The sequence below is a fragment of the Humulus lupulus genome, chromosome 9 (assembly GCF_963169125.1).
Source record: "Humulus lupulus chromosome 9, drHumLupu1.1, whole genome shotgun sequence".
NCBI classification, from domain to species: domain Eukaryota; kingdom Viridiplantae; phylum Streptophyta; class Magnoliopsida; order Rosales; family Cannabaceae; genus Humulus; species Humulus lupulus.
In genome coordinates, this window is record NC_084801.1 from 173229605 (window position 1) to 173301693 (window position 72089).

Below are 72089 nucleotides of genomic sequence, written 5' to 3' on the forward strand. Positions count from 1 at the left end.
CTTCCTCGAGGGAATTTTGAGGCTCAAGATAATGATGATTATGAGGAGATAGATGATGATATGTTAGATGAAGGATCGGATGTAGAAAATCCTAATTTTTAGGTTAGATTAGTTTCTTTATTTTATTTGTTATTTTGCTTTTATGATTATACTTAGCGAAAACTGTTTTTCCAAATAAATATCATTGTTATTTTATTGACATGTATGAGTTTGATTTTTTTATTTTGCAATCATAATAAATAATAAATTTAATAAATAATGACTAAGTTCCGTGAGGGTGGATACAAATCAATGGACCGGGTTCCATATTGAGATTTAGGGGGCCATTGTAGTGGGAATGATTTTACTGATCCCAGCCCTCCCTCAATATGGTTAACTTTGGAACAACGATGAGTTTCGAGCCTGAGGATTAAGTCATATAGGATGATTAGAAACAGACTTAGAAAAGATGACTTATTTTTCTAAGTATCGAAACCCACTCTAATGATAAAGAAGGCTTATATAACTTTCATAAGAAATCATAATTTATAGGTCTGCTCTTCACGCAACTTGAGGACATCTGCCTCTTTACAATCACAGCACATCGCTCAAACCATGGCAATGTTGGGATCCATGTTGGTTGTAAAACACAAATGAGACACGATTTTCATGTAGTACAGGATACAGATCGTCCAGATGCTGATGGCTGAATCCTTAAACTCATGAAAGTAACCTCTTTGCATTAAAAGGTTTTCCCTTTCATCACTAATTTTTATGGTCGGCCAGTAACATTCTCAAGTAAAAATAAACAAAAGAAAAACACAACTAAATTCAAAAAAATTGGGCATGCATGAATGAGTGTGTGAAATCAGATATGCTATCAAAAACAGTAAGACAGAGCTCCTGGTTTTAGCAATTAAAACAAAATTGAAGATACTAAAATTTGAAGCTTACCAGTCATGAAAGTTCAGGTGCGTGGAGATATATTGTGAGGTAGGAATCTGTGGTACCATTCCCCATCAACCTCATAGACATATTCATCCCAGTTCATGTAGAAGTTATCATAATTAGAGAAGATGTATCTATCCTTCCTGGGAGACAAGTAAAAGTCTTCCATGATCTGTTCTTGGAAGACTTGTTGTTTGATATGGTGAAGGCGACGTAAATGTCACACAATTCACTCTCCGTAAGTTTGTTAATCATGACATTATCAGGTATGTCACAGTTCGTGAGCAAATGATCAAGAGTCGTATGGTAATTCCTCTTCGGATTAGGTTCTGAGGATGGTCTGTGGGCCATAATTTATAGCTTTTGGGGGTAAAAAGTGTTTAAGCCTTACAGAGTTCTTGAGTAAGAAAGGACTAAGAGAAAGTCTGCTTGAGAGTCGAATAGAATAAGCAAGGAAGAAGAGGCCTTTTATTTTCCCCATTCAAATAATGAGGGAAGCTAAATCACCAATAGTCATAGGTGTTCCCCATCGGTCCTCAATTCTCGGGAACGTGGGAAGTGATTAATGAAACTGAACAGACCATTATTATAAGCAATAAATGCTTGCGGCTTGATTATACCATGGGCATTTTTGGAATAATTATTTGCAATGATCAGCCCACATTGGCATCCGCAAAATGGTTGGATATGGGCCTAGGGTCAATTGTTGGAACCCAAAAAATGTTGCATTGAGCATAAGAACAAAATTTTCATGTGACATTGGGCCCAAATATTTTTTATCCAACCCAATTAGTCATTTCTTTTGAAAAGCCCCGTACGGGGTGTTTAAGTTAGTAATCACTCTATGAATACAAAGACCACTTATGTGCAGAAGAGAAAGTAAGACCTTCTCTCAAAAGCATAAAAGAATTCTTATTTTTATTTTTAATATGATCTTTAAAAGTGTATGATTAGAAGTGGGAAAGTTGGTTATTCAATAACCAATTGCATTTTTTTCGTCTAATTCATTACTCTCTTCTCAATTGGTATAAATAGCCAATGTTGAGAACAATAAAAGAAACTATGATTTTTCTATTGTTACTCTGCTTGAATAAACACTCAACTAACTTAGGCATCGGAGAGTTTTCTTGCAGGTAACCCCAGATGCTTTGTTCACTTTGGAGATTCAATATTCTAATCAGAGAAGGAATCTAAAGTCACTAGAAAATAAAGATCAATTTCTAGAAATATCCAATAAAATTTTCGACATCAACAATATTTATATGTATGATTAAAAAATGATTATATACAAATCTTAGTTTAAGTAAGAGTTGAACGAATAAAAATGACGAATGCCACACTCGAGAATTTGATGTTCAAGTACTAACAGTAGCATGAAGTAAGTCATCCAAAAAACAAATATCTATTGAAATTCGAGTTCAAGACTTGCCTAAAACCTGTTAATACTCAAACATAACTGAGTATTCAACTTGAACTTATCACAAACAATAAAATTAGTATCATGGGTATATATAACTAATGATAAGAAATCCCCACAAGTAACTCGTGAGGTAACACTAAAACACAACCACTAAAATCCATATTTTTTACCCAAAATATTTGCATGATGACGTGTCATAGTTGAGGCTCACATGAATAGATTTGACTATTATTAATAAAGACCTGATCGAGCCACGACCAGGAGATCAAGAAAAATTTGAGCTGCCCGATAGGCGTGAGAGACATGCTGGGTAACAGGGAAGTTGATGCGCTAACATATGTGACTAGGTCTGCTCGTATGACCGAAGTTAGAAATACAATTATGAGTTGGATATTTCTAGGATATTTATTTCTATTTATATGTAAATATCACTATTTCTATTATTATTCCAATATGCTTGTAACAAAAATTGAACATGGCCCATAGGACCATATGTACATCTTAGAGCATATAAATAGGACTTGTGAGATTCATTTAACGGGACAGAATTTTTTGTAATCAAGAGAGAACTCCTCATGTGAATGCCATGTTGTCTGTGACCAAGTCAGTCATAAGGAAGTACTCTTAGAAGTACTTTCCAACATTGGACGTGTAGGTTATGTCACTCAGGAATGTGCGAGCAGATTCGTGGTGGTAGACATGGAAAAACCCAGTGTTGTTTTGATTGGGATTGGATTTGAGATCGAACAGGTAGTTGATCTCATGAGGGGTAGGCACAAACCATTTTTTGTGGTTGTATAGGATATAGAGTGTTGAAAGTACTCTATATCCATCATGAGTTATTTGGAAAGGGGTGACCTCAAAATAGTTGGCCACCCCCCGAAAAAAGTCATGCAAGGGCAAGATTGCCCCGCTTCTATATGATACCTCAACCAGGCGTTGTAGGTGCCTCCGGGTACGTTTGCCCTCTGGTTGCGTGTAGGTTTGTATAAAGTAATCCCAGAAAGCCCGTACTTCTTGGGATACTTGGCCACCATCCTGGTCGATATGATGCTTGGAAGGGCGATGTACCAGGCTACCTCTTCTCGAGGACCATCACGTTGACGAGCTTTGGGCTGGATATCTGGTGGTACAAAATTTAAGGGTTGAGGGTCATTTGAGGGACCCTCAGTGTTGTACGTAAGCTGGTTGGTCAGTGAGTTTGTGAGTTTTCTTTTTCTATGAGCGATGTGTTTAACACGGCCCATATTTAGTTGGTTCTATGAAGGATTGTGAGAAGACTGGTCATAGGGTTTGGGTGTGAGGTCGGAGGTTCCGAAAAAGGCAAATAAGGTTGTTCTTGATCATAAAACAGCAAAGCAAGAAGATTTTTGTCTATTGGTCTCTCACCTCACTAGGGATCATGCATGAATCTGATTAGAGCAAACGGGAAGTGAGAATCTACTACCAATAGATAGAAGAAAAAGAAAAACAAGGATAATGCTTCTCGTGTATAAAAAGTTAGGCTTATATACGACCAGTAGTATCCTGATAAAACCACAATAAACATACGTGAAGGTTGGAAAAACAGATCAAAAAAGCGAATTTGAAAAGTTTTTTTCCACTCCGAAAACAGGCGCGAAAAACCCAGTTTTTCCGAAATACCCAAAATTGAATTATTACTTCGATTTTGGACCCGAAATCAGTGTAAATACACCTTAAACATTGTTTATGCACAATGTTGCCTACAATACCTATCTTTATCCTAATGTTTCTGAGTGTTTTTTGCCTACACCCGATTTACCAAAAAAATCGTCAAGAACATTCAAATTCTAGTTGTGAAGGCAGAAATTGTGGCCAAAACACACGAAAATTGTTACAAAGATAAAAGGATGGGTTTGAAAACTTACTTGGAGTATGGATTGTAGAAGAAATCACAAAAGTTTTGCTCGGAATTGCTCGAAGACGTCTCGGATCGCACTGAAATGTCTAAGGTTCTTGGAGGTTTTTTCTGAGTGTGAGAGAATGATTGTGTAAAAATGGGATAAAGGAAGGAAAGGGGTATTTATATCGGCCAAGGGTATTTGTTATGTATTGATGAGATTTTAGGGTTTTTTCATGGGAAATAGCAATAATCGTCGAATCATTTTTGGGAAACTGTAAAGGTCATGACTACTTGCCTTTTCGAGAAAGTGAATACAGTCCAATGTGATAGGTCAGCTGAATAGCTAGTCGAATAAGTTTATTTAATGCTGATTAAAATAAACTTGGGGGACAAATGTTTACCCAAAATATTTGCATGATGATGTGGCACGATTGAGGCGCACATGAATAGTACGTGACTATTATTAATAAAGACCTGATCGAGACATGACTAGGAGATTAAGAAAATTTGAGCTGCTCGATAGGTGTGAGAGACATGTTGAGTAACAGGGAAGCTGATGCGCTGACATATGCGACCAGGTCTGCTCGTAAGGCCGAAGTCAGAATTCAAATACAGTTATGAGTTGGATATTTCTAGGATATTTTTTCTCTTTATATCTTAATATCATTATTTATGTTATTATTCAAACATTCTTGTAACAAAAATTGAACATGGCCCATATGTAAATCTTAGAACCTATAAATAGGACTTGTAAGATTCATTTAAGGGGACATAATTTTTTGTAATCAAGAGCGAACTATAGTGTTTTTATCCACGAAACTTGTACTCATCTTCAACCTCGTGAAACTTGTGAACCCTACTTCACTAATCGCAAGTTTTGAAGTTCAACATTAATAAGAACACAAAGTGGACATAGCTCATTACCATTCTTTGGGGTCGAACCACTATTAATCTTGGTGTCGTTTACCTTCTTGAGTTCAATTCATCTTATTTCTATCATTTTTAGTGACTCCGTGTCGTTGACCAATTCCAGGGTCAACACATATAATTATTGAACAAGTGAAATAAAAGTACAACACATGTGTATGTTTTGTTTTTAAATAAAATAATTTATGATATTTATATATTGAGAGAAGCATGCACTAGCTAGTATAGGAAAAACGCGTTATAAAATACATGGTGTATATGGTTACTCAAGGAATAAGAGTCCACAATATGTTGCATAATGAAAAGAATTATTTTAGAAGTACCCCAAAATTTATTGACAAATGCATCAATGATCTTGTATAACCGGATATTTCAAGCCTACATTATTAAATGTAAAATTTACTCGTAGTTGTTAGAAGTAAGGAAAATAGTAAGTGAAACTTGTTATCTAGTTATTTTTCATAGCACTTAAGTGATTATGTAAAACTTTTAACATCAAAACTCCTCATTGTTAAAAGTTTAGGGCAGTCGTAGGTCTTTGTTCATTATTCTAATTAGGAACGAACGTGGCGGTTACTGATTGGCTATTTTTTTTAATTTGTTATATATTTTTTAAAATCCATTGATTTAATCAACAATGATGAACCTTGATGATATGTTTGATAAAAGAATTATAGAATTTATATAGAGTACAAAAACCCAATCACACTAATTAGTACCCTAGAAATCTCCCTCTCTATAGTTATATTGAAATAAATATCCATCCACTACTACAGGAATGGCTTTTTGTGCCACACAGTGCGTGACATGAAAAGGGTTATTGCCCCATGCGTACACATGGGACAATAGACATAAAAATCGGTACTTATGACAAACATTTACTCATTAAATGCCCAACCACTGCCCGAAGAATGTCCTCCTCCTTAAGGTCACATACCACCACACCATCTCTTACAATGGTTGTAACTTCCTCCACTCTTCTATCAAGAATAGAGGTAGGAAGGGATTCGGACACAACTGCTTCATTAGCCCCTTATTATGTGGCAGGCACTTCTGGCACAACCCTAATAGCTTCTACCATAGGCAAAGGAGGAAGGGACATAACTATGTTTATCATAGGTGTGACCCATGGGGAGGAACTTACATTTGAACTACTGGGGACAACAGGGGAAACAATGTCCATTTGAGTATTTTTCCTCTCACGCTCACTTACAACCATAACCACATCATCATTCCCTTCTTCATCACAATCAAGCTCACTTGGTAAGAAAATGGGGATGCTCACCACAATCGTACCAAGCTGATTCAAAAATTCAGTTGGTGAGTCAAAGTAGTGGTGGTGATGGGGCAGAAGGAGTTTCAATAGCAGAGCTCCCGTCCGGGACACCACTCCTAGGGAGACTATCTGTCTCTCCTGCCTCTGGAGATTCCTCAACACTAGCAATCAAATTACAAGGAAACATTTCTTTTTTAAAGAAGTTTAGCCCCTTTTTACTGCACCTGGGATGCCAGAAGTGGCAAGCTGTAAAACCGGGGCATCTCCCAAGGTCACAGGAGTAGGGACCCTTGCTAAAGATGTGGGAGGGGTAGATGGTAAAGAAATAGCAGAAACTGTAACAGCGGCCATTGTGAGCGCTATAGTAGAGTGTCTAGAAGCTTGAGAAGATCCCACACATGGTGATTTGGACACAAGCAAATGTGGTGGAGTCAAATTAGAGGACACCCCCATAGAGTTACGAGTGATGAAAGTTGGTTGAGGGGAACTTAACGCCCTTGAAGCAGGGACAATAACCTGATTAGTACACCTAGGTCGCCCTTCCTTGCTAGCGGATGCTATGACAGAACTTGATAATATACAAGGTGCATGACTCGAATCTACACTAAGAGACTTCCAGGTCGATGCTCTCCTTGAAAATTTAAATTGGGACACCAACACTTCCCCATTGTCAAAGTACTTATCGGAGTCTATGAGCGAGGTTTTCCTTTTGGGTTCAAATGAACCCGCATCTTTTTGGGGTAAGGCTTGTTGGGATGGTCTTGGTGGAAATCGAGAATTAACCAAGTGAATATTCTCGCCCCTAGATTTCCACGGAGACAATTAAAACGCCTTCCATGAACTGTTCTCGAAAGACTTGTTGTTTGATTTGGCGAAGGCAGCGTAAATGTCACTTGACCCAATCGAAAGAACTTGTATGGCACCCAGCATGGGTTCCCCGACTATTGCATGTACGACATTTGGAACGAACTAGAAAATGTGTGTCTTGGAGCATGAAATGATTTGTACATGAATTGCAGGGAGAGGGAAACATAAATATTGAATGTGCTTGGAACTAAGCCCTATCTCGTCTGGTTTAACGATATCTATGTGTTGCCAGTTACGCAATTCACTCTCCATAAGTTTACGAATCGTGACATTCTGAGGTATGCCACAATCCTGGAGCAAATGATCGAGAGTCGTATGGTAATTCCTCTTCAGATTAGGTTCCGAGGATGGTCTGCAAGCCATAATTTACAGCTTTTGGAAGTGAAAAGTGTTTAAGCCTTACAAAGTTCTTGAGAGAGAAAGAGCTAAGTAAAATTCTAGCTGGAGATTCGAATAAGAAGAAGTAAGGAAGAAGCGGCCTTTTATTTTCCCCATTCAAATAACGAAGGAAGCTAAATCACCAACAGTCATAGGGGTTCACCATTGGCCCTCGATTCTCAAGAACGTTGGATGTGACTGATGAAACTAGCCAGACCATGATTATACGTAATAAATGCTTATGGCGTGATTAGACCATAAGCATTTTTGGAATAATTATTTGCAATGATCAGCCCACATCGGCATCCGCAGAACAACCAAATATGGGTCATGGGACAATTGTTGGAACCCAAAAAATGTCACATTGGGCCTAAGATCAAATTTTTCATGTGACGTTGGGTCCAAAGCTTTTTTAGCCAACCCAATTAGTCATTTATTTTGAAAAGCCCAGTGCATGGCATTTAAGTTAATAATCACTCTATGAATACAAAGACTACTTTTGCACGGAAGAAAAAGTAAGTCCTTCCCGCGGAAGCGGAAAAGAATTATTATTTCATTTTTAATATGACCTTTAAAAGTGGGAAAATTCTTTATTAAACAACCAATCGTGTTTCTCCATCTAATCCATGACTCTCCCCTCAATTTCTATAAATTGCCAATGTTTAGAACAATGAAAGCAACTCTAATTTTTCTGCTATTACTCTGCTTTAATAAACACTCAATTGGCTTAGGATTCATAAAGTTTTCTTGTAAGCAACCCCAGGTGATATGTTCACTTCGGAGATTCACTACAACAATTTTGACATTCAATGAATCCATACAATGTCTTACACCATTGGTGTAAGACATTAAAAATTATGAGGGATTTTAAATGTCTTGTGTTGGGAGACATTGAAATTTTTTATTAATTACTAAAATTGTAAGACATTAAAAGTGCAGGAAGACGTTGAAAATTTGAGGTCTAAACACGTGTCTGGGGGGACATCCAACGTCTCCCATTGCGAGACGTACGACACGTGGCACGTCTCCCACTAGGAGACGTGCCACGTGTCCCACGTCTACGAGTGGGAGACGTTGGAAGTCATGGACATCCAACGCCTACCAGTGGGAGACGTATGTCCCCACCGATATAATCTACTCCTTCCTCTATCTTCCCTCTCAGACGCACAAACAAAGGTGTATTTAACTACGAATTTGGGTTATTTTCTGCGATTTCTAGGGCTCAAAAAGGTAAGGTTACTCTCCATTTTCATGGTTTTAGTTAAAAAAATAAAAAAAAAAATCATAGGTTATGCATAAAGATGAATAGTAAATGTGATTTTGTGTTTGTTTTACATTATTATGAGTTCATAGATTGTAGGATTTTCTTGGATTTTCCATAGTGGGTTTCTAAGAAAATTTTTACTCTGTTGAAAATGTAAAAAAAAAAAAAAAAAAAAAATTACATATCACATTGTGTAGATTTCATTAAATATATATGTTTAAGATTATTTTTAAGTTTTTTTTTATTTCGAAATTTAGCGATATTTGTATATATATAAATTTTTAAAAAATATATTAAAATTCTAGCTATTTTGATTATATATAGTTATGTTAAAATAAATTTATTAAATAATTTAAAAATATAAATATATGAAAAGTTTTATGTTTTGTTGATTATTGAGTTTTTAGGTTATGAAAAGTTTTATTGATTTTTTGTTTCGGTTAATTAGTGGCTCATTGGAATTTTTTTTATTTGTTTAGAAATCATTTATTTATTAGATATTTAGTGATATTTGTTTAATAATCTCTTATATACTAATTATTTAATTTTGTAGGTTGTGATTTTGTTGGTGAGATTTTAGGTTATTTTTTGCATCAAAATTTCTATTTCAAGCACACATTTGAGGTAATTAAGTTTCTAAAATTACAATAATAAGTTATATATTGCTAGATATTTAGTGATATTTTATTTATTAATTATTAAATAAATTTTTTGGTTGTGGATTTAATAGCAAATTCGATTGCTATGTGAAGTAATTTTGCTAACTTTTGTATTATTAATTGCAAGAGGTACATATATATTCTATTACTTCTACTTTTAATATTAATAAACAAATCTTATAGGAGTTTGAATATCTTAAATATTCATCCATAATGAAGTAAGTTCTAAGATTAAAATTGTGTGATGCGGTGATAACGGAAGGTTGAGAACATATGTGTTTTAGTGAAGTAGGTTCTGAGAAATTTGGTTATGTGTTCTGGAGCTATAAGGAAGAAACTTATTGTATTTTGTTAGGATTTTTTGTTTTGTTATTCACATGCAGATGGTTAGGTCACTATTATAGGGAAAATGCTGCCCGATTTTATATAGGATTATAAACAATTAGCTTTATATAGACATCCAACTCTATCACGTGCTTATTTAGTGTCGTTTCTTTTATTTTTCATAGACAAAGGATAAGATATGGATAGAAAGTGTGTGTCAGAGAATAGGTTATTTGTGGAATATAGGAATGGGGTTGATTTGTTCTTAAGGTTTTGTTCGGAAAATGTGAAAGACCAAATAAGTTTGAGACACTCCTTAGTGATGCTGAGAAACTAATTTACCCTGGTTGTACCAGATTTACAAAATTAAATGCACTTCTTAGATTGTACAATATAAAAGCTAAATATAGCTGGAGTGATAAAAGTATTACTGGTTTATTTAGTTTTTAAAGGAGTTATTGCCCGAAGATAATGAAATGTCAATTTCATTTTATGAGGCAAAGAAGACATTATGCTAATCAGGCATGCGGTATGAAAAAATTCATTCACTCCTAATGATTGCATATTATATCGAAATAGCTTTGTAGACACAAAATCGTGTCCTACTTGTGGTGAGTCACATTGGCAAAAGAAAAGAAATGGTGAGGATGTCAAGGAAGAAGTATCTGCCAAAGTTTTGTGATCCCTTCCGCCAATTCCTCGTTTCATCTGATTGTTTTGAAATGTCGAGCATGCTAAAAGTTTGTCGTGGCATGCTAATGAGAGAATAAAGGATGGTAAATTAAGACATCCAGCTAACACCCTAGCTTGGAAGAGAGTTGATTTGAAATGGCCTTCTTTTGGAAATGAATCTCGTAATATTCGTCTAGGTCTTTCGACTAACGGGATTAATTCGCACACATCTCTTAGCAATAAGTATAGTTGTTGGCCTATTATGCTTGTTATTTACAATCTACTCCCATGGTTGTGTATGAAGAGAAAGTTTACATTGTTGACCTTGTTGATATCAGGACCTAAACAACCTGGTAATGACATTGATTTCTATCTAGCTCCTCTTATAGATGACTTGAAAACTTTGTGGGATGAAGGGAACATAGGAAGAATTTAATCTTAGAGCGATTTTATTGTGGACAATTAATGAATTTCTTGCTTATGAAAATTTATCTGGGTTTAGTGTGAAAGGATATAAGGCTTGCCTCGTTTGTTAAGAAAAAACATGTTCTGAATACTTGAAACACTCTCAGAAAATATGTTATATGGGACATAGGAAGTTCTTGCCTAATACGCATAAACTTCGAACTTGGAAGAAGGCATTCAATGGTGAACAAGAGTTTGAGGAGGCTCCTCAGCCTTTGAATGGGATCCAAGTAGTTGAGAATATGTCTAAAATTGGGTTCAAGTTAGGGAAGCCTAAAGTTTGCACACCTACAAAGATGAAATGTAGTCGTAAGGCTAAGGTTGTGGAGGAGCCGAAAGGGTGTTATAAAAAGAAATCTATTTTCTTCGAACTTGAATATTGGTCTTTCTTACTTGTACGCTATAATTTAGATGTTATGCACATAGAGAAAAATGTATGTGATAGTTTGATTGGCACTTTGTTGAATTATTCCTGGGAAAACTAAGGATGGAATTAAGGCTAGACAAGACTTGGTTGCAATGGGTATAAGGGATGAACTAACTCCAAAATAAGATAAGAGACTAACATATTTACCTCTTGCTGCTTACACTCTTACTAAAGAGAAAAGAATGGAAATTTGCAGATGTTTGTTTGATATAAAAGTTTCAGATGGATATTCCTCAAATATAAGGTCATTGCTAAACATGAAAAGTTGTATTCTGACTAGTATGAAATCTCACGATTGTCATATTCTAATGCAACATTTACTACCAGTGGCCATTCGATCTGTGTTGCCTAGGAAAGTTCAAGATGTAATCACAAGGTTATGCTTGTTTTTCAAGTCATTGTGTTGTAAGGTGATTGATTCACTTAAGTTACCCAAGTAAGAGATGAATTTGCTGAGGTATTGTGTGAGTTGGAGAAATATTTCCCTGCTGGCATTTTTTTGATATAATGATCCATCTGACATTTCACTTGGTTAGAGAACTAAGATAATATGGTCCCATTTATTTAAGATGGATGTATCCATTTGAGCGATATATGAAGATTCTTAAGGGGTATGTTAGGAATAGAAGTCGGCCAGAAGGATGCATCACCGAATGCTATATTGCAAAAGAGGCAGTTGAATTTTGTTCTGAATACATGACTGGGGTATAGAGAATTGGGTTAAATGATGTTGAAAATGTTGGGATTAAGAGTCGTCGTGCTAGCGTTGTATGCACAGTAAGTCAAGATATACTAAATGAAGCACATCCTCTTGTTTTGCAGAATATCAATTAAATTCAGCCTTATATCAAGTGGGTTATATTCATATAATACATTAAGTTTAGGTTGTGTAATTTTGTTTAATCAATTGTCTGACAACATATGTATAATTGAAGGGAACATTTTAACTGGATAAAGAACAAATTTCCATCAAATTCAAGGAACCCAAAATGGTTACAAGACAAACATTATCGAACATTTAGTAGTTGGATAGAATAAAAGGTAAATTGTGTTAATTATGGAAGGTTGTCATTTATTGGTAATTACAAGATGGCATGGTTGGTTTTTTTTAGTAATTTGTTTTCGCTATGTTGATTTAATAGGTTATGTCAGAATAAAAAAAAACACATCAAATAAGGTTTTAGACATCGTAAAAGTGGATTTCTTGATGACCTTCTGTTAATGTCATGAAGTTTTCATGATACACGATTAACGATACTCTATTTAACACTAGGGAGCGCGACAACAACAAAAACACACAAAACAGTGGTGTTAGCCTTGCTGCAAAAACTGTGCAAGTCTCTAGTGCAAAAGACAAAAATCCAGTTGAATGTGATATGACTTTTCTATGGAGTAGTTAATGAAATTTTGGAGTTAGATTATATCACAACTTGAGTACCTATTTTCTTTTGTGATTGGGTGAAAAGTGACAACGGCATAATATATGAAGATTTTGGTTTCACATTAGTTAATCTAAAACAAATTGGGCACAAATATGACTGATTTATATATATTATCTTCACAAGCAAAACAAGTATTTTATGTGAATGATCCTTCAGACAACTAGTGGTCAATTGTTCTTCCAACGCAAACAAGAGAATGGAACATTAAAGATTGTGATTTACATGATATACCTCTCGAAGAAGAACTTGTCACGTTCACTGCAATAGAACATAATGATCAAATTGATGATGATTGTATTTGTTTCCGTGAAAATGGTAAAGAATTATGGGTTGATGATAATGGGTCTTGAGGTAACATTTAATTGGTTTGATATGTGACATTTTTAGTTTCATCTTTTGGTTTTATCTTTTGGTTTAATCTTTAATTTAAATGTTTGTATAACCTTTTTTTTATGATTATGAGTGTCCAAAATGGTTATAGTAATGATATTTATGTTTCACAGATGGAGGGTGATCCTTTTGGTGGTAGTTATGATGAGGGGGAGCCTCTCCCTCATTCTCAACCAATGGAAGATGAACATAAAAATGTGAGAGGGCACACCTGGATGTCTAAAAAACCCAAAAAAAGGAGTGAAGAACATCTTACACATGTTGAATATAATAAGTATGGTCAAATAGTTGGTGACACTAGAAGTAGTGTTTCATCACCACTTGGAGTTGTTGTTCGAGCCACTATGTCCATCAACACTAATAATTGGAACGATGTTAGTATGGTGGATAAAAATAAAATATGGGATATAATGAAGGTATGGTTTTATTAATTATATTTCATTTAATGTTTTTAAAATATATATTGTTGTGATAATATGATTCTTATTACTTTCAAACTTGCAAAAAACTTATGATTTGGACCCTAAACAAAAGAAGCAGATATTGATGGATGTGGGAAAGTACTTTCAAAATTGGAAGAATAATCTCACAAGGGTTAATTTGTATAACACTTTGAAAAAAAATTCCCAAATGAGTTCCCTCCAGCTATTCCAATTGGATTTGAGAATGTCATAATGCTTTATGAATGGTTAAAATTTGTGAACTCAAGATTAACTCCTGATTGGCGTAAAAAGAGAGAAGAGATGCAGACTTATCAAGCATTGAGTAAATACAACCGCAACCTCTCTAGAGGAGGCTATGTGCGCACTGAAGAGATGTTAATGCAATAGAATGGGAAAAGCCTGGCTAAAGTTGATAAGGTGGACTTGTGGAGCATGGGTCGTCAGAATGAAAAAGGAGAGCTAGTTGGAGAGGCCTCTGAAATTCAAAAAAATACTATACGTGTTCATATTCAATAATGTTGGTATATCAAATTATTAGCTTCTTTATATGACTTTCTATGAATATTGTTTCACATGATCATTACCGGCAAGTCCAAGTTGAGGGTAAATGGGCACCTGATGGCCCTGATGATGTGCTAACGAGGGCATTAGGCACTCCTAAGTCCCGAGGACGTGTTAGGGTTGGAGGGCATGGTGTGTCCCTCACAGTATACTAGAATACTCCAACACCTACCTCAATGAAAAATAAATCGAAAGCTCCTTCTTCGAATGACACCATTAGAAGTGAGTTCGAAGAAAGATTTCGGAAACAAGAAGAAGAATATCGTCAACAAGCACAACGTCTACAAGAGCGCCTTAAATAACAAGATGAACTCTTGAGAAAATTCATGGCCCAACAGAGCGGGTCGGGATCCAACATTAGAGTCCCACCAGTGCCACCATCCTACTATGTGCCCGACCCACCAATGCCACCAACACATGCGTCCTACTATACTTCTGACCCACTAGCGCCTTAAGCAAAAGATCAAATTATTGCACTACAATTGTTTTTGCAAGAGTCAATTAAACTTTCTCGAATATTCCAAAACCAAATAGATTTCTTTACTATTTAAACATGCTCATTTGTATATGATTTGTTTCTTACGCAGGGCCGAGAATCCCAATTAGCCATTGGTTCGCTTTCAAACGTTGTTACATCAGGTAAACTCATTAAAAGAGACGTAGGCAACAACTACCAAGTTATGCTCACTAGCGTTCTTAAGCCAAAGACTCCTCTCCCTTTTGCATATTCTGATTTGGATATGTACATAGTTGTTCAAGCCATTGGGACGCCAATTGTAGCGTCCCAAATTCCCTAATATGGCTTAGTGCCTTGATTATGGGGCCAGGAGAGCAATATTTGGCTTATTGTATTATTATGTAATAATATGCATGATTATGTGAATTGTATTATTATATTGTTGTATTTGCATGCACGTGGGCTCGTTTCTCATTAGAATGGAATTTTCGTAATTTTGGCTCATTGAGGGTATATTTGTGTGTATATGGATTGAGATCACATTATTATGTGAATATATTTGGATTATTCGGCACGAGACGATCCAAGCGAACAAAGTAGCGGTGTAGAGTCCAAGAACTTTACTTAGCTAGTTAGATAGTAGTAATAATAGTAATAGTAGTAGTATTTTTATGACTGTGGATTTTGGGTTCAGACCGGGATTTAATTGGACACTCGTAGTAACACTTGTAGATTTTCTAAGTTTAACCTATAGTTTAAGAATATTAATTTTAAACCTAAGGTTTGATTAATATGACTGATATTGATGGTGATATTTATTATATTATAAGGTTTAGATAGACCCAATAAGATAATAACACTTGTTTTGTGTATGCTTAATGATAATTAAGTATTTTTGAGGAATAAGTTTATTAAGAGTAATATTTGAATATCCTAGGGTCTGTCAGCAGCTTGGAAAACGTTAGAGGACTTAGTCAAGGTTCTTTACTCACTTCAAATTTAGCTGAAATGTGCAATTTCGTGTTTAAATATTCAGCGTATGCCGATATATCGCAGCTATAGGGGGCGATATATCGCAGTACGGGGATACGAAAAACACGTAACTTCGCACGATCACCTCGACGAGCCTCAGGCATGCTGGCCGAGGCGATATATCGCCTACAAGGGGCGATATATCGGCTCCTTTAGTATATTTTTGAATGTTTTTGAAAACGTTCTCATTTTATTCTTTAACCTCTTGATAAGTCCAGCATCTTTCTGACCGAGTCTTCAGCCTCTGCTAAACAATAATTCAAATATTTTTCACTTAAAAAGCCATTATTTTATTCAAGTTAAATAAAGATCTTTTCATTCTTGAACTCTATAAATAGGACCTAGTACCCAGCCATTTATTCATTCATCAAGCTAAGTTCAGAGGGTGCAAGCTGCTAGGTTAATTTTTGAGAGTGTAAACACTTGGGTTGGGGATTATAAGCTTAATCATTATAAGTTTACCAAACACTTGGGAAGTAAGGTTTATAGAACATTTCAGTTCAAGATTTAGATCGGTCATAGAAGCATTCAAGGTATTCCAAACTCTAGTTCATTTTGGTATTATTTTCCTTAAGTTCTTATAGTTTTCTACTCAGCACCCTAACTTTATTCTTTATTCTTGGATAGGAAATCTAAAATCTTGAACATAAGGTTTTTGGTAAGCATATTCTTGATGGTATAGTTCGTCCATTCTTTTCATTTATGGTTTTTAGGAGTGTTCCAAAGTCCCAAACCTGTTCTCACATCCTGGTACTTTTGGTAAGGAAAATAGGATAGGATATTATGTGTTATGCCATATGTTATCTTATGATTTATGTGTTATGTTAACTTATGATTTGTGTGTTATGTATGTTTGTAGACTTGGGCATATGACCTATACAACTAACAAGCCCCAATAAATTTATGGGCATATGACTTGCTTAGCTAGCAAGCCCCACAAATCTAATGGGCATATGACTTGTTTAGTTTATGGGACCCCAAGTAATAATGGCCATTATAGTATGTGTGACATATGTTTATGATATGTTTTATTATATGCTACGTTATGAATTTTATGTATATGGTTTACGTGGAAGGTTTTCCTTGCTGGGCATTAGGCTCACTCCTTTATGTTTATATGTGCAGGAAAATAGCTTTGGTGGCGGGAAAGGTTCTTGGAAGCTTGGGGATGTGTATTGAGGCGAGATGGAATCGATGGACCGAGCGTTCGATTCGAGGATGAAGTCTCTTTAAATTTTATATGCATTTTCCACACTTTATTATGTAATCCATTTATTTAAAATTATGTTATGTTTTTCTTTTAAAAACAATGGGATCTCATATCCTACTTTAAATTTTATGTAGTTTAACACTTGTTTTTTTTTCAAGTTTTAATGAAGTTATGATTATTTCACTTGTAAGTTTTATTAAAAATGAGTGTCTATGTATAGTAGTCATTAATGGTCCAAAGTCTAGAGTAGTTGGGTCATTACATGTTTAGAGAGGATTTGGTGACTTGAACTTTGGGGAAAACCAGAGAAATTTTGGGCTGTAGGGATGGTGCCCCAGCGCTGTCCTTGGCATCCCAACGCTAGGCAGGGGAAGCCAAATGGTGGCTCTCTGACTTGGAAGGCGCCCCAACATTGTCCTTGGCGCCCCAGCTCTATACTTGTTTCAGCAAAGCCCATTTTTAGGGCTTGGGAGGACTTTGGGGGCTCGGGGGATGGTTCCACCACCCCTTTGGGTAGGATTGGAAGTCCCGAGAGCTCGAGAGTGGTCTCAGAGTTTGTTTTTAAGGATTGAATCTTATGAGATTATTTTTTATGGTTGTGACTAGGTTACCACTAGGGCTCGGTACAGGATCGTGCTCAAGGGTCGATTATATATAACTTGTGCTCGGACCAAAGGTAAGAAAATTGCACCCAATATGTGATGTACATGATTAGGGCTTCGCTCAAATGTTGAATATAGATTTTATTAGGGCTTGGACCCTTGTAAATGCTCATGATTATAATTATGCCTATGATTATTGATTAAGCATGTTGAGTACTTTGTATATGGATACTTGCTATATGATAAATTCCTATTAGCATTATACAATCGAGAAAGGCTTGACTTATGAGTCAAGGATGGCAATAGCACTGAGTGTTGGTCGAAAAGCATTGACTTATCAGTCAAGGACGGCAATAGCGCTGATCGAAAAGCATTGACTTATGAGCCAAAGGCGGCAATAGCTCGTAGAGCGCTGATCGATATGGTTAGATCTAATCAAGAGCGCATTATACCCTTGTCCGACGCAATGGTCCTGGAAAACTAAAGCGTCAGGTACACTGGGCCAACTCTAAGGTTGGTTATACAAAGGATAGGGCAATGGGCCCTTGCATGACTTATTAGTCCCAGATCCTAGGGCAATGAGCCCCAATGTGATTTATTAATCATGTACTTGGGCAACGAGCCCCGATATGATTCATTTAATCATTTATTTAGGGCGAATTGCCCCATATGACGTTGTAGTCATTAATTTGAATGGTATGCATGCATGAGTAGGGTTATAACCGCTAGGTATGCTTATTATGTTCGGTAATGTGTTATTAACTTCTTATGAGCATATTTAAGTTTTCTTGTTGGGCCTTGCCTCATGGGTGTTATGTGGTGCAGGTAAGGGTAAAGGAAAGTTGGACTAGCCATGAGTTGGAGAGCTTAGGTGGCGACGTGTACATATGCGGCCGCTTAACCACCACGCCCAAGGTTTATCAGAGGAACTAGGGTTAAACCCTATTTTTTGCCGCTTAGGTCGACAGGTTGTAATTTTAATGTTGTAATTACCTTTTGGAATAGTAAACAACTTTGTAAACATTTATTATGGGATCCCAAGTACAACTTAACGTTTTAATGAAATATCCATTCCTTTTAATCGAAATTTTTAACCCTGGACCATTAATAACATTTAGATGCACGTTTATGGCCTAATGACTCATTTAGAGAGTTAAGCACTATTTAAAATACATAGTGCAACGATCTTGGCTAACCAGGGTGTTACACCAATAGTGTGGCCTAAGGATTTGGTCATTATATCTGAAGATATATATAATGAGGTGATGCCATATGTTTAAATAAATATCTTTACTATTGTATATTAATTTGTTTGTATTTTTTTTAATTTTTGATACTATTGTATACAGGCTCCTTCTACAAGTAGGACCAGATCACAACGACCAAAAGCTCTGTCAACACAACAACCACGAGAAAGAAGACGACCACAAACTCCTCCAACACAACTGCCCCACACTCCATTGGAATGATTACAAAATATCGTATCTTAGTGGGCTGATGGCGAGTGTGTCAATCCAGGCATAGAGTATGATGTTTTTTATCAGGATATGTCTCGTTGTTACATATTTAAGGATGATATACTTCAATTTTCTCGAAAGGAGAAGATTGGCCAAGCAGTTTTCGTCAGCTACATGAGGTATATATCTCACAAAGTTCGTTCATTTAAGTTTCTAATTTGATTTATTCATGCAGATTACAATTTTTTGTATTTGTGTATTAGGTTCATTTACAGATATGTGGTACAACAGGGTTGCCAAAATAAGTTTTATTTGTGAATCCTAATATTGTGGCCACTCAAGGGAGTTCATTCGAATACCGTGTTCAAAATCTGTTCAGACAATGCAATGACGTAAAATCAAGAGAACAAGTTATGCTTGTCCCTTGGAACCATGGGTAAGTTTAAAACTTTGTCATTTGTCCGACCAATATCAATACTTTCTTTGTTTGACATTTGAGTTATATTTTTTTTTCTTATGCAGTGAACATTGGATGTTGCTTATTTTGGGACCATATGCATATCATGCTTATTGTTGTGATCCAATGAACTCATATCTGAATAACTGTGAGGAAATTGTATCAGTGATCGTAAATGCTTTCAATCTTTTTTTTCTCTATGAATCTTTCTGATGTCGAGATCCATGATAATCTACGCATTAAGCAACCTCACGTAAGTAATTGCAACTTAAATTTTTGAACTTTTATAATTATTAAGTAGAATAATATGTATGCATTTTTTACCAAGTGTTATTTTAATAATGAATTACTCATACTTTTAAATAATTAGTGTCAACGTCTCCCAGTGGAAGACATTGAAAGTCTCTCAGGGACTTTCAATGTCTCTCACTGGGAGAGGTGAGAGACATCCCACGTCTCCCAGTAGGAGACATTGGAAGTCCACGTTTTTTGACACTTTTCAACCTCTCACATTGGGAGATGTGGGATGTCTCTCACCTCTCCCATTAGAAGACATGAGATGTGCACTTACAATGTCTCCACCTACGATGTCTCCCCCAACAGGAGATATTGTAGACTTTTAATGTCTCCCAAATAAAGTCATAAAATCCGTATACTATTGTAGTGATTCAAGATTCTAATCAGAGAAGGAATTTAAAGCCATGGGAAAAGAAAGATCCATTTCTAGAAACATTTAAGTAAGTTCTCGACATTGTTGACCTATGAAATTGGCCAACAGTCGTATGTGCAATATACGACACCTTTTGAACGAAATAAATAAAATAAATGACAGAGTACGATTATCTTAAATAAACACACGGAAATTTTATAGTGGTTCAGCCCTGTTCTAATGAACAGTAATAACCTAATCCACTTAACTTTTAGTATTGAATCACTCGACAACTACACTATTGAACCAAAGTATTCACTCGTTCTCACTTGCCCAGATTTTTTTTCCCAAATGTTCTTTAGATCTCCAAAATTCCAGAAAAAGTGATCCAGCAAAAAGTCCACTAAAGTCCCCTTAAATGAAGCCCCGGTTCCTTTATTTATAGTACCCAAGGCCTGTTACATGAACAGTTTTACTGGGATTGTGGTTTGGTACACGATTATCATGTAATGGAGAGACGTGTCCACCTTCCCATGATCATGAGATCGTGGGTCTTCTCGTTGTTTCTTTTGATCGTGGTAGATAATGCACGATTAAAACTTCTAGGAAAATGTTAAGTCTCTGTTGGTATATGAGACTTATGTGCTAGGCCCGGTGACCAAAGCTTAGGTGATGGACCTGTGACCTTCTGGGTGCTAGGCCTGTTGATCCTCTAGGTGTTAGGCCTGTTGATTTTCGGGGTGCTAGGCCTATTGATCTCAATTTTAATGAGAGTGATTATTTCTCAGTGAAGTATACTTGGGGGTTTAGGTTGACCACCCCATGAAAAATAGGGTGGGCCAACCACTCAGGTGGCTCTTAGGCCTGCTTACGCCGACCACCCTATGAGTTGAGGCCAGGCCGACCACCCTAGGTGCAACACCCTGGTTACCCCAAAACAGTTACAGTGAACCAGAAATTTGACCCGCTACCCGAGTCCTTTGGTTAAAAACGTGCTTCTAAGTGTTATTAACAGGCTAAGGTGGAAAAACCATTAAAAAGGAAAGGATATATTTTATTAAATACATAAAACTGTTCATGGGTCCATAAAAACATTTACAAGTTATTTACAACTAAAAATGGTCATTATTGTTTCAAATTTACAAATCCGCCGACCTAAGCGACAAAAATAGGGTAAACCCTTAGTTAGTCTGAGAACGCCTTGGCCGTGGTGGTCAAGCGGCCGCATATGTACACATCACCACCTAAGCTCTCCACTCAAGGCTGGGTGAGCTTTTCTTTCCCTTTACCTGCACCACATAGCACCCATGAGCCAAGGCCCAGCAAGAAAACAAATTATAGCATGATATGATATCAACAATGATCATAATAATCATTCAGGACTTTCAGTCCAAAACAGGTAAGTGACAGAGGAAAAGTCACTAAGGTGGGTATTGCTCCCTTTAGCCATGTGACGATAGGGTCACCGGGGCTTAACAGATAAGTAAACCTTTCTCTAGCTTAAAGAGGATAGGTGCATGGTGACTAGCCACCAACATAACCTTCCTCATGACCATAGAGTCATAACCCTGGAACATCATTCCCTAGCCATGTGTCAAACGGTCACCTAGGCCTTAGGCCTTGACTCTGAGTAACTAGCTTAGACTAGTCAAGCGCTTATAAGTTTCATCGACCTTAGGGTCGGTCCAGCATTAATGCCTTAGATTCATTCAGTGCTGATATCGATTAGATCTAATCTTCATTCGACCCTGCGTTCAGGAAGCTTATGCCGTTTTTGACTCTTAGGTCAGGGATAGGCGACCAGTGTCGTCCCTGACTAATCAGTGCCATACACAAGTAAACAACATTCACTAGCATTTAATATGCAATCAATGTCCACATTTATCAACCAACATGCCTCAACAGCAATCACACATGTCATATACACAGGGTGCAGTTTTCTTACCTCCTGTTCGAGCGAGAAATATAATAAGAACGACTCCTGAGAACGATCAACCTTTAGTTCCTTAGCGGTTACCTAATCACAACCAATTATAACCTCCATTAAGGAAAATCAACAATGAAAGGGTCTTAACCTAAACCCCAATCTCGGAACCTCGAAACATGCCCACACGGTGAGTAGATTCAATCCCGGGCCTTAAGGATTGAAACCCCGAGCCAAAAACCCTTAAAAACACTCAAAACGGGATTCTGGAGGAACAGAGTAGCGCTACAGCGCTGCTCAATAGCGCCCCAGGGCTATACTCAGAACCCCCAAAACGCCCAAAAACATCCTGGGTAGCGCTACAGTGCCCTAGGGTGGGCGCTGTAGCGCTACCCCCAGAACAACACTCCCCTGAAACCTCCTTCTTCGACTCCTTCAATTCTAACCTGATTCCAATGCTTCCAAATCCCATTTTTAATGCCAAATGAACCCAAAAACCATCCTCACACACCCCAAACATCACAGCCATAAGAACCCTAGCCAAAACTCCCAACAAAACCAAGTATTCAACTTAGAAATCTCAACTGCAAAACAGAACTAAAACAGGGCAAACCAGGGAATTCAATGGCTAGAAACTTACCTCAAACTCAGATTATGATGCTCTTTAATGGTGGAACACACTCCCAAACTCCCAAGGCTTACTTCCCAGGCTTGAATCCTCAAGAATGGCTCAAAAATCACAAAGAAAGTTGAAGGAAAGATAGGTACGGGAAAGCTCTTGAACTTACTCTATTTTTCCTCTTCTTTCACAGCCTAAAATGGCTTATATCTATCCTAGGGGTGAAAAGATCAAAATACCCCTAGGTCAATTAAGGGTTTCTAAAGGCTCCCAAGGGAAAAATTGGTATTTCCCACCTATCTCGTTAATCATAATTAACGCTCTCCAATTCTCGCTATTCTCAATATTCTCAAACACCAATAATTCCTATCATGTTACCCTTTAATTCCCAGCAACGCTCTAATCATTAAAATCACCCCGAGACTCATCCCGAGCCCCGAACTTAAACCTGTTATGACTAAACCGCTAATCAATATTCCATGATCGTCTCATGTCGAATAGCTCAAACAAACCCACATTATAATGTGGTCTCAACAATATGTCACTGACATGCATACAAATATACAATTATGCCCTCAACGGGCCAAATTACCAAAACACCCCTGTATGAAATGTGGACCCACATGCATGCATATAACATCATATTATAATATAATTCACATAAACATTCATATTATCATTTAATGGCATAATTAAGCAAGCATGGCCCTCCCGACCTACTAATCCCTCCATTAAACTGCATTAGGGATTTCAAAGCATTACACTAGGGGTCCTTGGGCATATTGGGGCCAACCACCCTAGGGGTTGGGGTCAGGCCGACCACCCCTAGGGGTTCTTGTGCATGCTGGGGCCAACCACCCCTAGGGTAGGGGGTCAAGTCGACTACTCCTAGGCCCATGGGCCTGCTTAGGCCAATCACCCCTAGAGGTAGAGGTCAGGCCGACCACCCTTAGGGGTTTTAGGCTTGGTCGACTTCCCTAGGTCCTGGACCTATCTATTTTGCCCGTCGGTCTTTTCTCAATATTTTGTCATTTTTACCTGATTTTTGAGGTCACATTCTCATTCGCCATGTCATCCTTGTATTTTTTTAGGGATAACATTTTCCCCCCAAGTTTATTGTAATGTACTCAACATTACCGTATACTTGATCCAGGTCCAAGAAACATACCGTAACAGTACTTAGATAGTCAAGTCCCTCGAGACATTACATAGTACTTATTTTTTACTATCAATACTTTGCTTGGTACGAAGTTTTCAGGGACAATTAGTAATTCCTAAAAATAATTAGGTTTTTCAAGAAAAATTAATTTCCTAAAAATCTAATGTATTTTTTAAGGAAATTTGAGATCCTAAAAATATAACATATTTCTCAAGGAGTTTTAAAGCCCTAAAAATATAATAAATTTTTCAAGGATATTAATTCCTAAAAATAAAAAACATTTTTCAAGGAATTTTAATTCCTAAAAATATAAGATTTTTTTTAAGGAATTTTAATTCCTACAGATATAAGATAGTTTTTCAAGGAATTTGATTTCCTAAAAATATAAATATTTTTCAAGGAATTGTAAATTTCTAAAAATATAGATATTTTTCAAGGAATTTGATTTCCTAAAAATATAAATATTTTTCAAGGAATTTAAATTTTAACCATTTCAGATATTTTTCAAGGAAGTTTGAATTCCTAAAAATATCTATAAGTAGATCATTTCTTCTCATTTTTCTCTATGCGCCACTTCCAAGTAAAATCCAAGCCTGATTTCTCCAGTTCCTTCTCAAACTCAAATCTTTGGTAAGTAATTTCTTCTAATCCTCACATCATTTAATTTAAATGTGCTTAGATTCATAAGAAACACTTTGCATTTTTGAGGAATTTTTGTCTGAATCTTCTTGCTTTGTTGTATCCTGATAAAAAATAATTGACCTACTTGAATCAAGATTTCTCTGTAAAATTCCTTAGTCTAGGCGATTTCCAGGGTTATAAACCCCAGACCTAGAATTAGGGCTAGGCCGACCACCGATAGAGCTTCATAGGCCAAGTACTCCCATTCCTTCCCTTAGGCGATTTCCAGGGCTAGAATTAGGGCTATGTCGACCACCTTAGGGGCTCATGGGCCAAGTACCTCTTGCCTTAGGCGATTTTCAGGGATTCAGGGTGGTCGACCAAAACATAAGCTGACCACCTGGGATCCTAAAAATAATTTTTTCACTCAGCTGATTTCCTTGGGGGTCTTCCTTGTACTATAAAAATTATTTTTCCTAGGGGCTTGAATGGTCCTCTGGCACTTTTCTGAAGCTTACTTCCTTGGGGTGGTTGGCCTAAGGTGGTAGGGCGACCACTTATGCCCCATTTTTCATGGATCCAGGGTGGTCGGCCTATGCTTAGGCTCACTGGGCTGAGCCCCTATATATAATCTTGCTCCTGATTTCTTCATTTTTACTCCTTAGTTCATGAACATGCCCCCAACTGTTGGCTTCATTATGCTCATTTACTAACTTTAATCTTTATTTTTCTTCTATTGCAAATGTCCAGCTCCTCTTCATCAAACAAGTCAGTAAGTGAGTGTACTCCCCAGGAGTTCTTGGAAAGGTTGAAAAGGATTCTCCCTCGTTCCACTTTATACTTATTCAGTGAGGAAGATTTCTTAAAGAGGTTTTGTCCAATGGCGAAAGTGAAATAGACAACTCAGCAACCCTCTGAAGATGATCCTCACATTGCCAGGCATATCACTTAGGGCTCCTCGTCGGGCTTTTCTCAGATTACTTCTCAACAGAGTACGTCCCGTGGCTCCCAAGGCACCCAAGGCATACCTCAGCAGAGTCATTCTTCCCAGCAGGATAGGTAAAGCCAACGAGAACCATTGCAACGCCCTTCGCACCAAGATACTAGTTGGGTTCCCCATCAATCTTCTTCTCGGCAGGATTATACCGAGGGCTCTCGTCGCCATACTACTCATCCTCAGGAGTGTCTCATTCACAGATTCCATCCTAAGGTGGTTCTCCCTCCTTCCAAGAGCAAGACAGTCTCGCCAGCTGAGCAGCAGAAGAAGAGACGACAAAAGGAGTTCCATTTATCAGATTTTGGGGCCACCTTCGCCAGTGAGATCATATGGAAAGCGGTTGAGAAGCCTCACCCTGCTGATTATGAAGTTGTTTGGTTCAAGGGGGCAGCCTCTAACATGACTGAAGAGAAGCTAAATAACTTGAGAAAGACCTTTGACCTCTCTAGCATATCCATCACTATCCCTGGTCCAGATGACAGAGCTGAGGACCCCCTTCTGGGTATGTACGCTTGGACACGTTCTTCCATTAGGTATGGGGCCCTACTTCCTTTTCATCCGTACTTCCAAAGTATAGCAGACTATTTTTGTATTAGTCCTTCTCAATTGGCTCCTAATGTGATCTTGGCCTTATCTGCATTGTACATTATCTATCACCACAGAAAATGGGCTCTCCAGTGCCTCATGAGATCCACTATCTGTTTGTCCTGAAGATGAACCCTTCTCAGCGCAACTCGGGATATTTCCACTTCCACCATTATATGAGTGAGGGTCTTGGAAGAGATCTCTGGAAATAGCAAGGCATTTAGATATGCCGACAACTATTTATTTACTAAGGATGCAGAGGCCAACTACTCCAAGTTTAAGCACGTTGGGCCCTTTTATAGACCATTCCTGACCCAGTATATGACAGTTAGGGCCAAGGCACTGATTTACATGACCCATGAGGAGAATAATGTCAAGACCCTCGTTACTCCAGAGAACCTTAGGAAGGTGGGGTTGTTTCCTCCTACCATATCAGATGTTTCGGATGACGATGGTTCCGAGCCCGCGATATCCATAGACTCCCCGAGACCCATTCATGTCGAAAAGGTACCCTCATCACCGATGCTAACCAGACATGAGAGTGATGAGGTGGGTGCATCTGCTGCGTACTCATCGCTTGCTTTGGACGACTTTGATGAGGCTACGTTCGAACTTGAATCACATTCAGAAGGTTCAACACTTTATCACCTTTATTTTATGATTCATATGTACTTAATATCCTTATAACATTTGATCTTCTTTTGTAGGCTTAGACATGTTTGGTTTTGTCCATACCTAGCAGAGGTTGACTCCCACTTAGGCCAGTCCTTATATTCAAGCGACAAAAACGGTCAGGGTTGAGGCTGAGTCGGTCATGGAGGTTCCTCTTGAGGTTCCTCCTTCGACTCCTTTGGCATCTAGTCCAATTATTTTGGCGTCTAGCCCTGTCGCAGAGGTAGAGCCATCTTTGTCTACACATGTTCCTCCCATTTTCACTGATACGGGTGCTTCTTGTTCTGCGCCTACTCCTCTATCTGACCCACATCAGTCTGCTATATGGAACTTAAGCGCCCTCATGGACCAAGCATTGCATTTGGAGCAAACAACAACAACCTTTAATGGGATCAAGACTGAGGACCTAAACACCATTCTCACGAAGTCACTCTTAGACATTCAAAGTGTGAGTCATTTACAGTTCTCTTCTCATCTATTTATCATGCGTTCAGTTTATCTAACACTTGTATGTTATTTGCAGACATTGATGCTGGTCTCTCATGTCCGTGATAGGTCTGTAGAGTGTACTTCTACGCTCTTCAACCTTCGTTCTGAGCTTGAAGTTGTCCGCCAAGAGGTACTGGACCTTAGGCGCGTTCTTGGCTCTAGGGATGCTGACATTGCCTCATAGGATGAAGAGATCAACACCCTCCGCGATACTGTGGAGCTCAAACATAAGGAAGTGACCGATTTGACTCTCAGTATAACCCAGATTAAGGAGAAACTTGCCGATCAGCTCCGACAGTCTGAAGCTGAGAAAGAGAAGCTGATTGTCGATATGGACCAATTGCGGAAGGATTCTCTTGTTGAGAATGAGCAAGAGGTCAAAGTTTCTTGGAACAAGGCTCGAGAGGAGTATTCAGAGACAGCCTTCTCTTGCTTTTACTTGATCTGGAAGTCCAACAAAAATCTGAACTTTGATTTCCTTCCCGAGAAGACGTGAGCTACGGAGCTTAGGAAGTGTCTAGCACGTGAGGCTGCCGAGGCTCAGGGTAGTCTTTCAGATGATACTCCTCGCCCTAGTTAGTCTTCTTGGTCCTTTATTCTGTCTTTCCTCCCATGCCATTGGTGGGGCACCTTGTACTTGACAGTTTTTACATATGACATTTTGTTATGAGTACTCAGTGTATTGATTGAAAATTTTTTATTTCTAATGCTTACTAAGTATATCAACTCACAACCCTCATTGGTTCAGGTATCAATATACTCTGAACACATGTATTTTATGTGGCATACTAACCTTACTCATTTACGTTTTTCATGCTAACAACCATGGTAATGTGAGTAGTATGATACTTCACCAAGTACCATGAACAAAACGGCCAGGTCGACCACCTATAGGGTTGATGGACTATCCAACCACCCCATAAGGGACATGGTTAGGAATCTCCCTACCAATGCCTTTTTTGTTTTTGTTTTTTGCACTTTCGGAACATATGTTGAACAAATGTCCTAGAAAAACTTGAGCTTGCTTAGTAATTATGGGTCACGCCTTCATTGCTCGTGTATACCTCGATCGATATGTACTATATGCCCCCCAAGTGATCATGGGTTTAAAATCCTTGGTCACTTGCTACGTGACCATGCCTTGCTTCGAGTGTTAGACACATAGTACTATCCTTTTCACCTAATGATGCATGCAGCAAATTCTTGTCCCTCATTGGTAGTCGGGTTTCATACTCAGTAGTAATGATACCTATACACAGATGCAGATTGTGTAGCAAGTGTCGATCATGATCTACGTAATCTCTCGTGTACTCGTTATAATGATTGTAGACAAAAATGTGTAAGTTGGACCAACCGAGTCTAGATGGACCAATCGAGCTTGTAACGAGTGTTAGATCAAATTATCGATCGGTTCCTCAAGGACTGGATTCGATTATGATCCGATGTTGGCGACTGGTCTTCGGACCAGTCTCTTTTTTTATCATATGGGTCGATGGGTTCCTCAAGAACCAGGATCGAACGTGATCATTTAATTTACTAACAAAGTCCTAGGACCTGTCTCTTGTTTGGATCGTATGGGTAGATAGGCTCCTCAAGAATCAAGATCGAACACGATCCATAATTTGGCAACAAGGTCCTCAGACCAGTCTCTCATTTGGATCTTATGGGTCGATAGGCTCCTCAAGAACCGAGATTGAACATGATCCATTAATTTGGCGACAAGGTCCTAGGACCTGTCTCTCGTTTGGATCATATGGGTCGATAGGCTCCTCAAGAACCAAGATTGAACATGATCCATAATTTGGCGACAAGGTCCTAGGACCAGTCTCTTGGATCTTATGGGTCGATAGGTCCGTCAAGGACCAGAATCGAACATGATCCGTAATTTGGCGACAAGGTCCTAGGACCTATCTCTTTTGTTGATCGTGTGGGTCGATAGGCTGCTCAAGAACCAGGATTGAACATGATCAAATAGTTGGCAACAAGGTCCTCAGACCAGTCTCTTGTTTGGATCGTATGGGTCGATAGGCCCCTCAAGAACCAAGATCCAACATGATCTGATTGGGTTGACAAGTCCTTCGTTGAACGAAATTTAAAGAACTAAGAGAAACTTAAGAAATTAAATTCATTCATTGAAGCACAATGGTTGTTACATAGATAATTCAAAAATAATACATTTGCAAATTAAAATTTGTATTGCTACTGAACAACTTCATTGGTAGTACCGGTGGAGGTGTTCGCCATTCTAGTAGTTTTTTATTAGTTCTCCATTCAGTCGAGCTATCTTGTACGTCCCTGGTGGGATCACCTCCTCCACAAGGTATGGCCCTTCCCAGTTAGGTTCTAGTACCCCTGCTATAGTGTCCTTAGTGTTTAGGAACACCCTCCTAAGTACTAAGTCCCCAACTTGGAATTTTTTTATCTTTCACTCTGGAGTTGAAGTATTTGTCCACTTTTTGTTGGTGTGCTACTACTCTGAGACTTGCCTTTTCTCGTCTTTCTTCGATTAAATCGAGCAACTCTTCTATCAGTTGATGGTTCCTCCCCTGATCATATGTCTCCTGTCTATGCAACAGGGGAGTGATTTCAACTAGCAACATGGCTTCATACCCAAACGCCAAAGAGAATGGTGTATGTCTTGTCAATGTTCGTGTCGTCATTCGATGTGACCATAGGACCTCCGGAAGTAATTCTGGCCAGGCTACTTTGGCTTGTTCAAGGCGTTTCTTAAGAGTATCTTTGATAGTCTTGTTCACTGCTTCTACTTGGCCATTAGCTTGGGGTGTGCTACCGAGGAAAATCTCTTTGTGATTCCATGCCTCGTACAAAATTCAACGAACATATCATTGTCGAATTGAGTCCCATTGTCCGAGACTATCTTCCTTGGCAGGCCAGATCGACATATGATATTCTTCACCGCAAAGTGTAAGACTTTCTTTGAGGTTATGGTGGCGAACAGTTCTGCTTCAGTCCATTTGGTTAAGTAGTCCACAGCTACAACAACAAATTGGACTCCTCCCCTTCCCGTAGGTAGCTTTCTGATTAGGTCGATCCCCCATATAGCAAAGGGCCAAGGGCTTTGCATCTTCATCAATTCGTTAGGTGCCGCCCAGGGTATCTTGGAGAACATCTGGCACTTGTGGCATCTTCTGACATACTCCATCGAGTCTTCATTCATCATCGGCCAGAAGTATTCTTGTCTTAGGATTTCTTTGATAAGCTCTGCCCCTAGCGTGATCTCCACAAAACCCCTCGTGTACCTTGATCATTAACAGCTTTGACTGGTCGGGTGTAACACACCTTAGCAGTGGTAGGGAGTACAGCTTGTCTCACCAACTTCCTTGATTTGTTTCGATCGTTGGGCACTACTCCTTGGTTGAGATAGTTAATAATAGGGGTCATCCATGTATCTCCTAACTCAACAGGTAGTGCCCCCTACTCGGTTATGCTTCTTTCCGCCAAGTATTCGACGAGAATGGCTTTTAGGGTGTCTGCATCTTTGGCACTTGCAAGCTTGGCTAAGGCATCGGCATTTGCATTTTGCTCTCTCGAGACTTGTATAATTGAGTATTTCTTAAACTATGCCAACAAGTCTTTCATCGTGTTCAGATACTGCACCATCCTAAGTCCCTTGGCTTGATACTCCCCAAGTACCTGGTACACCACTAGCTAGGAATCGCTCAATATCTCCAAGGATTGTGCATGCACATCCTGAGACAAGCATAATCATGCTAATAATGCCTCGTATTCAGCCTCATTGTTTGAAGCATGGAATCCAAATCAGAGAGCGCAATGGATTCGATGATTCTCCAGAGTGATCACTATGACTCCTGCGCATGAGTTGTGCTCATTGGATGCTCCATCAACATATAGCTTCCATGCAGGGGTATCTCCTTCCTTCTCGGTATCTCCATTTTCTGAGTGGTAGGAAGGGTCTTCAAGGTTGGTGCCTTCGACTATGAAGTCTACCAATGCTTGTCCTTTTATTGCCATCCTCGAATGATAAGTGATATCAAACTGTCCTAGTTCCACTGCCCACTTGAGTAATCGTCCTAAGGCCTCTGGTTTCTGAAGAACCTACCTCAGCGGTTGATCGATCAGGACTCGGATCGAGTGAGATTGGAAATATGGACACAGATTTTGAGAGGCGATTACTAAAGAGTAGGCTAGCTTTTTAAGTGGTGAATACCTAGACTCGGCACCTACTAGCCTTTTACTAATATAGTATACAGGGTGTTGTACCATGTTCTCTTCCTTTAACAAAGCAGCACTTATTGCATGCTCGGTGATTGCCAAATAGATGAAAAGTACTTCTCCATATATTAGCTTCGCTAGGATGGGAAGTTGGACGAGGTGTTCCTTCAGGGCTTGGAAAGCCTCCTCACACTCCTCGGTCCATTGGATCTTCTTGCTGCCCCTCAATAAGTTAAAGAAAGGGACACACTTGTCCCTAGACTTTGATATGAACCTGCTGAGGGCAGCTACTCTCCCGGTTAAGCTTTGTACTTCTTTGATTGTGGTAGGTGACTTCATGTCGATCAATGTTTTGATCTTCTCGGGGTTAGCCTCAATTCCACGAGAATTGACTATGTATCCGAGAAACTTACCAGAACCAACTCCAAACGAGCATTTGAGAGGGTTTAGCTTCATGCTATACTTTCTAAGTATTGCAAAACATTCCTCCAAGTCTTGAACATGCCCTCCAACTTCTTTGGACTTGAACAACATGTCATCGATGTATACCTTCATTGTAATGACCCAACTACCCTAGACTTTTGGACCATTAAAGAAACTATGCATACAAATCCTTACTAAAACTTACATTGCGAAAATACCATAATTTTATTAGGTAACTTGTAAAAATAAGAGTTACTTACAAAATATCAAGAAGGATATGGGATCCCATTGTCTTAAAAACAAAACATAATTTAAAATAAAAGAGTTACATAGAAAGTGCGGAAAAATTACACATAAACCCATAAATAAAAGACTACATCCTCGAAATCGAACTCTCGACTCCTTGAATCCATTCACCATCGATATACAATCTCCAAGCATCCACGAACCTTACCGCCACTAATAGTTATTTTCCTGCACATTTAAACAAAAAGGAATGAGCCTAATGCCCAGCAAGGAAAATCTAACACATACTTCATATACATAAATTTCATAATAAACATAAAGACATAACATAACACTTTATCATACACATACTATAATGGCCATTATTACTTGGGGTCCCATAGACTAAACAAGTCATATGCCCATGAGATTAGTGGGGTCCTACTAGCTAAGCAGGTCATATGCCCATAATCTATTTGGAGTCTTGTTAGTCATATAGGTCATATGCCCAAGCCTACAAACATCCATATCATAACACTTATCATAACATAAGAAACATAATATAACATATAAAACATATAACATATGCATTTCTATCCTATTTTCCTTACCAAAGTTACCGGGATAAGAGGACAGCGTTGGGACTTTTGGAACACTCCTAAAACCATATATAGCAGGGTGAGTAGATTGAAGAAAAAGTAATGAAAAGAATGGAAGGAATGGAATGACTAAACCTTTGAGAAACATACTTACCTAAAACTTATGTGCAAGTTCTTAGATTTCCTAACCAAAATAAGAATATGGTTAGAAGACTGAGTAGAAGACTATGAGAAAGAAAGTAACATAAAACCAATGAACTAGAGTGTGGAAATACCTTGAAGACTTGTAGACCAATCTAAACCTCAAACCGAAATACTATAGAACCTTACTTCCCAAAGTGTTTGATAAGCTTATGATGATCAAGCCTATGATTTCCCCAAACCAAGTGTTTACACTCTCACACTCACTTAGCACTTGCAGCCTCTGAACTTAGAGAAAAAGATGAATAATGGCTGGGTACTAGGTCCTATTTATAGAGTTGAGGAATGAAAGGATCTTAATTTTACTTGAATAAAAATAATAGCTTTTTAGGTGAAAATAATTTGAATAATCGTTCAGCAGAGGCTGAAGACTCATTCAAAAAGGTGCTGGACTTATCAAGAGGTTGAATGGATGAAAGGAAAAAGAATTCAAAAAACTTTTGAAATATACTGAAGGAGGCGATATATCGCCTGGGCCAGTATGCCCGAGGCTGTCGTGCATCGTCTCGTGTTTTCTGTATCTACGTGCTGCGATATATCGGCACACGCTGATTAATTAAACACGAAATTACACATTTTTAGCTAAGTTTGAATGGAGTAAACAGCCTTGACTAAGCCCTCAACGTATTCAAAACTGCTGACTAACCTTATAACATTCAAACTTTACCCCTTATTAAATTTAATCCTCAAAATACTTAATCCTTATTCATCCATACATAACATGTGCTTAAAATCCTATTGGTCCTTATCTAAACCTTATAGTATAATAAATATTATCCTTAATATCAGTCATATTAATCAAACCTTTGGTTAAAATTAATATTCTTAAACTATAGGTTAAACTTAGAAAATCTATAAGTACTACTATGAGTGTCCAAATAATTCCCGGTCTGAACCAAAAATCCGCAGTTACAAAGATAATGCTATAAATACTATAATACTACTATCTAAATAGCTAAGTAAAGTTCTTGGACTCTGCATTCATATTTTTACCAATCAAGTCTCGGAACATGCCATTCACTAAACGTTGGTAGGTGGCTCCTGCATTCTTCAAGTTGAATGGCATCACCTTATAACAGTACAATTCTTTGTCTGTCCGGAAGCTGGTATGTTCCTCGTCGGGAGGGTGCATACTTATTTGATTATACCTAGAATACGCATCCATGAATGAGAGTGTTTCATGTCCTGCCGTTGCATTGACCAGTTGGTCTATTCTAGATAGTAGGAAGAAGTCTTTGGGGCAGGCCTTGTTCAAATTTGTGAAGTCCACGCAGGTCCTCCACTTCCCGTTTGGTTTTGGGACCAGCACGGGGTTCGATACCCAATCAGGGTAGTAGGCCTCCCTTATAAAACATTTTTCCTTGAGCCGCTCGACCTCCTCCTTCAGGGCTTGAGATCTGTCTTTGTCAAGCAGTCTCCTTTTTTGTTGCACTGGTGGGTAGTTCTTGTCTATATTGAGGACATGACTTATTATGGATGGAGAAATTCCAACCATGTCCTTACGTGACCAGGCAAAGACGTCCTGGTTTTTCTTCAAAAATTCCACCAATCATGCTTTAATTTCCACCTTTAACTCCTTCCCGACTTTGATTACTCTAGTCGGGTCCTCCTCATCTAGTAGGACTTCGTCAAAATCTTTGACTGGTCCTACCCCCGTGATGTCATCCCCAAAGAGAGGATCGATGTCGTTTCCCTCACTTTGGGAAAGTTGCTATAATAAGTTAATAACAAATCTTCGTTAAAAGGAGCCCTTAGCTCCAGTAGAATGTTTCTTTCAACATCAACTTCCATGTTGACAACCTCATCGGTTCCCTCACCTTCTTCGTAGCAAGTTACTATCATGTTGTTCATGCATTGTCCTTTCTTTGCCTTGACCACTGACCCATTATAGCATTCTCGTGCTTCCCTTTGGTTACCCTATACGCATCCTTGCCCTACACCGGTGGGGAACTTCAAAGATAGATGCTAGATAGATACTGTTGCGTGTAATGCCATCAGGAGGGGTCTCACGAGTACTACATTGTAAGTCGATGAGCAATCTACCACCGGGAACTCTGTTATCACAGTCTCGTGCCTAGGGGCATCCCCCACTGTGATCGGTAGTTTGATAGTTCATGCTGGTGCTAGGCATTCTCTTGTGAACCCATATATCACTTGGGAAGACGGTGTCAGGTCCTTGACCGTGAGCTTCATCTTTTCAAGGGATGATTTGTAGATGATATCTAATGAGCTTCCCGTATCCACCAAGCATCCCTTCACTCGAGCATTGGCGATTTGAATGGTAAGGACTAAAGGGTCATTGTGGGGGTACCTCACGTGTCTGGCGTCATCCTTTGTAAAAGTGAGTGTTTCACTTTCATACTTTGGATTTTTTGGAGACCACTCCTCAACTGCCATACACTGGGAAGACTTCCCTAGCTTATGCCTGAGGGTCCTTGCATATCTCTCACGAGCATTGTTAGTGTTGCCTGCTATGTGGGGCCCTCCACATATGGTATCCAGTGTGAAGTCTACAGCCGCCGGCTCAAGTGGTGGACTGCCTTCGGAATTCTGGATTCATGCTTGGGGTCTCGGTCTTGCCTTGGTACCTCGAGAGTTTTCCTGATCGGAGAAGAAACTCTATCTCATCCTTCAATTGTTTGCACTCGTTTGTGTCGTGCCCATAATCATTACGGAAACGACAAAAATTATTCGTGTCCTTCTTTCCTTCTTAACGCAAGGGTGGTGGCTTTCGGTATGGTACCTCCAGGTGTGTTGCCAAGTAAATCTTTGCCCTTGATGTAGTCAGGATGGTATAATTGGTGAACCTGGGCTGGTAGGGTTGATGCTTAGCTTGCTTGTCGGCGTGTGCTAACTTAGCTTTCTTTTTTCCACCCTGCTCGGCCTCTAAGGTATTCCTCTACTTACCGTTGCCCCCACTGCCGCCCTGAGGGTTTGCGCTATTCTTATCTGCCTTGACAGTGGTCGGATGGTTTATTCCTTTTTCTTCCTTCATGATAGCGTTATCTAGCTTCATGTATTTGTCGGCTCGGTCCAGGAACTCTTGCAAGGTGTTGATAGGGTTCCTGTGTATACTATCCCACAAGGGACTACGATAACTTATTCCTGCCGAGATGGCAACGAACTTCCCTTCATCTCTTACCGTGGACGCTCGGTTTGCCTCTCTCATGAATCTTTGAATGTAGTCTTTCAGGGATTCATCTTTCCCTTGATTGATGCCAGCTAACTGATTGGCATAAATTGGTTGAATTTGCCTGGCACTAAAGACCTTGCAAAATTCCTTCCTAAACTGCTCCCAGGAAATGATGGATCCAGGTTTGAATTTCCAATACCATTCTTGAGTCGAGTCAAAAAGAGTGGTAGGGAATACTCCGCACCTATAATCATGCTCCACACCGAGTAACTCCATCTGATCCTCGAACTTCCCAATGTGTCGTACTGGGTCCTCCTTCCCAATGTATGTTGGGAGTTTTGGGGTCTTGTATGTCGGTGGTGGTTGAGCAGCTTGGATATTAGCACTGAAGGGACTCCCCTTCTATGTGCCAACTTGATATTTGAAGGTTTCTTTGTCAGACCTTGGACAGCCATGACGAGTGTGTCTATTTGAGCCTGCACTACTGGTGGGAACGTTGCTTCAGGTAGGGTAGACGTCCCTGGTACCCCTTCCTAAGCGCTGGTCCTCCTGTTGATGACTTCCCTCAGATCCTAAGGTTGTGCATCTTTCCCCATCCTATCGAACACAGTACTTGTGTTATTCATCGGTTCTTTTCCCTAACGAGACTGAGGGTGTAGGGGTGGTAGGTCCGCCTTGTCCCTGTCGGTGCGACCCTACCCCCGAGCCTCTCCTCCTACATGACTTTGAGACTTTGAGCGGCTATTTCCATTCATGTCATGCCTTTCAGATGTTTGACCCTCATCTCCTGCGTTGTTTCATCGGTCCTCCTGCGAGGGGGCCTTCGGGTTGGTAATACTCCTACTCCGAGATGGAGTGTTATTCTTCTTAGTCATGGAGGAGGCAGTCTTGGACTGTGCCTCTTCATCATGTCTCTAGGAAAGTGGTTCTGAGAGTATTCTTGGGGTCCTACTCCTCCCCTGGGATTCTCTGTACTATTGTCTTGCATTCCTGCTGCTTTGGCTTAAGCCTCCCTCACCGCCTGAGCAGCAGTTTCAGCGTTAGCTCGGGCTAACTAAGTAGCCGTCTCCAAGGCCACAGCGGCCTCCTAGTGCTTCCGGTTAGCCTCTTGCTCCCTCTAGATCATTCTCTGGACCTGCTCATCTATCTCCTGTCGTTGTCGTTCCATAGTCGCCCTCTGAAGGGAAATTTCTACAGCAAAGGCCCCCTGCCTCGCTATAAATTGTGCCATCTCCTCCTGGTGAGCGTCCTGTGGATCTTCTGCATCAGGTTGATCTCCTACCTCCACCTGAGGTTCGTTAACGAGATCTATGGGATCCTGAGTGGTGGGATCCCTGTGAGCAGTCTTCTTGGTCTTATTGGATTTTGGAGGCATCGTAAAAATGATGAAAGTGTGATTCTGGATTTCGTACTCTCAATGAAAGCACCAAAATGTTGACCTGTGAAATTGACCAATGGTCGTATGTGCAGTATACGACACATTTTGAACAAAATAAATGACAGAGTACGATTATCTTAAATAAATACACATAAATTTTATAGTGGTTCAGCCATGTTCTGACGAACAGTAATAACCTAATCCACTTGGCTTTTAGTATTGAATAACTCGACAATTACATTGTTGAACCAAAGTATTCATTCGTTCTCACTTGCCCATAATTTTTTCCCAAATGTTCTTTAGATCTCCAAAATTCCAGAAAAAGTGATCCAGCAAAAAGTCCAAAAAAGTCCCCGGAAATGAAGCCCTGAGACCTTTATTTATAGTACCCAGGGGTTGTTACATGACCAGTAGTACTAGGATCGTGGTTTGGTACATGATTATAATGTAATGGAGAGATGTGTCCACATTCCCATGATCATGAGATCGTGGGTCTTCTCGTTGTTTCTGTAGATCGTGGTAGATAATGCACGATAGAAACTTCTAGGAAAATGTTAAGTCTCTGTTGGTATATGAGACTTAGGTGCTCAGCCCAACGACCAAAGCTTGGGTGTTGGACCTGTGACCTTCTGGGTGCTAGACCTGTTGATCATCTAGGTGCTAGGTTTGTTGATCTTCGGGGTGCTAGGTTTATTGATCTTAGTTTGAACGAGAGTGATTATTTCTCAGTGAAGTGTACTTGGGGGTTTAGGCTGACCACCCCATGAAAAATATGGTGGGCTGACCACCCAGGTGGCTCTTGGGCCTGCTTAGGCCGACCACCCTAGGAGTTGAGGTCAGGCCGACCACCCCTAGGGGCCCTTGGGCATATTGGGGTCGACCACCCTAGGGGTTGGAGTCAGGCCGACCACCCCTAGGGGTCCTTGTGCATGCTGGGGCCAACCACCCCCGGGGTAGGGGTTAGGCCGACTACTCCTAGGCCCTTGGGCCTGCTTAGGCCGACCACCCGTAGGGGTAGAGGTCAGGCTGACTACCCCTAGGGGTTTTAGGCTTGGTCGACTTCCCTAGGTCATGGACCTATCTTTTTGTCCGTCGGTCTTTTCTCAATACTTTGTCGTTTTTCTCTGATTTGTAATGTCTCGTGTCACATTCTCATTCACTACGTCATTCTCGTATTTTTTAGGGATAACAGACATCAACACATAGTACTATTTTTATATAAATTAATTGTTCACATTAACAAAATATAGTAGCACAAATAGAGTTTTGGATCCTATTTTCTGGGTTTATAAAACTTTCTACTGAAGGCTAACATAATGTCATAGTTGACCCTTGAACGTAGGGATTACAAGATAAAAGTATGACTCTAGCTATATTATTTTGACAACTCACGCCAACACTCGATCTGTAGTACCGAATCGTGGTTCTCTCATAATCGCGTTCTCAATAGTAATTAAATTACGGTCTCCGGCTCAATCTGTAGTATATTTTGGTCCACTTGACATATATATATTTATATGTATGTATGTATGTAAACGGAATAATATATAATATTATTATTATTATAAGTCGTTTGTCAAACTCAAACGATACAGAAGTAGGGTTGACCATTGACTTCATGACTTGCATTGCAACTTGCACATTCATTCGCGGAAAGAGGCACACAAAAGTACTATTTTATTATGTCATTATTCAAGATGCTAATTAAATGAATATATATAAAGTACATATAGAAAGTTTTCATTTCACTTGCTTCTAAACTACCTCTCTCTCTCTCTCACCATTTTAAAATTTTCTATTTCTGTCTCTCTTTTTTAATTGATCTTTCAAGTGTTCAAATTTTTTTCCATATATATACTATCCATTGTGTCAATCAAAATTGTGCTCAGAGAGTAATCAAAGCTTCTCAGAAAAAATGGGTGGTTTAACTTCCGTAATGAAAATGACAGGTAATAACTACTATAGCTTGTATTAGATCAACTAACTCTTCAGTCTTGATTGTCTTAAAGAACGACAACATACTCTTCAGTGGTCTCGATCAAGAAATGAATAATTGGTTTGTAGCATTATGAATAATGATCACCGTGAGATCATCTTTTGACATTTGATCTTCTTCTTCTTCTTCTTCTTTTTTTCAGTTTTGATATGGGCAGACTTACTGTCGTTCTATGCTATGTGGATGATGATGGCATACTTAACAGACGTGTGGAAAATAAGCTTCACTCACGCAGCTGCAATTGTCAATGTATTTTGGGGTTTGGTTCACATTATGCCTTCGATTCTACAATTCATTGTAGATACTGTCATGGGTAGCTTTTGGATGGTCCTTTTAACAAGTCTTGCATATTGTGCGGTAAGTACTCTCTTATCTTAAATAAATATTATATATATATTTATTTATACATATTCTTAAACACAACACACCCATCATATCATTTTATGCACTATCGCTAGATTATTTGCATCAAAATATAATGAAAATACATCTCTTTGTGGAAACTCTTAGTTTTAAAGTTTTTTTAAAACTTTAATATAATATTATAAATATTTAAGGAAATATACTTTTAAATTAATTAATAATAGATATTTCTTAATTATATTAATATAAATTTAAATATTATAAAATATAATTATTATAATAATATTTAATATAAGACAATATATTTAATAATTATATTAATATAAATTCAAATGTTATAAAATATTGTTATTATAATATATAATCCTAATTTTTTACTAATTATATTAATATGAATTTAAATATTATAAAATATTATTATTATAATAATATTTATTATAAGATAGACATTTAATACTTATATTAATATAAATTTAAATATTATAAAATATCATTATAACAATAATATTATATAATGTATAATCTTAATTTTTATTACAAAAAATTATCATTTATATTTACAAAGGTTATCATATTATATATATATATATTTTTTTTTAAAATCATAAACAATGTTTTGGTTTAATTTTTCTTTTAATATGTTTATGTCAAACTAAGCAAATATGCATGTTGTGTGTATCTAGTATGCATATAGATATTAGATACAAGCAAAATTTGTTTAGTTTTATTTATATAATTTATTAATTATTTTTATTAAATTTGTATCATTGTCATATAAATTTCAAATAAATAAAAAAATATTATATATAAAAGAATAACATACACATATTAAAAGAAAAAGTAAACCAAAACATATTGTTTATAGTTTTTTAATATATATAATATGATAAATTTTTTAAATATAAATTATAATTTTTTTAATAAAAATTAAGGTTATGTGTTATATATTATTATTATTATAAGATATTTTATAATATATAAATATATATTAATATAAGTATTAAATATTATAATAATAACAATAATAATAATTTATGATATTTGAATTCATATTCATATAATTAGTAAGAAAATAGGATTATATATTATTATCATAATGATATATTATAACATTTGAATTTATATTAATATAATTATTAAATATCTAGTGTTATTATTAAAAATATAATTATATTTATATGTAGTGTTAAATATAATTATTAAAAATTATTATAATAATGATATTTTATAATATTTGAACTTATATTAATATAATTAATAAATATCTATTTTTAATTAGTTTTAAAAATATATTATGTTAAATATTTAAAATATTTCATTAAAGTTATCAATAAAAAATGGTAAAACCAAAAATTTATGTTATCTACACATTTTTTATATAAAGAGATAGAGAGAGTCCTTTTGATTATAACATATTAACTTTCCTTCATTTATTAATTAGAAGTCTAATCAAATTTTTCGTGTTGCCATTCCTAATAAGCAACCATTTTGAATAGAACGAGAGAGCTATCACTTTAATCTAAGTTAGTATCTCTAATAGAGTGCTAAATTGGTGATGTATAGTGCTAAAATATAGCACACTCTACAAAAAAGTTGTTCTAATAGTGCGTCAAAAGCTATGTAAAATTTGACACACGCTAAAAATCATGGTAAATTTGGCACATAATTAATTACTTTTTAATATTTACTTTGATGTCATTTTTAATATTTTATTATTAATTTTAGTATATCATTAAATGTAAATGAATATTATATAATTAGATTTTTAAGATAATAATGAAATTAAAAAGAAAATTATTATATTTTTAATAAATATTAAATGAGTATTAATGAAATATTCATATTTGCATCAATTTTTATAATTGTACATTGGAACATAGTTATAAAAATTGTGTCAAGCATATCAATTATTGATTTTTTGTGTCAAGTATAGGATAATATTTGCACCTCACATTGAAGATGTTCTTATATAGCTAGAGAAATGGTTTTTGGTTTGTACTTTAAAAAAATGCTTACTTGGTAACAAGTGATCATTGGAAAAATGAGGGCTAATTAGGGTCTTGAATTTACAAAATAGTGGAGCATATATATATATATATATATAGATATATATATATATATATGTGCATATATTTACTCCTTAAAATGCATTGCTCGTGTAAAGTCGAAGATATATGTAAAAAAACAAAAAATCATTGTAAACATGTCGCCTCAATTCGAATATGCTAGCTTATTAGCTGCTCATCGGGTACACGTTATATTCAGGTTCGATTCTTATAGTTTTTCAAGTTCGATGTCTCTAATATTAATAATGAGCTTTGCATGTGAGATAGCTTTGAATGGTAATTAGAGGGAAAATAAAAATTTGTTGATCAACCAGAATAACGAGATGAAAATGAATATATAAGTATATATATACATGATTTCAATTAATTTAGGTTAATTTTTCGGATTATATATATACTAAAAAACCCATATTTCTAGATAGCATAGGAAAATAAAACACACTAGAGAAATTGCTTTTACACTGTATTCTCTAACATTTTCTCTCCAAAAAAAATTAGTTTCTAAAATTGTGGAATAATTCTTAGACAGTAATAGAAAATCTTCTCGTGGAATGATGTGAACGCAGGAAAATATTGTGTATTTTGCTAGCCTCCAAATTAGGTATCTCCATTTTTACTTTTATTTAATTTGTTTTATTAGACAATAAATATAAGTGACTTTTTTTATACCTGTTTAATTGTGTATTCATTTTGTGGTGTACAAAACAATTTTATTTATAAATAATTTATTATTTCTTTTTCTTTTTCTTGTTAATTATTTGTTTTATTAGGCGCAAATAATGTGTTGCTTTTCTTGGCTTATCCACCCAATTTTCCCTGAATTGCCAACCCATCTAAAACCATTTTCTCTCTCTGAGTTGGAAATCACTCATTTTACCCCTAGATTTCCATCAACCATGCAATCATGCTCAATTAATTTTATTCTTCTTTTCCTATGGACTCTGGTACTTTTAATTAAAGTGTGTTAGGTTTGAAGTCACCTTTTATGTCATATTGTATTATATTATAATTATTTATATTTTTATAACATATTTTAATAAAATTTAAGGTATGTAATCATTTGGTGTCATGTGTTTTTGCAAAGTATTATTTTGGTATTTTCTGTTTTCAGTAATGCTCCTAGGATACTTTGTATTTTAAAATCGTACATATTTGGTACCCTAAACTCAAATTTAATTAATAAAATTTTACCAATTTAATCAAGGGAATATACTCATTTGGTACCCTGTGTTTTTGCAAAGTATCATTTTGGTACCCTCTGTTTTCAATAATGCTCATATGGTACTCTGTATTTTAAAATCGTACATATTTGGTACCCTAAACTCAGATTTGATAGATAAAATTTTATCAATATGATCAAACTGTCATCAGTTATATGTAATTTAAATTTGTAACTTACATAATTGACAGCAGTTTGATTAAATTCACAAAATTTTATCTATCAAATCTGAGTTTAGGGTACCAAATATGTACGATTTTAAAATACAGGGTACCATATGAGCATTATTGAAAACAAAGGGTACCAAAATGATACTTTGCAAAAACATAGGGTACCAAATGAGTATATTCCCTTTAATCAAACTGCTGTCAATTATGTAAGTTCCAAATTTAAATTTAATTACTTAATTACATATAACTAATGACAGTTTGATCATATTGACAAAATTTTATCTATCAAATCTGAGTCTAGGGTATCAAATATGTATAATTTTAAAATACAGGCATTATTGAAAACAGAGAGTACCAAAATGATACTTTGCAAAAACAAAGTGTACCAAATGAGTAAATTCCCTTTTAATGCCAAATATATTATTATATAAAATTATGTTATAAAATACAATCCATTATAATACAATATACAACATACGAGGAATACTAAACATATCTAAATTGTACTATGTAGTGAAACAATTACTATTAATAAGTATTTTTTTATTTAAACATAAGATTATACATATATAAAGGTTAGATTCCATGAATATATTTTTAAACTGTTATAACAGTATTAGAAAGTGGTGATTAAATAGTATAAAATTAAAATACATGATATATATGTAAAGTAGTTCTTGTTTCAATTTCTAACAGATATATTTTCATTGCTAGATCAATTTAATTAATTATGCTTATCACGTTAAACAATTATAAATAAATATGTATCTATTAAACTTAATATAGTAGATAATACTGTGTGGTTGACTACAATGTGCAGTCATTATATCAAATGTACAAAATGATGTATAAACTGAAACCGATGATATTTCATATAAACATAATTTTAAGGAAAAACATATTAGTGATATCTGATCTTAATTGAGTGCTAAGGAGACTCTATAATACATCATTTTCTTTTGCACTATTTTCTTAATATAGTGACATGTGTTATCTTTTAGTCAACTCACTTCTTAATACATATATATAACTATTTTCAAATCAATGTCTTGTGCAGGGATTAGGGTTTCTTACAATGTCAACTCCTCCAGTGCTCTCAGATGCGACAGGAACTTGCAGCGCATATAAGCCTGAGTGCATTGGTGAAGGACAAAAGGTCCTCTTTTACACAGCATTAGCTCTAATTGTCATGGGAATGGCTGGTCACTTAACATCACTGGCATCACTCATGACTGAGCACATGACACTAACATATCAAACAGGAGAAGTTGATGCCACTCAGTTTTGGTCTTTCTTCTTTGGAGTATTTGGTGTAGTTATTGTCCCTATAGCCACTGTTATAGCCATTCCTTACATAAAGCCATGGTCTCTAAGGTTTGGAATCCCAGCCATATGTACTGTGGTGGCAACAATTATTTTCTTGACTGGCTCACGCTCTTACAAGTATGCCAAACCACAAGGAAGTCCTCTGACTACTGTCTTTAGAGTCTTCATCGCCTTTGCCTCTAAATTATTCCATAAACTCCCAAGAGACACCAATCAGCTATATGAGAGACATGAAAGCCAGTTTTATTCGGTTCCTTATACTCGTCGCCTCAGGTAAAAATCCCTAATTATTTAAGATTTTTTTTTTTTTTGGAATTTTAGCATAATTAATACTCCCCTTGTTCTTTTTCTTTTGTCAGTCGTGTTTGAGTTTTTTGTAAATTATTAAATGATGTTATTATAAATTAACAGTAAGAACTAAATTGTCAAAAAGCAAAAGATACAACTATATCTTCTTCTTTTTTCCTATATCCACTACAAGAAACTAGTTCTTTGCCGGCGTAATTCGTAATTGCGCCGGCAAAAATCACTTTCACCGGCGCAATTCATGAATTGCGCCGGCAAAAATCAAACCCTATGCCGGCGCAATTTAACGCCGGAAAAGATGACTTTTGCCGGCGCAAGTCGGGGTTGCGCCGGCAAAAGTAATGCCAGATTTTTCAAAATAAGCGTACAAACTTTTGCCGGCGCCTTTCACCTAACGCGCCGGCAAAAGTCAACGTGTTTTTAAATTTTTACACGTTTGAAATAAAAGTAGGTGGGCTTACTTTTGCCGGCGCGTTTCGTTGCGCCGGCAAAAGTGACAAAACGCGCCGGCAAAAGTCGACATAATTAAAACGACATCGTTTTACTTTAGGGTTTACTTAAACACTTTTGCCGGCGCATTTTTAGACTTTTGCCGGCGCAACGAAACGCGCCGGCAAAAGTCTTAACGATATATCTCAGCCGCAGCCTCCTTCTTCCCCATTTCTGTTCTGAGTTTGTAAGCTCTCTCTCTCTCTCCTCTGTGATAGTCTCCGACCACCGGTGTCCCATAATCCCACGCCGTGGCTCAAGTTATATATTGAAGCATCTCTCAAGGTTAGTAAAATGAGAAATTTTTTAACATTTTTGGATTTTTTTCTCAATATTATGTTTTGTAATTGTATTTTTTTTTTGTTATTCTCTCCCTATGAACAGGTGTGTTGTAACTCTCTCGGTGAAACAAATGCAAAGGTTAGTTTATATATATATTTATATATGTTTATATATATTTCGGTTTATATATATATATTTATATATGATTATATATATATGTATATATTTATATATATTAGTTATATCCGAATATATATATGTATATATTTATATATATGTATATATTTATATATATTAGTTATATCCGAATATATATATGTATATATTTATATATATTAGTTTATATATATGTATATATTTATATATATTAGTTATATATATATATTAGTTATATCTGAATATATATATATACTTAAATTTGGTTTTTTTTTTTTATATATCTGTATATATGTTTGTATATGGATATATGTTTATGTATTTCTGTAAATGGGTGTGTATATATGTTTATTTAATGTTAAATTTTTGTAGAAATTGATTAATATAAATGTATGTGTGTGATATTTGTTATTATAATTATATTTTTCTGTTTATAAAATAAATAAATGTGTAGTTTTAAAAAAATGATATTAATAATGAAAAAGAAAATATAATTTTAGTATTTATTAAAAAAAATTTGATTTGAGAATGTATATTTTTTTAATTTTAATGCTTAATATGTATATTAAAAAATAGATTAGATTATGTATATTAAAAAAAAATATATTATATTTTTTATATTAAATATTATTTGTTTATAAATATTTACTAAATAAATTGTTTTGATGTTACTGATATAGAAAGATTTGATATATGTTATTAATCTTGGTTTATGTTGTGCATGTTATGAGAATGTTCTGTATATTGCTCTGGGACTATTCTGGTTATATATGTGTTTAATTTGTAGGTTTTTAAATTTTTGGGATAGTTTGAAATATAGTCGTTATGCTGCCCAATTTTTGTTGGAGTTAGTAAAATTAATAAAAGTTTAATAATTAATTAAATAAATATTTAAGTATAATTAAAAATTCATCAAAAAAATAATTTTTAACTATAATTTAAATAAAATAAAATTACCAATCATAATACTTAATAATTAATAATTAATTTTAACATTAATATTAGATGTTTTGTAATTGAAAAAGTTAAAAATATAAATGATTTAATAAAATATAAATATAATAAAATTATTATTGATTAAGTAAATAATCCAATACAAATTAAAGAATTTAATAAAAAATTACAAAATGGAGATTAATGTATAATTAAATTAATTTTAAATTAAAAGTAATAAATAAGTAAATGTTAAAGTAGACTAGTCAACGGACACGTGGCAGTACATGATTGATAAAATTTGTTATTATTCTTAAAATATTTTTTAATTTAACAAAAAAATAAAATTTACATTTTTTAAAAAAAAATTCAAAATTTTTTTCAACTTAAGATTAAGTATGAAAAATACATTTTTTTTAAAATTTAATTTTATATTGTTAATATCCTCAAAATTTTTAATTTATTATTATTAAAATCTTCCTATTTATCATTTTGTCTACTTGTTTTCAATTAAAGATTAAGTAATTTTGTTTAAAATCTAAGCAATAATTTAAGATTAAATATTTTTTTTACTTAATCCTAAATAATTGATTAAAAGCAGCAAATTTGATTTTTTTTTTGTAAAAAATGAAAAAAAAAATTATTTTTTGTTACCTTTAAATTGGAAAACAATAAATTGGATTTTTTTAAAAAAATAAAAAATAAAAAATGTTTTTTTTTTATGAAAAATTATTTAAAATAATAATAATAATAATGTGTACCAATCATGTGGTGTCACGTGTCATTTAAGTGTTAGTAAGTTGTAAGTTTGAGTAATTTAGCCGGAAATATCTCTATAAATAATTATTTTTGCCAGAGATAGGATATTATTATCAGTTAGTGATAATTAGGGAGACAAACAGTCATGAAATACTTTGACTATCATTTCCCTTATTTTAAGACAATTATTAATATTTTCTTAATTATTTCGCTTAAAGATGGCAAGCGACAGAAGCTGGATGAGTGCGAGGAATCGTTGGTCTCTGGAGTATAGAAATGGTGTTAAGGAGTTCTTCGATATCGCCAAAAATCAGTTGAACGATCGGGGTTTGGTTCGCTGTCCGTGCAAGAAATGTGGGAATGTTAAGTTCCAGCCTATAAATGCAATTTCGATGCATTTATTCAACAATGGCATCGTACAGTCCTACAAAGTGTGGCATTACCATGGAGAGGCGCTGCCGTCGCCACCAGCTGTGGTACGAGATCATGATAGAGATGAGATAGCGGATATCCTGGAGGATGTTTACGCTGAAGATGACGTTCCCCATGGAAACTATAATGATCCTCCCCAAGATGATCCTCAACATCGCGACAAGTATGACAATTTATTTAAGGAGATGTCAAGTGAACTGTACCCGGGTTGCCGAAAGTATTCCGCGTTGAACTTCTTGGTGAAGCTGATGCATCTCAAAGTAATTAACAAGTGCAGCAATCATTACTTTGATGGTTTGCTGGAATTGTTAGTCGACGCTATGCCTGACGGAACAATTTTACCTAAGTCTAACTATGAGGCGAAGGCAAAGTTGCGGAGTATTGGATTGGGATATGAGTCCATCGATGCTTGCAAGCATGACTGTGCACTGTTTTGGAAGGAGAATGCGAATTTGGAATTCTGTCCGGTTTGTGGTGAGTGTCGCTGGCAAGATAATCGTGGGAACGGGAAGAAAGTGGCCCATAAGGTCATGCGGTACTTTCCGTTGACGCCGAGATTGAAAAGGCTGTACAGTTCCAGATATACTGCAGAGGATATGAGATGGCACTATTCTAAAAGGCCAAGGGAAGATGGTGTGATGAGGCACCCCGCTGACAGTAAGGCGTGGAAGCACCTTGATGAGTTGTACCCATCTTTCGCAGCCGAACCTCGAAATGTTAGGCTTGGGTTGGCTACAGATGGTTTCAATCCTTTTGGGAACATGAGCAACTCTTACAGCATGTGGCCTGTAATACTTGTCCCATACAACTTGCCGCCGTGGAAGTGCATGAAACCACAGTCATTAATGTTGTCTATTCTTATTCCAGGTCCTTCTTCACCTGGAAAAGATATCGATGTCTATATGAGACCTTTGGTTGACGAGTTGAAGGAGTTATGGATGAATGGTGTCGAGACAAGAGATGCATACAATAGTACATTGTTCAATATGCGTGCAGCAGTCTTGTGGACCATTAACGACTACCCAGCTTATGCTATGATGTCTGGGTGGAGCACAAAAGGGTACAAGGCGTGTCCCACATGCAATGAAGAAACTCCCTCTGTAGGGATTAGAAGTAAAATTGCATACATTGGCCATAGGAGATTTCTTGATATGGATCATGAATGGAGGAGCAAACGAGCACTATTCGACGGTAACAGGGAACTCAGGCCACCACCGAAACATTACTCCGGTGATGATGTTTTGAAGCAATTAGAGAATTTGCTGATTAGACATCCTGGGAAACACAAAGAATTTGGTGGTGTGAAACGCAAAAGGGCTCCGATTGAACTTAATTGGTCGAAGAAGAGCATATTTTTCGAGCTTGATTATTGGAAGGAGTTATTGTTGAGGCATAATTTGGACGTAATGCACATTGAGAAGAATGTTTGCGACAGTGTCTTGGGAACTTTGTTGAACTTAGAGGGAAAATCTAAAGACACTGACAAGGCAAGACTTGATCTAGCAGACATGAAAATTAGGGAAAAACTCCACCTCCGCAAAGAGGGAAACAAGTGGAAGAAACCGCACGCCAGTTACACCCTCAGTGTCCCGGAGCGTCGAGTTTTCTGTGAATTTGTGAAGTCAGTTGAATTCCCGGACGGTTTTGCTGCAAACCTTTCGAAGAATGTCAATGTCAATGATGGCAAGATAACTGGGTTGAAATCACATGATTGCCACGTGTTGTTTCAGCAGTTGTTGCCCGCCGCACTTAGGTCGTTTTTGGTTCCGGAAGTTCGGAAGCCAATTATTGAGTTGTGTGGTTTTTTCAAAAAACTTTGTGCACGGACTTTGAATGTGAAAGACCTTGAGAAGATGGAGACAGACATTATCACCATTTTATGCAAGTTGGAAATGATATTTCCTCCAGCATTTTTCGATATTATGGTGCATTTGGTTTTGCACCTTCCGAAAGAGGCAATTCTTGGCGGTCCCGTGCACTTTAGGTGGATGTATCCCATTGAACGTTCGATGGGAGTTTATAAACAATATGTAAGAAATCGTGCACGTCCTGAAGGTTCAATCGCAGAAGCTTACGTGGTGAACGAGGCTTTAACCTTTTGCTCAATGTACCTGCGGGGGGTTGAGACTCGATTCAATCGACCTGAGAGGAATGACGATCGCGTTGAATCCCAACCAAATCGGGAATATTCTATTTATAAGGCTGTTGGTCGTCCATTTGGTAAGAAATCAAGTATGCTCCTCAATCCGCAGTTAAAGCAAAAGGCTGAGTGGTATATCTTGAACAATTGTGCCGAAATTAAGGAGTACCTTAGGTGTGTTTTCTAGTATTTTTTCAATAATGATGTTTGGTTTATATACCGAGTAAATGCCAAAATCATAGTTTTTTTGTTCATTTGTAGTGAGCATATGGATGAATTAAGAAGACGGGGGGGCTTGAATCTTGAAGTTCAACAAGAAACTGATTTTCCTCAGTGGTTCAAAGAAAGAGTATGTATATTAGTCAATTCTTTTCTGAAACCTCACTTAGTCAATCCAAAACTAACTTTCAATGTTAATGTTGATAGGTGAACGGTTTGCATGAGTCAACACCTACTGAAGTGAATAATGAATTGTATGCTCTCGCAAACAAATCAAGCGGCACCGTGTATTCATATCCAGGGATGATAATGAATGGTGTGAAATTTGTGACTCGTGGTCGTGATATGAAGCTTAAAACACAAAATTGCGGTGTAATGGTGCCAAGTGAGGAAGGAGTGAACTACTATGGAGTTTTGGAAGAAGTAATTGAATTGTCCTACTTGATGGGTTACAGTGTTGTCCTATTCAAGTGTAGATGGTTCAATACAAGTAGAATTAAAGTGGAATCCAATTTTACGAGCGTATATGTGAAAGAAGAATGTTATAAAGATGATCCTTTCGTTCTCGCATCTCAAGCGAAGTTGGTGTATTATCTTCGAGATGTGAAAAATGGGGATGATTGGAGGCTCGTTAATGAATACATTCCAAGGAATGTATGGGATTTCACAAATTCCGATGTTGATGATACTGAGACCACAAATGATATACCAATATTGCAAGAAGTTAATTCTTCTTCATTTCAGTTGTGGGTAGAACTTCCAATTTTTGATAATCTTCAGTATGATCGGGTTGATGTCAATGCCACTGAAGTGCACAACGTTGATGATTTGGTTGGCGAAGGTTCAGATGAATTTGTTGTCGATGATGAAGTTGAATTTGAAGACGACACGTTGGTCGAGTATGAAGACGATGAGGATGACGATAATGTTCTAGTCGATAGTGATAGTGATAGTGATGTTCGTAATGATGTTGTAGTTAGTGATGACGAGGACAGTGATATGTAATTTAAACAAGTGTATGTAACTTTTTATTTAATTCAATGAAAAGTTTATTTATTATCATTAATTAATGATAGTATTAGATATAGGTACACATGCACCTATTGGATGCTTTGGGGATAGTCAATGTATTCATGTACTGGTACTCATTTTTTCAATATATTTGATGAAATATGTTGAAAAAATGGGTAGTCGCACATGTCTGCTTACTATCTCCAAGGGATCTATTAGGTCGGAATAGGGTAGGTTGGGAAAGACAATAAGTAATAAAATGTTAATTCAATAACAAAAAATAATAGTGATGCACCTAGTGGATGCCTTGGGGATAGACAATGTATTCATGTACTGGTACTCATTTTTTCAATATATTTGATGAAATATGTTGAAAAAATGGGTAGTCGCACATGTCTGCTTACTATCTCCAAGGGATCTACTAGGTCGGAATATGGTAGGTTGGGAAAGACAATAAGTAATAAAATGTTAATTCAATAACAAAAAATAATAGTGATGCACTTAGTGGATGCCTTGGGGATAGACAATGTATTCATGTACTGCTACTCATTTTTTCAAAATGTTTGATGAAATATTTTGAAAAAGTGTGTAGTCGCACATGTCTGCTTACTATCTCCAAGGGATCTACTAGGTCGGAATAGGGTAGGTTAGGAAAGACAATAAGTAATAAAATGTTAATTCAATAACAAAAAATAATAGCGATGCACCTAGTGGATGTCTTGGGGATAGACAATGTATTCATGTACTGCTCCTCATTTTTTTTAAATGTTTGATAAACATTTTAAAAAACTGAGGAGAAGTACATGACTTCTTACTATCTCCAAGGGATCCACTAGGTCGGAATAGGGTAGGTTTGGAAATACCATAATGAATAAATGTTAATTTTATAACAAAAAACAATAGACATACATAATTTGAATTAGTTAATTAATGAATATTTTAATGTAGAATGGCCGAAACAAGTAATGACACAGGTGGTGGCTCCAAGAGAGGCAGGGGAGCTTATTACGGTGCCAATATCGAGAAGGAGCTGGCCATCAAAAAAGTTACTCATTTGAAAGTAGAGTTTGATAAAGAAACTGGAAAAGCTATTCAAAAGTACGGCAAGTGGTTCAACAATTCTATGGCTCGTTATTTGCGTAGCACCGTACCCCCAACTACACTAGCTTGGGAACAAGTAAAACCAGCTGATATCGAAGTTATTCGAAAGAGACTATCTGTAAGCATTCTTTAAACCTTTAATAACTCATTATTAAATATTTTGTCTATCTTCAAAATATTTTAACAAATTCCAATTTTAATTGTGATTTTAGGAAAAATTCATTTATCCAGAAGACAATCCAGTAATCAACGATGCCATGGTAAGACAAATGCAAAAACATCTGACTGATTGGCGCCACACGATGAAGAAACACTGGGTAGATGTTGGAGGAGAGGTGGACAATGAGAGAGCGAAGTCAAAACCTTTTGTGTCGATCACTTCTTCTGATTGGGCAGTTCTGTGTGATTTTTGGGTTTCTGATTCTCACCAGGTATGCCGTACATTTTACATTAATTTTTAATTATAAAATTACAATTTAGATTAATGAGTACTGTTTTCTTTTTGAAGCGTATATCGAAGAAAAATAAAGAAGCTCGAGCTAAAATGACCATACCAGGAGGACACGGTTCCAAATCCATCGTTGCCCATGTTTATGATCACGTAAATTATAATAACTTATATCCTTACATTTACGAAAATATTATAAATGTCACAATGTTTAAATAATTTGCTTTTTTAGATGGACCCATCTACTGGCCAGCTCCCGAGCATGATCGACACATTCGAGCACCTGCACAAGAAGAAGGATAAGTGGATTAGTGATGCAGCGGCGACAAAACATGTAAGTTGCATAACCTTAACTAATTTATGATCATTTAACTTTAAAAAAGTTTAGTAAATAATTAATAAATATTAATTATTAATTGTTGTTGTCAATTAGTAATTATTTATTAATTATTAATTAAATTTTTAACAATGAAATCTTTATAATCTATGTGCCAATATTTTTATGATTAATGATTGTGGACTAAGATAAAAAAAGAATGTAATTAATGTTGTCCCCGTATCAGGGAGCTTGTGGACTAAAGTAAATTTGGTCATGAAAATCCATATCTGAATCAAAAACATGTAAATATAGTTGATGTATATGTTTGGAGACGTAAATTCCTCATTAATGGAATTAACTGCACTTACCGTATATATCAACAACATCTTCATGATTTTGATTCAGATATGGATTTTCATGACCAAATTTACTTTAGCCCACTTGCTCCCTGATACGGGAACAAAATTAATTACATTCTTTTTCAGTCACTGGTCTGCAGTCATTAATGATAGGATGTTGGCAGATAGATAATAAAGTTATATTTTATATGTTGTTATATTAAAAATTTATAAGTTAGGTTTTCAAATAATGTTATATTGGAATTCGAAATACGTGCTTTTTATTGTGCAGAATGAGATGACCGAACGTCGAGCATCGCAGAGTACGGCCCCTGCATCATCTGCTGCTTCTTGTGTCGGCGATAATGTCGACGGTCATTTCCCGCCTGATATGGATATTGTCACGGATGTCCTTGGACCCCGCTCGCGTTATAAGAAAGGGTTTGGGGGGTTACCTAGGTTGAAGGCAATTGGCGCAAAGAGGGCAGCATCTTCGTCAACTTCTCAAATGTCCGGGCAATTGCCACCTGAAGTGGACACCATTTTGCAGCAAAATCAGGACATTATGCTAGAAAATCAGAACCTAAAGAAGCATACGACTAAACTTGAGAGTCGTCAACGGCGTCAAGATCTCCTGCTCAGTGCTTTGTTGAAGCAGGTTGGTCAATTGGCTCCTGGTTTTACTGTTGACTTACCAGACCAGGATTCGGACGAGGACGATGATGCTGATGGGGGCGGGAATGATGAGGCGGCCAGTACTCATTTGTAGAACTTTTTTTCTATTTATTTAAAATTTAATTTATGAGACATTTATTTTACTAAATTACTTTTATATTTTAATGTTTGGTGGAGACAATAAATATTAATAGTTGTAATTTTTTGTTTATTTATTTATAAAATTTTAATTTTATTTTTATTTCTAATTAAATAATATTACTAAAAAATTAAATAATTATTAATATATTAAAATTGAAAATTATTAATTAATATTAATATATTGAAAATAATATTAATAATTTAATACAAATTATTATTTTAAAAATACTTTTACCGGCGCAAAATTACGTCGGCAAAGAGTTTCAATCTTACCTTCACATATACACTTTTACCGGCGCAAAAATGCGCCACTAAAAAATTAAACTATTGCCGGCGCATTATTGCGCCGCTAAAAGTGTTTTTCACAATATCGTAACAGATTTTTTTACCGGCGCATTTATATTTTCACCGGCGTATTTTTTCGTCGCCAAAAAAGTCCATTGCCGGCGCATTATATTTGCGTCGGCAAAAGTGACATTAGCGACGGAGATACGACGCAATTCTTTGCCGGCGCAAAATTGCGTCGGCAAAAACTCCATAGTTTTTGCCGGCGCAAAACCATACTTTTGCCGGCGCAAATTTGCGCCGGCAAAAGTCTCCTTTTTTGTAGTGATCATGATATACATACTGCTTGGATTCAATAACGTCAAGTGTTTGGTATGCCAAAAATTATATTTTATGTGTCAAAAGTTACATTATGTGTCATTAGCAACAATTAATATATTTTCTAGAAACGACACATAAAATGATACTTTTAAGTTTTAGCGCATACATAAGTATAATTTTAGGCAGATAAGAGAACGTACCTTGATGAATCCAAAGCCTATCTATATCCATTAATATATATATATATATATATATGTGTGTGTGTGGAAATATAACTAAAATTGTGTTACAAATATATGTATAGGTGTCTAGACAAGGCTGCAATTATAGTTGAAAGCCAAAGTTTGGAACAACAAGAGAAGAATAGGTGGAGACTTTGTAGGGTTTCAGAGGTGGAAGAAACCAAGAGCTTGATATGTATGATTCCCATATGCTCATCATTCTTAATGTTGGGATTAGTATCTTCCATTGGAAACACTTACTTCGTTGAACAAGCAAACCACATGAATAAAAAAGTTGGAAAATTAAAGGTTCCTCTTCCAATCCTCCTTTGGTTTTACGATCAAGCGAAATCGCAATTGGCAGTCTACTATTTCCAAATTGCAGGATTATGCTTTGGCAATTCAAGATCAAGGCGGTATGCTGCCCCAATTGGGATCGCCGTATCGATGATATTTGCAATATTATGCTCCATCACAGCTGCCAAAGTGGAGGGACGAAGATTAGACGTTGTTAATAGCCATGGCTTACTTGACAAGCCAGAAGAAACAGTTCCCATGACCATGTTTTGGTTGCTACCACAATTTCTTCTCCTTGGAGGGTTAGATGGGATTTCAGAGAATAGCATAGCTAGTTTCTTAGTCGATCAAGTACCTCAAACCCTGGGCCCGTACATGGGTTTATTTGCTTCTGGAGTTTCTGGGGTGGGAATTCTAGGAAGCGTCTTATCAGTCTATATTGTAGGTAAGGTTAGTTCGAAAGGAGATAAGCCTAATTGGTTCCAATACACTTTGAATAGAAGTCGTTTGGACAAGTATTATTGGGTTTTGGCTCTTTTGTCTGCAGCCAATCTTGTTTTCTTCATTTTGATGGCCCTTTGGTATGCATATAGGGATTCAAGATCGGAAGACATGGAAGCACCAGAATACGATGAAACTAATGAGCCTTTCGAGGATAATGCTCAATGTTGTTGTTAAATATATGGTTTTTAGTTTGTGAGATAAGGTAGTTTAACTATTTGTTATATTAAAAATAAAAAGTTTAATAAGGTCGAATAGCCTTTTTCTTATTCCCTTGTAATTTGCTTAATTTTATTTAGAAAATTTATTAATTATTTTTATTAAATTTTTATGATTATCATATCAATTTTAAATAAATAAATAATATTATATATAAAAGAATGACATAAGCATATTAAAATAAAAATATTAAACCAAAACATTGTTTATGGTTTTTTTTTTTTAAAAAAATAATAACATGATAACATTTTAGATCACAAACTACATACTCTATTTAAGGTACAAATATTTGATATTATTCAAATCACACATCGATAATTGGAGAAGAAACTTATTTATTCTTGATAGAAGATAAATGTTATTTTTATTTTTATTTAGTTATACAATCATACTATTTGTACACTACAAGAATTGACCACAGTAAGTGTAAAATCCGCCGCTAATTATTTGTCCCTATTAATGCTTATTAGCGGCGGACTCACACACCGCCGCTGATATAATATTATCAGCAGCGGATATTAGCGGCGGAGCCCGCCACTAATACATTTGTCAGAGGCATTATTATTAGCCGCGGGGTCCGCCGCTAATATTGTTTTTATAATATTTTTTAAAATTTATTTGAAATAAATTAATATTTATTAAATTTAATTATTTTTAAAAATAATTCATAATAAAATTTAACAAAATAAGCATTTAATTAATTTAAACACAACTAACATTAAAATTAATGTGAATAATTTTAATATTTATCAACCTAGCTAATATCACTATTGTCATTAAAAATAAATACAGTATTAATTCAATCCAAATACATAAACTAATAACTAAATAAAATCATTCAGATTAATATTGAAATTGTCCTCATCTTCAACATTTTGGTGTGGCTGTGAGGGCGACAGCTGTGGATGTGGCTGTGGCTGTGGCTGTGGCGGTGAAGGAATATAAGGTGGTTGTGACGATCGTCCGAGCGTGAGGTCCCCAAACTGATCTCGAGGCTGTGGCTGCGACCCTCCCCCAAACTCACCATATCTCACATATGGCTGTTGCGACGAACCTTCAACCTCCCCATACCTAACATTAGGTAGCGGAGGCTTCATCGATCCTCCTTGAAAATCAGTAAAGCTAAAATATAGTGGAGGAGACTGAGAAGAGCGTCCAAAAATGTATTGGTTTTGATACTGATGAGGATGTTGCGACGACACATGTGGCGGATACGGTGGATGAGGCTGGTACTGCTGCTATGGAGGATACTGTGAAGGAGGCTGGTTGTAACGCCCTGGCTACCCCAGAACAGTTACGGTGAATAGTGAACCAGAAATTTGACTCGCTACCCGAGTCCTTTGGTTAAAAACGTGATCTAAGTGCTATTATCAGGTTAAGATGAAAAACCAGTAAAAAGGAAATGGTACATTTCATTAAGTAGACAAACTGCTCATGAACCTTTTAAAATGTTTGCAAGAACACCATAATACGAAAGAGTTGCTACAGTTTCAAATTTACAATCCCCGCCGGCCTAAGCGGCAAAAATAGGGTAAACCCCTAGTCCCTCTGAGAACTCCTTGACCGTGGCGGTCAAGCGGCCCAATATGTACACCACATCGCCCAAGCTCTCCACTCAGGGTTGGTTAAGCTTTTCCTTCCCTTTACCTGCACCACATAGCACCCATGAGCCAAGGCCTAGTAAGAAAACACAATAAAGCATGATATAATATCAAAAACGGTCATAATAACCATTCAGGACTATCAGTCCAAACAAATAGGTGACAATAGCCAAAAGTCACAATAATGAGCATCGCTCCCTCTAGCCATGTGACGATAGGGTCACCAGGGCTTAACTGATAAGTGATTCTTTCATAAGTTTGTTCAGGACAGGTGCATGGTGATTGGTCACTAACATAACCTTCCTCACGACTCTAGAGTCGAAACTATGGACAACGTCCCCTAGCCATGTGACAAACGATCACCGGGGTCATATACCTTGGCTATAGTCATCTGGTCGTAGACCAGGCAAGCGCTTATAAGTTCTTCGACCTTAGGGTCGGTCCCGCATTAATGCCGTGGAGCTATTCAATGCGTGATCATCGACTTTAGAGTCGGTCCCTGACTAGTCAGTGCCATAAACAGGTAATCAGCGTTCACTAGCATTCAATATGCAATCCATGTCCACATATATCAACCAACATGCCTCAATATCAAACCATGCATGTCATATACCTATACAGGGTGCAACTGTATTCATACACTGTTTTCTTACCTCTGGTTCGAGTGAGAAGTATGATAAAGACGACCCCTGAGAACGATCGATCTTTTAGTTCCTTAGCAGTTACCTAGTCACAACCAATTATAACCTCCATTAATGAGAATCCACGTAGATAGGGTCTTAACCTAAGCACCACCCTCGGGACCTCGAAACATGCCCACACGGTGAGTAGATTCGATCCCGGGCCTTAAGGATTGAAACCCCAAGTCAAAAACCCTTAAAAACACTCAAAACGGGACTTAGAGGGAACAGGGTAGCGCTACAGCGCCTAACCCCTAGCGCCCCAGCGCTATACTCAGAACCACCCAAGTGCCAGAAAGCCTCCTGAGGAGCGCTGTAGCGCCCTAAGGTGGGCGCTATAGCGCTACCACCAGACCCAAACTCCCCTGAACCGACCTTCTTCAACTCCTTCGATTCTAACTCGATCTCCAAGCTTCCAAATCCTATTCTTGATGCCAAATGAACCCAAAAACCATTCTAACACACCCCAAACATCACAAGCATGGGAACCCTAGCCAAAACTCCCAACAAAACCAAGAATTCACCCTAAAAATCTCAGCTGCAAAACAGAACCAGAACAAGGCAAACCAGAGAAATCCATGGTTAGAAACTTACCCAAACTTCAGCTTATGATGCCCTTCAGTGATGGAACACACTTCCAAACTCCCAAGGCTTGCTTCCTAAGCTTGAATCCTCAGAATTGGTTCAAAAACCACAAAGAAAGGTGAAGAGAAGAAGGTACGGGAGAACTCTTTTGCATACTCTGTTTTTCCACTTTCTTCTTCAGCTGTCAAAGGGTATATCTATCCTAGGGGTGAAATGTCCATTTTACCCCTAGGTCAATTAATACTTTCTAAAGGCTCCCAAGGGCATATTTGGTACTTCCCTCCTATCTCGTTAATCATAATTAACGCTCTCCAATTCCCGCTATTCTCAATAATCTCAAACCCCAATAATTCACATCCCGTTACCCTTTAATACCCGGTAACGCTCTAATCATTAAAATCACCCCGAGACTCAACCCAAGCCCCGACACTTAAACTTGTTGTGACTAAACCGTTAATCAATATTCTAAGATCGTCTCATGCCAAATAGCTCGAACCAACCCACATTATAATGTGGTCTCAACACATATCATTGACATGCATGCAATTATACAATTATACTCTCAGCGAGCCAAATGACCATCACACCCCTGTAATTTAAAATGTGGACCCACATGCATGCATTTAACATCATATTATAATATAATTCACATATATCCATGCATAAACACATTTAATGGCATTACTAAACAGTTATGGCCCTCCCGTCCTACTAATCCAGCCATTAAACCATATTAGGGAATCCGGGGCATTACACTGGTACTGCTACTGTGGCGGTGTATGAAGCTCAGGATTGGCAGTGTTACTCTGAGAAGATGAACCACCTTCGGATTGTGGTGGCAAATACCTCTACAGAAAACTGTCAAACCGTGGATCATACAAATTACTGGATTGCTCAGGTACCACCTTCTGAAGCGTCTCACGAATTGTCTTCATCATCAGAGCCATAGTAGTCATATCTTCATTAGGCGTAGCAGTAGTATTTGCTTGGGACTGACTTTGATCTGTAGAGCTAGAGGTTGTCTTTCTTGCCTTCCCTTTCGCCCTATAACCCACTCCTCTTTGGTAGTCAGATCTCTCCCCGAGTACTTTACTTAGTATCTCGTATTGATCGACCAGGGACGAATCAACGCCAGATACATTAAGAGATGCCTCACTCTGTTGTTGACTCTGCCTCTCAAGCTGTGACCTCTGAACCTCTGCCACCATTTTTTCCTATATAAAGATAATATTATAAACAAAAATTAGAAACAAGAAAACAATACTATTCACTTACATATAATCTTGTTGAGCTGTCTCATTGACAAAAGATTTTGTCGATTTTTTCATATGAGCATCCCTCCAAGTATCAACAACATGCGCATCTGGATTCTCCTATACAAATGTAAACAAAATGTTTCAGAATGTGTTATTTTATAAAATTAAATTAACATCTTCACTTACATATTGGTGACACTTAGCTGCCAATGACTTTGTGCCTTGTGTTGTTACATACTTCATTTGTTTTCTGTTTGCTTGATTTTTAGCAGAACGAGCCAAAAATCTTTCGCTCAAAAGAAATTCACAAATATTCTGCCAAGCCTCCTTAGTGGAATGGTCAGGTGGCTTAGAGAGGACATTCTCCAAATCTTTTGGTCCAGCATAATGATTTTTGAAGTGTTTATGTCTATTGTTCTTTCTCTCATGATATCTTTCGCCCATCTCCTTATTGACAGTTGCCAGAACAGACTCACGTGGTGTATGACCGTCTATATTATAGTAATACTGCATTAAGAAAAAAATTAGATGACTTTGTAAATAATGGAAATAAATAATGAAAAGTACAAGATTTGTAATTTTTTTACCCTCATACGATCAAGCACTTGATCCTTAAACTGTTGAGGTACATCAGCAAAATCCAAGTAATGTCCCGGACACAAAATGGTAACTAAAGTGCCCAAAATGCGAATAAAAGCTTGATCCTCCTGCCCAACCACTTTGTTCGTCACAAGATCAAGCTCTAGATCAAATGGTTTCTCGGCTTTTTTCCTTCGTTCTTCAAGAACATTATTACTAGCAAAGCCACGACCTTTTTTTCTCGTCGGCGGAGCTTTAAAATTTATTAACAATAATCAGTATTAGTATTGATGTTATATTTCTCTAACAATATAATTTCTAAAAATAATTTTGATATGCAATATTTAACATGACTCGCAAGATGATGGTACCCTAGAAGGATCTGGCGGGTCTTGACCCCCACCATCTCCGCTGTGATAAGTTGCTATATCAGCTGACATTATACTTCAGTTTAAAATTTATTAGTTAGTAATTAGCATTAAAATAGAAGTATATCACATTCAATTCATAATAATAATAATTACAAAAAAACTATATTATATTTTAATATGTAGTTCTGTTACATAAATAGAAAAACTAAACACAGTAATCACTATCATTTCCATCAGTTATCGGAGACACATTTTCATCTTCACAAAGCTCAACTAACAATTCATCCTCTGCATCTGCGACTTTCTCATGTTCTGACATATCAGCTTCGTTGTCACCCTCTTCATCAGCTCCAACATATGCAGCAGGTTGATCTGATTGCATAATCAACTCTCCGAGGTCCACAGTCAACACAAAATTTGATGAACTTGTTTCATGTACAACATCAATAACATCATTAACCTCATCAGAATTGTCCTTAATGTCCCAAATTTGTCGATGATTCACATCTTTTACAACTTTCCAATCACGACCTCTAAGTAGATCATCGAGATAGAAAACTTGCTTAGCTTGAGTAGCAAGTATGTACGACTCATCTTTGTACCATTCACCATTGACGTTTATACTGGTGATATTATTTTCAATGATTGTTTTCTTCATTCTTGGATTTGTATTAAACCATTTGCACCGAAATTATGCCACTGAATATGCACCAGTGAAAGATAGTGTCACTACTTCTTCAAGCGTGCCGTAATAATTAAAACCTTCTGTTCCGGCAACAGACACTCCACTATTCTGTGTGGTGTGCTTTCACTACTACAAAAATACCTTTTTATGACACATTTTTAGGACACTCACATAAATGCGAGTCCTAAAGAAGTCTCCTGGACCTTTTAGGACTCGTGTTGCGAGTCCTTATAGAATCTGTTTTAGGACTCGCGGAGCGAGTCCTAAAAGTTATGTGTGTCCTAAAAGTTTGAGTTTTTTTTTAAACAAACACCTCCTGGACTTTTTAGGACTCGCATTGCGAGTCCTAAAAACTTATGTGTATCATAAAATTTTGAATTTTAAAAAGCTGGAGTTTTTTAGGACTCGCATTCCGAGTCCTAAAAACATTCTTCGCGAGTCCTAAAAAATTATGTGTATCATAAAATTTTGAATTTTGAAAAATTTTGATTTCCCACCAATTTTTTTAAGTGTTCTCATTTAATTAATTATTTATTAGAAAATAATTAATAAGAAATAACTATTATGTGTTGGGAAATAATATTTAACAATATGTTTTTTTTTAACATTTCATTTTTATTTTTTAAATGTTATATCATATACATAATACCTAATCCTAATAACCTAATAGATCTACCGCCTCCTTCCTTCTTCTTCTTCTTCTTCAACAGAAAGAACTCAGCCGCCTCCTTCCTTCTTCTTCTTCTTCTTCAACAAAAAGAACTCAGCCCTTAGCCACTCATCATCAACAATTGCGGACGACGACCGACGGTGGCGCAAATCTTCGGGCTGGGTGGTTCTCGGCGATGGCGGCAGATTCAAGCGACGCAGGGGTGAGAACTTTCGGGCTGGGTGGTTCTCGGCAAGGACTACGGCTTCGAGCGACGCAGGGGCGACGACTTCAAGCTTCGGCCGACGCATGCTCGGTCTAGGTGGTTCTTCTCGCCGACGGCTTCGGGCGACGTAGGGGCTCATCGATGCAAGGCTTCTGCCTGAGGCTCGACGTCGACGGCGACTGGTGGTTCTTGGCGCCTCCGTCCACCACGGTAGTTAATTCTGAATGTTATATATATATATATTGATTTAATATTTATTTAATATATAAATGTTATTTCTGAATTATATATATATTGATTTGAATTTTATTTTGGGTATGTTTTTAGTGTATAGATAATAATTTTAGATTATCAAGGGTATGTTTTTAGTGTATAGATTAATATTTTAGATTATCAATTTATTTTATTTTGGGTATGTTTTTAGGGTACATTAATAGTTTAGGTATTTTGTGTTTCATTTTCAAATTAGTTAATGTTTAACTAATATGTTGTGTTTGTGTTCTAGACTGTTTGATTTTGTTTATATGTTGTGTTTGCAGGTTTTTAAAATTTGGGGATGTCCGATTTGCAGTTGATATGCTGCCGGTTTTTCTAAGAAAATTTATGGACTAATGTAGATTTAATTATATAAAATTGTTGTTTATCTTTAGAATTAATTAGAATGGTTGTTAATTGTTGTGTCTCATTGAAAATAATGTACAAATTTTGTTATTTTAATTTATAAGTTTTCAGAATTGTATATAAATGTTTCATTTAAAAAGTTATTTTTAATTTAAAATAAAAATAAATTATTTTAAAAAAACTAAAAATAAAATTTTTCAGGACTAGCAATGCGAGTCCTAAAAACATTAATTTAGGACTCGCAATGAGAGTCCTAAAAAATTACTTAAAGGCACTCAACCAGATTTTTTAGGACTTGCATTGTGAGTCCTAAAAGAATGTTTTTAGGACTCGCACATTCTTTTAGGACTCGCAATGCAAGTCCTAAAAATCCTTAGTTTTTAAGGCTCTCAAATAGAGGACTCGCGGGGCGCGAGTCCTAAAAACTTTTTTAGGACTCGCAATGCTAGTCCTAAAAATCCTTTTTTGTAGTAGTGTTTTTATCTCGGTCGTATGCAATAAATCGAACACCATTGACTATACAACCTTGGTAATAGGTTGCCAACTGATCTGACCCAGATGCTAAAGCTAACAATTCATCATCATTTTCCAAAGACCCAAGCTTGTGCAAGTCATATACCTAAATACATAAAACGGTATTAGATTCACAAAATATATCATTAATAAAATGAATGTTCAAAGTTCAAAACTACCTTCTTATGAAACCACGAACGAAAAAATTTCCTATGCAAACGATCATGATCACCGTCTGGGTATTTTTGTCTAATCTCTTGTAGGTGTTCGTTGTTAATTAGAATAGTGTTACGATTCTTGATAACAAAAAACTTATAATAACCACACATGTTCTAATTTATAAGGGAATAAACTTACTCTAAATAAGGCTCAATTTTAGGAGAATTCTCAAGTAGGAACCACTCAGCTATTTCACGAGTGTTATGATTGAGAGGCTCCAAAGTTCCCTTTGTGAGTGGACGACATTGAGATTGGAAAACTGTAAGGTTTCGTGGGATATAAGTTGCATCTTCATTTTGATCAAGACAGTTAAATCTTGTTTCAATGTCTTTGAAATACATTGAACAAAAGGCCAAAGCCTCATCTGCAACATAGCCTTCGGCGATCAACCCTTCAGGGCGAGCTTTATTTCCCACATAATTCTTTAATTTTTTTCATGTACCTTTCAAAAGGATACATCCACCTCATAAATACCGGGCCACCCAATATAGCTTCTTCTGGCAAATGTAATACCAAATGAATCATTATGTCAAAAAAAGCTGGAGGAAAAATCAACTCCATCTTGCACAATATCTTAATAAGATCATTTTGTGCTTTCTCCATATCTTTAACATTTAAAGACCTCGAACATATTTGCCTGAAGAAATTGCACAATTCTGTAATAGTGGTCGATATAGATTTTGGAAGAAACTTGCGAACACCGAGAGAAAGTAATCGTTGTATTATCCCATGACAATCGTGTGACTTCAACCCAAGAATATTTGTATCATTCTCGGACACTTTCTTCTTCAAATTTGAACAAAATCCATCTGGAAATCTAACTCCTTTTATAAAGTGAAAAAGTTGTTGCCTCTGCGCCGGAGTTAACACATAAGGAGTGTGCGGCTTCATCAGCTTCCCATTCTCATCTTCATAAATCCACAATGATTCTCCCACACCATCTTTTTCAAATCATGCCTGGCATTAGTGGTGTCCTTAGATTTATCATTGTCTAAGATGGTGCCAAGGAGACTATCACACACATTCTTCTCAACATGCATGACATCTATATTGTGTTTTAATTTGTTTGTACACCAATACTCAAGCTCGTAAAAAATACTTTTTTTCCTCCAATTACCTTCATCTACTCCTCTTTTATGTTTCACACCCCTAAACTGGACATGTTTTCCTGGAACTTGCGCTGCAAGAGCATTAACTTGTTCTAGTATATCCTCATAAGTAAACCGTCTCGGAGGACGTCTTCTCTCAACTTCTCCATCGAACTCTTTGTCTATTCTCATTCGACGAGTACTTGGCAAGAATCTTCTGTGACCAACGTAAGATGTCTTACCGATCACTCGGATGGAAGTTGTATCCTCATTACACATAGGACAAGCTTTGTATCCCTGACCACTCCATCCAGATAAACTACTGCGAGCTGGAAAATCGTTCACTGTCCACAAAAGGGCTGCCCACATCTTGAACATCATGTTGGTCGTACTATCTCTTGTATCAACTCCGTTAACCCACAAATCCTTCAACTCATCCACCAATGGTCTCAGAAATACATCCATGTCCTTACTGGATGATTTTGGCCCAAGAATAAGGAGGGTCAACATGAAATAATTGTCTTTCATGCACAACCAAGGTGGCAGATTATAGTTTTCCAACACCACAGGCCACATGATGTACGCAAGGTTCATGTTGCCAAATGGATTAAATCCATCAGCAGTTAAGCCCAGACGAACATTTCTGGGATCCCTTGAAAAAATCAGGATGCTTGGCATTAAAGTCCTTCCACGCAGAGCCGTCCATCGGGTGTCGCATCACCCCTTCATCTTTTGATTTCCCGACGTGATGCCATATCATGTGTTTTGCTATAATCCTTGAACTGTATAATCTTTTCAACCGAGGGGTCAACGGAAAGTAACGCATCACCTGGTGTGGCACTTTTTTTCCTTTCGTCATTTCGGAAGTAATCCATCTATTACTTCTGCATACTGGACATGTCTCTTTAGATGCATGCTCATTGTAAAATAAGTAGCAATCATACTGACACACATGAATGGAATCATATCCCAACCCTAATTTTTTCAATCTCTTTTTTGCCTCGTAATACGATCCGGGAATTTTATTTTCCTTAGGAAATGCAAGCTTTAACAACTTCAGCAATTCATCAAATATGTTGTTAGGCACCTTCCCTCTAACTTTTAGATGCAATAACTTTGCTAAAAAGTTCAGGGATGAAATCCAATCACATCCAGGATACAACTCCGCTTTAATCTCCTCAAATAACTCGTCATAATACTGACTCCCACCGGAATCCCTTTCTACTTCCTTAGTTGTCGATAAAAGGAAGTTTTCCACAACGTGAATCATCTCATCGTCTTCATTCTCATCAACCACCTCATCAGCAACAATTTCTTCCACCTCACCATGAAAAATCCACTTATCATAAGCTTTATGAAAACCCCTATCGAATACGTGTGCCCGAACTACATCCAAAGATTCAAATCTATTATTATTGCATCTCACACACGGGCACCTAATTCTTCCATCAGAATCTTTATGTTCTGACACCGTCCTCAAAAAAGCTTGCAAATCATTCCAATATTCTTGACAACCACGATTTCTCAATGTTGTCCAAGTCTTGTCAATCGCCATCTAAAGTGTTATAAGAGTGTGAGTTTTAGTAATGTGAATAGGAATGGATAACAAAGGAAATTTGTTATCATTTTTGAAATCTTATGCAACATTATAATATTTTATGCTATTTTATGATGTTTTATTAGATAATGTTATTTATAAACAAATTAATATTTTTTTCCTAAACTAATTTATTATTTATTCTTAATATTTACAACTTTTATTAAATTAAATTATTTAATTAGGTAATATTATATCAAACTTTTATTATTTAATTAATTAAATTAATAAAAAATAATTAAAAATAAATTATTTTTTATTCATAATTTTTTAATTTGTAATAATAATAATAATTTTACAAGTTAATTATTATTTGACTTTTAGACTAATTTATTTTTTAAATAATTAGATAAATTTTATTAATCTTTATTATTCATTATTTTATTAATAATATTTTTAACTTATCATTTCTGTGCCGATATCATTTCCTGAACAAACTTGAGTTTTATGATCTCCTATTACTTAATTAATTATTCTAAAATTAAAATATTTTTCTATATATAATTACCAAATTAATTTTAATAATTTTAAAGTAAATTTAATTTATTTATAATAATTATATTTATATTAAACAACCATAATTTATTCATTTTTAAATTTATAATAAATTCTAACATTTTATTATTATTATTAATTTTATTACTATAATTAAATCCAATTTATTTTTCAAATATTAATAATTGATTATTAAATTAATATAATAAGATTGAATTTTTTCCAATGACCGGTCACTTTATCATCAAAGAAAGACAAAATCTTTATCATACAAAATAAATTACATTTCATAAACCATCAAATCCTCCATGCTCTTTGTGTGTCTACCATATTTACAAGTGAAAATGACATTTGTTACAAGTTTTTATGTAATATCAAGTAAACCCAAAAAGAGGGAATAAATGACATTTGTTACAAGGTTTTATTAGAATTACATCTGTCTCTGCTCTCTACAGGTCAAATGTACTAAGACTCAACAACTTTAGCATCATAAATACATGTTTGGAAATTCTACAACAAAATATATGTGGATACACAGTTGTCCTTAATAAAAAAATTGTTAATATCCTAGAAAACATATGTTACCTCAAAATCTTTGGGTATATGTTGCACAACTCGTATGACAGCTAATCCTCCCTCAAAGACCAGAACAGAATTTGGCAAGCAACTAAGCAGCAAAAACATTTAACAAATTTAAATTAGGAAGATGGTACCTAAAACATATCAATCATAGATGGCACCAAAAATGACAGAATTGTTACCAGGACAAACCGTTGGGGATTGTTGTTGATTTTGTTGATGTGTATGCTTATGAGTTTTGACCTCTTCAATCTCACCTTAAATAATTACACATTTAAGAAATTACAAATTTTGCTTCATAATTTTGCTGAAGTAAAATCTAAAGCATGAAATATTTCTGAATGCAATTCTATAAAGTCTAAACACAATTCTATTAAAGTCTTCATCTTTTCTTTTCCTTTTTTTTATGCTTATTAACAAAGATCACTTTAGAGGGAAAAGGTCAAACATTATTTCCTATAGATATTTGGTGTTAGAAAAATGACAAAAAATTACTTTTGTAGTTTAGTTTTGTTATATCAAATCATCATTTAAAAACTTTAATCTCAACTTGTATGCAAAGTCCCTAAAAATTGACCAGTTATAGAAATAAAATTTGTTAAACAAAAGTTTCATTCTCAACCACTCCAATTACAAGCAGAATACCAACTTTCATGAAAAAGATATCCCAATAAACAGAATAAATTAAAAAATAAATAAATATTTTTCTACTGGGTTATGTTGGAAACAGACATCACTAACTGTTCTATGCAAACAATAAAAAAAAGTAAAAGAAAAGTAGCCAAGGGAAGAAAAAGTGTAGCACTAACTGAATGAATCAAGTGATATTTTAGCACTAACAAACATCATTTATTCAAGTGATTTTAGTTGGTGGGGTACCATGAATGAATCAAGGAGTCGTGAGCAATATAGAAAAAGGGCTAGGATCAGACTAGTATTCCATAAACTCAAAACCACGACTATAATATCATTTGATATTTTTCTCTATGCTATACCTCGTAGGGACTGACCAACCACGCAAAAAATAAGGTAGTGAAGACAGCGAAGTACTCTCTTGCAAATTTAGATTGTGGAAGCAATGTTTTTATCTGTCAAAAATTGATAATCCCAAATATTAGTTTCCATCTCAAAAGAACAAAAATAAATAAATAATAGCCAGATATATGAACTTGCCAGGGAGAGGATTGGCCTGGGAAAAGCTTCCTCAAGAGCTTGTATGACAAGTTGAATTCATGTTGTTGTCAATGGAGGAGATAACACGGAGATTAATTTTTGTTTCAGTGATTTGGGAGAAGAAGACGATGGGGGGTAGAAACCGTAAAATTATTAGCGCCTATCCGCCGCTATTAATATTGTCCGCCGCTAATAACATAATTAGCGGCGGAGAGGACGCCGCTAATTAAAGAGATTACCTGCCGCTAATAAAAAGCGACTATCGCTGCTAATAAATCTTGAAAAAAAACCTTATCGTTTTCCCGGGCATTTCCTTTTGTATATTAACGGCGGACCATCTGCCGCTAATAATGGAGAGTCTGTCGCTAATAGCTATTATAATTTTTTTTTTTAATAAATGACGCATTACTAGCGGCGGAACACCTAGTCCGCTACTAATAACCTCTGGAATAGCGACGGACTATGTCCACCGCTAATAGGTACGCTGCAAATGGCCCTATTTGTTGTAGTGGTACACACGACACTTATGTATAATGTATTTATTATATGTCACGACCCGAGCCCTAGGCTGTGGCAGATTTGTAATATCCATAACTTGAGTAGTCAAAGTTCAAACTTTGATCCTCGTTGGAAATAGTCCTTATAAATGCATTTAGTTTATATTAAATAATACCATAATTATAAGTCAAAATAATGGAATAGCTCCTATAATTATATATAAAAATATTAGTGATAAGAGAACAATCATCTCTCATTATACATATAACAATAATATCTCCACAGTTATGTAATCACCAAACAGCTAAATTTAATAAGTCATAAAACACCAAAATAATACTTAGCATCCATCGTTCTTCATTCCTAACTATTACATAGCTAATTAAGAGATACATACCATAACGTTCCAAATTAAATATGTTGACCCTTGATTTGGCCAACGACACGGAGTCAAAATAACGACAGGAAATGAGATGAAAACAAGAAGAGAATCAAAATAACACAAATGATTTATAGTGGTTCGGTCTCAGTCGAATGGTAATGACCTACGTCCACTTAGTGTTCTTATTGATATTGAATCCCAATAATGTGATCAAATAACTAGGGTTCTTGAGTTTCACAATCCTTGGGAAGATTACAATTCCGGTGGATAATCACACTATGCTTTTCTCTCTGAATACCAAGATTAAAAATTCAAAAGTCCCTTCCTTGATCCCTCTTCTTCTTATTTATAGGCTTAAGAGGGTTACATGGGTTGATGGGCCTTAATTACACTTAAGATCAGTGTATCAAGGTAATAAAAAGAAACATAATAACTGTAATTATTGCACGATTGTGTATCTCAAAGGAAATAAGTGAAAGTATGCGAGCAGACTAGTTGCACCCAACTGCGAGACTTGACGAATCAATAATTATTTGGTCGATGATCGAACAGGATCCCTTCACTCATAACTGCCACGTGTCAGCCATGTGGAAGAAAATCCTGCCACGTCATCAGGAGCCATTTTTGGGTAAACAAAATACATAGACATTGTTCAAAAGATAAGACTATGGCAATAAATAGAACTAGGATAAAACACAATGACTCCACCAATAATTCACCTTCCACATTCGCAACACTGGGTTCCTAGAATGGGAAAGCTATAAGGGTGAGCTTATAAAGCCCAGTAAGAAAGGAACTAATGTCATAGGACCAAAAGTTTAATAAAACCCCTACATTGTTAGCTTTGAAAATAAAACATATATCGTCACGTATAAACCAAAAATAGAGAGAGAGCACACAAATAATCACAAGATACAAGCTGCACATGCACATCACATCGTCCACTATATCCTTAGTTCACATTGCCCACCATGAAAAAATGACATCCTAAACTGGGTAGTCGGAATTGATAACCACCACAAGAGGAAGGCTTAGAACACTTCCGGTATACAGATGTTAGGTCTTTACACTTACAAGTGAGTGGGCACTTGATCTACCTATGATGATACAGAGACTAGGTCGTGAAATAACAACATGCACAAATCATGATCACTATATGGCTCACATCAGTATAACCAAATATATGCAAACATGAAAAGTAAGAAATATATTTCCTTATATTTTAGAAAATTTGGCAGCATAATGGCTGCAATTGAATAAAACTTAAAAATCATAACCTACATCAATATATGTATAAAAATATAATTGGCACACAATGTCCTCAGAACAGTCTAGAAAAAACATGCAGGTTAAGTTTTCCATTTTTCAAACATTTTACAAATATCAGAATTGGAATATATTTAGTGCAATTTAATACAAGTAAAATAAGTCCAATATTCAAGTTGAGTCCCTACCTCTTTAGGATCATTATCCTCTTTCCAAAGAGACGCTCCTAAGCCCCATATTCCTAGGTTCCAAGTAGTTTAGTCTGCTTCAAAGTCATTTTGTCCTAAATCCTCAATTGAACAAATAATTATCACCATCGTAATGTACTCTTCAAACCGAGTCCAAATGACATATAACATGATACCATTTAAAGACAGTGAAAAATCTCACCTCAATCGCGCTCAGTGATCGTTCACGGTGGCCAATGGCAATGCTCCGGCAACGGTGACGAAAATTTACTTCCTATATATCAAATGATCCTCTCGATGAGTACATCATGGAAGTAGAGCCCATTTTCCCAAATGACCCTCGGTGTCTTCAGAAAACGCTTCCAAATGGGCGGAGATACCCAAAATCCCGCCGAAGAAAAATGGTGAGTTAACCAGAATGACATAGTGGGCGACATTCCTCTCTTCACGCTGGTTCCAATGGTGCCATCCACTCGCCGAATGGTGGTCAGAGTTCGCCAGAAAGTCACCTTAAAGTTTCAACGACGAAACTTCGGCGTGGTCGTATGGGCGCATCCTTGCTCTGATGGTCACCAAATTTTGGGGTTGTTGTCATCGCCGGTCAGAGGTGCTGCAACTCCGACGCATGTCAGAAATGGTGGTGGTTGGGTGGTGGCTATGTCCTTTTCGTGGCTTGCCAAAGAAAAAGAAAAAAGAAGAAGGAAAGATGGAGTCGA

At 36.4% G+C, this 72089-nt stretch overlaps 1 protein-coding gene across 1 annotated transcript; it reads left to right on the top strand.

Moving 5' to 3' along the window:
• Positions 1–39157: 39157 nt before the first annotated feature.
• Positions 39158–56200, top strand: LOC133801146 (protein NRT1/ PTR FAMILY 5.5-like). Its single transcript, XM_062239299.1, has 4 exons — positions 39158–39338; positions 39528–39742; positions 44261–44802; positions 55189–56200. The coding sequence occupies exons 1-4, from the start codon at positions 39305–39307 to the stop codon at positions 56078–56080; spliced, it is 1683 nt and encodes a 560-aa protein (XP_062095283.1). The 5' UTR covers positions 39158–39304; the 3' UTR covers positions 56081–56200.
• The last annotated feature ends 15889 nt before the right edge of the window (positions 56201–72089 follow it).

Excerpts from the sequence above, each read along its gene's own strand:
- LOC133801146 (XM_062239299.1), top strand. The coding sequence starts at position 39,305 with ATGGGTGGTTTAACTTCCGTAATGAAAATGACAG. Across the intron at positions 39,339-39,527 it reads TTCCGTAATGAAAATGACAG|TTTTGATATGGGCAGACTTA; the intron begins GTAATAACTACT and ends TCTTTTTTTCAG. Across the intron at positions 44,803-55,188 it reads CCTTATACTCGTCGCCTCAG|GTGTCTAGACAAGGCTGCAA; the intron begins GTAAAAATCCCT and ends ATATATGTATAG.